The 64,334-nt window shown below is 47.1% G+C and overlaps 1 protein-coding gene across 27 annotated transcripts; it reads left to right on the forward strand.

Annotated features, from left to right (window-relative positions):
* The first annotated feature begins 28,705 nt into the window (after positions 1–28,705).
* TPM1 (tropomyosin 1) lies at positions 28,706–55,855 on the forward strand. 27 transcript variants are annotated; one of them, XM_024567359.3, is made up of 10 exons: positions 28,706–28,955; positions 30,036–30,161; positions 41,440–41,573; positions 43,677–43,794; positions 45,020–45,090; positions 45,348–45,423; positions 46,403–46,465; positions 46,737–46,806; positions 48,239–48,317; positions 49,729–49,925. In XM_024567359.3, the coding sequence occupies exons 1-10, from the start codon at positions 28,842–28,844 to the stop codon at positions 49,730–49,732; spliced, it is 855 nt and encodes a 284-aa protein (XP_024423127.1). In that variant the 5' UTR covers positions 28,706–28,841; the 3' UTR covers positions 49,733–49,925. The 27 variants fall into 27 exon arrangements, with proteins under 27 accessions (XP_024423127.1, XP_053783703.1, XP_024423133.1 ...); XM_053927726.2 differs by lacking the exon at positions 30,036–30,161 and adding an exon at positions 29,707–29,832 and having other exon boundaries at positions 28,732–28,955; XM_053927738.2 differs by lacking the exon at positions 49,729–49,925 and adding an exon at positions 29,707–29,832 and having other exon boundaries at positions 28,732–28,955; positions 48,239–48,321.
* Positions 55,856–64,334: the final 8,479 nt, after the last annotated feature.

Below are 64,334 nucleotides of genomic sequence, written 5' to 3' on the forward strand. Positions count from 1 at the left end.
ATGAGGCAGCCCAGGGTAAGAGACAATTTATCCCAGGTGAACAGCATCAAGGCTCTGAATGGTGCTGAGCATTACATGGGTGAGTCGTGTGGGACAGAGCTGGAAAGCCTTAGTAGTCCAGAGCCTGGAGGACCCAGCTAAGAATCTGGCCCTTTCACAAATCTGTTTATTCTTACATGTTGGGAGGAGAGAGTTAACATGTGTTTGTGTCATCATTGAATTAATGTCTATCTACCACACCAAAATGTAAGCCCTGAGAAGAAGGGGCGACTGGGCCTGGTTTTGCCCACGGATGCACCCCTGTGCCTGGAGGAGTGTCGGGCATGCAGCAGGCACTCAAAAAGTGTTCGCTGAATGAGTGATCAGAGATTTTCAGTGTGTGTATTCGGTGTTAGATTCCAAGGCAGCCCCAGGACCTGGGGAGGCCCAGCCAAGAGTTTCCAAACCTTGGAGCTCCTCTTCCTCTGGTCTCCTGAATGCAGTGGGATACGTTTGGTATCTCATTTGAAGCGAAAGTTCCTTAACTAAAAAATAACAAGTTTGGGAACCGCTGGAGCAGGTGTCCTCCGAGGCCCTCACTGCTCTGCCATCCTGGGCATTGCCTAGTGGCCATCGCCCTGAGGTCTGTGCGTGAATGGGCCAGGCACTCGTTCTCCGGGTCAAACCGTCTCCACCACTGGTTGTACCAGGATGTTTGCCCACTTTGGAGGGTATCTTTCTCTAAGCTCAGGGCCCGATCACCAAATGGGGCCTTTCCTTTCCCGTTGCCTGTGTCCCCAGGAGAATGACTCAGCAAAAAGCCCATCTCAGTCAGTCCCTGCTGTGCCCTGGTGTACCCCGTGTGCTCACCTCCCCCACAGCTAGCAGCTGCCTTGGCCTCGCTGGAGCGTCAGCCCCCGCCGTGCCAGCTCCCTCCAGCTCCTTGGGTTTTCTAAAGCTAAACTCAGAGAGGCTAAGGCAGTTGAAAAGAAAAAAGATATATATCCTCCCTCCACACCCAGACACTTGAGCTGGGAAAGTGCCAAGAAAAATAGCGTGATGTCATCCCCTAACTGATCCCATTAATCCCTTTTCTGCAGAATATTGAGTCTTGGTTTTTATTTTAAAGCGATTTTATCGTCAGAGGCTGGTTAAAAGCCTCCAAGAGCTATGCTGGGAAACCTGGGGTGTCTTTGATGTGCAGAGTGATGCAGGGCCCACAGTCCCCTGAGCCCCAACAAGGAAAGAAATGAGATTTGCAGAAGGCTGGGACACGGGAGGAATTCTGTTTCAGACGGTGTACTTTACCAGCGGCATCTGGTTTTGTATTTCGCAGCCAGGGCGCCTCAGCAAAAAGGCCTCTGAGGGGATTTCTCAGCCTCTACGGGGCCTGGGAAGAATACCACAGTCCCACTCCTTCTGGATCCCCCTCCTTTCCTGTCCGCACCATTGCTAGGGAACACTCTCTCCTCTGCTGGGTGCCCTGCCCCCAATCACACCCCCATCAACCAGTATCCACATCCCAACCCATTCCAGAAGGGCTACCTTTGAGAGGAGAGGTGGACTTGGGGCCACGAGACATGGGTTTGAGGCTCAGCTTTGGACAAACCTGGAAAAGCCTCTTAGAAAAAGCCACTTAACCTGCTTGAGCCTTAGCACCTCATCAGTAAGACAGAAGTATGAATCCCAGACCTGCTACCTGCCCTACATCTTATGTGACCACCAAAATGTTTAAATGAAATCATGCATCTTCAGAAGCTCCACTAACACAAGAGTTCCATACTAAGGCCGAACATTATCACAGGGAGGGCAAAGTGCAGAGCAGGCCTAGAGGAGTGAGGGAGTTGGAGGTGTGTGCAAGGGAATGACCCCAGTGAGGGGCCATGGAATCTAAGACAGAAAGAAAGAGACGTGAAGCCTGCAGGCCTCTGATGGATAGTGAGAGAGAACTAGGCCCCCTTGTAGGTCTGGGCCCATGACGAGGTCAAGGAATTTTTGCTGTAGGGAACCTTGAGGAAGTAAGCTGGGAGGACAGGCGATGATGGCCAGAGGGTGAGATGCTGGGGTTTGGGACTTGGGAGGTTATGCTCTTTGGGTGATGGGAAGGGGATGGGTAGCTGAGGTTTGAAAGTGTGCTTAGCAGTGAAGTCAAGGGGACCGTGGAAAAGTTATCCATGTGAGTGATGAGGGGCCCAGGAATGATAAAGGAGTTGGGGTGGAAAGGATTTCCAGGAGCCCAGAAGCCAAGGTGGTCAGTGAGTGAGAGGCTTGCCCAAGAAGCCAGGGAGAGCATAAGGGCCACGGGGGGCTGACCAGGGCGGGTCTAAAGGAGCAGGGGCATCCACAAGATGAAGAGGCGGGGACGGCGGTGGGAAGAGCGGGGCAGACGAGGTGCGATGAACAGAGCAGTGTGGCAGCGGTGTCTGGGAGCCCTGGGTCCAGGAAGAGGCCTGGGCTCCTGGCTGACACTGAGGAGAATGCAGGTGGAAAGCATGGATTGCAACCTCATGGTCCCTAGCAGTGGGAGAGGACTGGGAGCTGAAGGCTTCACCCTGTGGCTTGGCTACAGAGCAGGCTGGTCAGGCAGGCCAGCCTTGGCGGGCCATTCTTTAAAGGTTGCTTCCCTGGACCTCAGGTAGTGGCTGGGGAGTCTTCAGACAACTGCTCCAGCAGAGCTCATGGGGAGGGAGGGTGGCCCCGCTGGCTGGAGGGTTGGATAGATCCGGAACTAGATCAGCTGGAGGGGTGGACAGATCATTTCACCTCTGCCACCCTGTGACCACATACGTCACAGTTGTCCCAAGCACTGACCCCAACTCTAAGCTTAGCTTCTAAGGTCAGCCAGCTCTAACAGGTGTGCAAGTGCCTTGACCACCAGATGCTGAAGAAGAAAACAGACACTCCGGCCTACCCCAGAGGCCTGAGTACAGCCGCCCAAAGCCAGCCTCAGAGGGGATCGGGAGGAATCTGAAAAGATGGAGGAGGAGGGAGGGCGCAGAAGCCCCTCGTTCTCAGGGCTCAGAGCAGATTGTGGAAGCCGAGATCTTAAAGCTGGAGGTGATGATGCTATTTCTGCTGCTGCTAATGGCAGCTCACATTTGAGCCCCTTCTATGTGTGGGGCATATTACACGCCTCGCTCATCTGTTCCTCACGTCAACCTTCGGAGGAAGGTGGTACCCTGATCTTCGCTGTCACAGGCTAGGACATCGAAGTCCACAGAGACGAAGGAACTGGTTAAGTGGTAGGGGCTGGACCCTATACCCACATGGACCCAAGTTCAAAAGCCTTTCTTATTTGTGGTTAAGAAAACTGCAGCCCCAGCAGAGGACATGACTTGTTCAAGGACACTCAGGAGGTCCAGGGCAGAGCTGGGACTGACACTCAGGTGTACTGACGTTCAACCCGCGGTTTTCTCCATCCCACCATGCAGAGGCCAGTAAGAGAACCCCTCTCTCCATACAAAGGACACTTTCCAACATTCACTAGGAGCCTTATTTGGGGTAAGATGTGGAGCATCCAGCCTCTACGAGGGCCTGCAATAATTCTTGCCTCCAGGTATTCATCCTGCATGGAGTCCCTTGCCGCCCACTGGGCAGCCAATAGGTTGTTGTAAAAATGACAGTGTGCTTTCTCTCAGGGAGGCAAGCTGCCATGCTGTAGTGACACTCAAGCGGCCTGTGGAAAGGCCACCTGGGGTAGGACTAAAGCCACCTGTCAACAGCCATCACTGGCTTGGCAGCCATGTTAGAAAATGTGATCCAACTCAAAGAAAGGATGAGCTCCTGCTGGAGCAGAGCATCTCAGGGTGGGCTTTCCAACCAGTACATGTCTCCAGCAGCATTGAGGCTGTATTGGGGGTGGTGGGGCGGGGAGTGCGAGAGGGACAAGGCCAAAGGTCTGGCTGGCCTGGGACCAGGCTGCAAGGACAACAATGGGGCTCGAAGTAGCATGTCCATCCTGGATGCTCTAGGACCTCAGGGCAGGCCACAGAGAGTCCCAGTCGCAAAGCACTGCAGATGGGAGTGGGGGTGTCTCTTACTCACGCTCTGGATTAGTCCCTGGGAGACTTGCAGCAAGTTCTTTACTGAAAGATTCTATTCAACTCCACAAGTAAAGCCAACTCTGAGAATTCAAGAGTAATTATTGTTGAGAGTCCAGGCCATTCAAGGTAGTTTAAAAGACTTGCCATCAAGTGGGAGTAACTTTGCCTCTTCAAGAAACCCTGAAAGGGGTTCACATAAGGAGGAACCACAGCACATGTCCACCATTGATATCACCATTATTATTTATTATGTAAGAGCAGTCATAAAGCACCTACTCTGTGTCAGAGACAGTGCTATGTGCTACTCTTCATAGCAATCCTGCAAGCTAGATGTTAGTTTCCTCCTTTTTACAGATGAAGTAACTCTAGTTCAGAGATGTTAAATGACTCGTTGAAAGTTAACTTGTTGTATAAAAATGGAAGGGCTGGGTTTCAAACCCAGGCCTCTTTGATTCTGAAGTCTGTGTTCTCCTTTGGCAGCAGCAGCAGAGATGCAATGGCTTTGCCACCAAGTAAGCTTCCTCTGAGTTTAACTCCTGGGCAGATGCGGGACATCAGGGTATCCTAGTTGCAAGCAACAGAATTGAATAATGAATTTAAACAGCAAAGGGGCTTATTGGAGAGACAGAGGGGAAATCAAATACCAACAGAAAGGCTGAAGAACCAGGCAGGAACTTGTCCCCACCAAGACTTACACAATGGGAAATCCCTCTAGGAAGATACTGGGATACTGTGGAGCCAAAACAGAACAGCAAACATTTGCTCCAGACTCCTAGGAATGGCAGAGCGACAAGGATGGTGGGATTGGAAACCCAATAGTGCAAAGTCGTGATCAGATGTGGCTAAAAACCACAGCCATTGGTACTTAAGCCTTAATCCCCTCAAGACTGAGGGCCCAGAAAAACAATCACCTATAGAGATTTGAGCAAGCAGGTGACAGAGTTTCTTGAATTTGCTCCTCCTCACACAACAGCCAAACTTCAGTGGGTGGGCTTTCACAGTGTCTGTTCCCAGTAAGACACTAGCCTCAGGACACCCACATGCTACCCAGTTGTCCTTGCCTCCTCACATTCTTGCTCATTGAATCGGGGCTGACCTACATGAACAGTAGGATACAGCGGGTAGGATGACATGTGACTTCCAGAGCTAGGCCGTAGAGGCACTGCAGCTCCTTCCTCTGTCTCCAGGATAAACAGCTATGGGGGGAGCTGGCTGCCACATTGTGAGAACACTCAAGGATCCTCATGGACAGATACCTGTGGGGAGGAACCAACCTGCCAGCCATGTGAGTGAGCCATTTTGGACTAATTTCCCACACAATAATTGGAGGTGAGGAGGGGAAAAAAGCAGGTAGTATGTGTGAAAACAGTAACAACTAGAACGACACCTGGCACACAGTTTTTCTCAGGGCCGAAAGGGACCTTCCAGCAGGTGTGGCCACTTCCTGTGTGACATCCTTGACAGGTGCCCTAAACTGTCAGCAAGCCTGGAACTCCCAGCTCCCTTATCTGTTCATGTGCGGTGGCGTTGGCAAGAGATGCTAAATATCTTGGCCTCCTGGGGCAAAAGTAAGACAGTGGTGGGGCCCAGGGGAAGGCAGTTCAGGAACAGCCTCCCCTCTGTAGAAAGCTTCTTCCTGGCCCTCTGAGCCTGTCTGGCCACTGACCTCCCTCTATTGCATTTTCCCTTTTCTATAACCCAGGGATTAGCACACTAGGCCCATGAAGCACTCACCTGGTTTTGTAAATACTTACTATCTGGCCTTCTAAGGAAAAGTGTGCTGACTCCTGGCAGAAACGGTGACAGCATTGTTGGCTAGCACTGCTGAGAGCCCAGGGGCGGCATCAGTTGTCCATTCTCTGTTCCCAGTGCACCAGAGGACACAGGAACACTGTGGCTCCTCTTTGCTCTCTCTGAAGATGGAGGACTTTCCAACAGAACAGGGAGTAGAAATGTCAAGCAGGATCTCACCCACCCTGACACATGAGCAAATAGCTGTCTACCCGTCTGCATTAGTTATCTGCTGCTGTGTAACAAATTGCCCCAAAACTTGGTACCTTAAAGCAATATGCAGTTATCATCTCTCACAGGTCCTGTGGGTCAGGAATCTAAGAGTGGCTTCGGTTGGTGGCTTGGGGTCTTTCATAAGGTCAAGAAGATGTTGGCTGGGGCTGCAGTCACTTGAAGGCTTGACTGGGACTGGAAGATGTGATTCCAAGGTGGCTCACTCCCATGGCTGCTGAGTCACTGCTGGTGTTGACACCTGGCTGCAGTCCCAGCCCAGCAGGTTTGTTTTCTCCTGTCCCTTCTTTGAGCTGCGGAAAGCTGTGCCATGGTGTGTCACCTTCTCTAAGGGTTGGCCCTGCACCTAGGGTATTTGTGAGAAGTGATTTGCAAACCTCATCCCAGGCTGCTCTAAGAATTTACACTCTCATCCCAGTGTGTGCAAGAGTCTGACACCCCTTCTCCCCCCTACCCTACACCAAATCCTGGCAATTGGGTGAGGGCACCTCTGCTGGTTGCGTGAGCACTGAAGATAAATGGGAACTGCAGGGTCAGGGGATCATTCTAAAATGGCAAGAAACCTCACTTGTTCTGAGAATCCCTCCAAAGCATTAATTTGACACTTAGGAATGCATTTAGTGCATTAACGGCTGAGTACCATCCACATTTTTCCCAACTAGAGTGTAAGCCGCCAGAGTGAAGAGCCGTCTTACACTTTTCCTGCCCCTGCACACCTGGCCCATTGCCTACAGAGGAATCAGAGCTTGCAGATGTCTGTCAACCAGCTGTCGCATGGATGGCATAGAACGCAGGCCGCAGACCCTGCCTCCCAGGACCCGAAGTAGCAAACGCTATGCTCAGTGAGACATGGAAAGCAAAGGCACCTCTCCGGGCCAGGATGATTAAGAAAGTCTGCTGGCAGGAAGACACCAGCCCATGAGAGCCTTTGCGTTTGTTCAGGTTGCAGAGACAGGGCATCTCAGAAGCAGAGCAGAGCCCCAGCAAGTCTGCTGCTTGGAAAGCTGGTGCTGGCTCAGCGGAGATTTCAGGCCTGCTGGAGTGAGGTCTCGGGTTACACCCCATGTCCGCTCCTGAGCTTTTGACGAGAGCTGCTTCCACACAGAGCCATCACCACCATCCGATTAGCACAGGAAATATTTGCCAGGGAGCATCACACTCCAGGAGAATGACAACTGCAGATCAACATTGCATTTGTTGCAGGGTTCTTGCAGCTCAGATGGATTCCTTAGCCCTTCCTCCCTCCCAGTCGGCTCAAAGATGTGCAGGCCCTCCACTCACTTAGTGTCCCTTTTAGGTTAGACATTGGCCTAATGGTGATGTCTCCTCGAAACACCCTTGCAAGTGCCCTCGTCTACGCTGCCTGGAGTACCTGTGTGTCAGCACCGTGAGGCAGGACACAGAGATGGTTTGGTTTGCATAGCTGATGAGTGATTAACGACGGAATAATTACAACAGCTAACACATACTATCCTGAGTAAGCCTCAGAATAACCATATGAGAGGGGAATGTGTCTACCCCCATTTTCAGATGAGTAACTGAGGCTTAGGCATTCTACGAAACTTCCAAAGTCACCCACCTGGGAAGTGGTGAGACCAGGATTCAGACTCAGGAGTGTCTGGCTCCAAAGCACTGCCAACTTGACTCAAGTGTTTAACCTCATCAGGGAAGCAAATATTAACACAGCCTTTAAATTATACATTACAATGTGATATTTGTAATTAAAAATATGTATATAGGAGTAGTTCAAAGGATGGTAATTATTTCTGTCTATAGGGGGGGAAGAGAGGTTAGTAAAAGCTGCACCAAGGAACATTCAGAAATGGAACTTTAACCCTGGCTGGTGTGGCTCAGTTGGTTAGGAGTCGTCCTGCAGACCGAAAGATTGCTGGTTCAAGTCCCAGTGGGGGCACATGCCTGGGCTGTGGGCTAGGTCCCCGGATGGTGGCATGGGAGAAGTAGCCGATTAATATTGCTCTCACACATCAATGATTCCCTACCTTCCCCTCTCTCTAAAAATAAATAAATAAAATCTTTTATTTTAAAGAACTTTATGGTTCAACCTAATTTCCACTCTGAAATCTGGAGCCATCCTCTACCCACACTGGCGTCTACTGATTGAGTCAGCCATCATCTGGGCAAAATGCAGGCATCACTGGGCAAAGGAGCCCCTTCTCGGAGCCCTTGTTTTCCTAAGGATCACATGTCACCAGCACAGATAAGGCACTGTATCGAAGACCACAAGAGTGCTTCCATCACTCAGAATCCAGAGCGCAGCCCGAAGCCCTGACCACCCGCCCTCACGAGTAACACCACGCCGGCCCCAGGGAAACGCTCCTCCACACACCTTGCCCTGTGTCTACAGATCAGTAGGAAATTGCATCCAAATGTCGTGAAGTTTTGTGGGTTGTGCTGCCACCAATATTGGAAATGGTCTCCTTCCCTCCGAGGGTGGACAGGATTGGAGCAGCAGACAACTTAGAGAAGAACAAAGATGAATTAAGGAATGTATATTCCTTCTCTCAGAGGTGAATGCAACAGTCATGCAAAATGAACTGTCCTTTCCCAGTAATGCTGAATGTCTGTTTCTCGCTTCTGTGTTCTGGTGCGTGGTTCTGGGGACGCTCAAACACTAGTTCAGCGCTCACGACAGTTACATGTTGTGACTAGGGAATAGTTTGCAACAGCAAACAAACCATAATACTTTGAGTTTGTATTTTCAAGTGTTTCCATACCACAGGGGAAGCACAGTGCTAATTCTTCATGTCGACCACAGGGGGACACTGAAAGCCAGAATGGTGCCTAGTTTGGGTTCTATAAAAACATTTTTAAAGATTTAATTACGTTTTCAAAAAATTAAGTAATTTTTGTCTCAGTCATGTTGATTTCTAAAGTTGATCAGAATTCATTACACCTTCTATTTGGTCATTCCATTTCAACGGGGTGTTTTGCACGTTTGTGTAAGTGCGCAGTCACATGCACACATTGGATGGGTTCGCTCCCCGCTCCAGCCACACTCACGTGCCCCCACCGTGACCCTTCCTGAGCAAACAGCGGGTCGGCCAGGTGTGGAGCCTCTGCAGCAGCCCCTGGCTCCGCAGGACGCATGTAAAAGGCACCCTGGCTGGGACGGGAGGGGCCTCAGTGACAAGCTGTCTCAGTGCTGCTGTGTGTACTGCTCAGTGCCTCCCTCTGTCTTGCTTTGACCTTGGCCCTCGACTGTCTCTGGTACCTGACTATTCACCCCGTTTCCTGGTCCGCCTCAACTGATAGCTTCAGCCACTGTCCTCCTGAGCCTGGCCTCACCTTGCCCCCTTCCAGGGTAACTCATTTAAATCATTAAACCTGGAAAGGAGGTCATCTAGTTCATCACACTCTTTATAACTGGGGAAACTGAGGCACGAGGTGAGGAAATGACTAGCCCATGGTCACCTAGCAAAAAAACTGAGACTAGAGCCAGCTCTCCAGGCTCCAGGCCTGGCGTCGAATCACCATCCACACCATCTGTTTGGACAATTGTATGGCATTCCAGCAGCATCCCCCTCTCCATCCCCATAAATCTCTCCCCGACATCCCAAAGAACAGTTATCGTAAATTGTGGGGGCCAGAGGCGTGATGCTGGGCATGCAAAGGAAAGGCGAGGGAGGTTAAATGACACAATGGCACTCTCCAAAGTGGAGCTGCAGGGACAGTCTGCATGCCTTTCTGGAGACTAAACATTTTCACAGTTCCTTTGGCCCAAGGGTTATTTTCTTGTTGGAAAAATGGAAAATCCCCCTTAACAGATGGTAAGAAAAATAACTTCAGCTGGACTAATCCAGAGACAAAGATTCTTCTGAAAGTGAAAAAGGATAGAGGACTCAGGGGGAACAAATATTTATTTTAAATAAATACGGAATTTTTTCTCCTGGGTTCCTTTATTTGCTCATGCCTAAGAATTCCCAACTGGCTCATTAGCGAGAGACTGGGTCGTCTGAGTCGTAGGAGGAGCTGGGTGGTCGTGAGCCTGCAGAAGCCCAGGCTCACTGGGGCCCCTGCCTGGCCATGGCTGTGAGGAGCTGCACCCCACAGAACCCGGGCTGAGGAGGAAGCATAACTTCTGCAGGAAGCCTCCCCTTCCCCAGGTAAGCCCCCTCCCCAGAGAAGAGATTATCAACAGCCCAAGAACCTATTTATCTTCAATGAATTTATTATCTTAATGAATTACTGCTTTTGGCACTGAAATGTCTCGTTACAATTTGTTTCTTGATATCAGAATAATTTATGTCAATTTCATCAATTTCATAATCTACTAACTTTTATCTTTATTTTCTGTTACTTAGCTGAAGTAAATTAGATTCCTTAAGGAAAAATCTGAGTATCTATATTTAAAATACTCCACCTATGAGACAGACCTAAAAAGAGACAATGTAACTGTTGGAAAACACTGAAACTGTCAATAACTTCAGTTATCACGGAACTGGGGGGTTCAGGTTACCAGCCGCACGTGGCACCTACTCCGAGAACCGGCTGATGCTGCTACAGACACTTGCGGCTACATTGCCGTGAGTGATTGTGAATGCAGCTGAACAGCTGGGTACCTTCTAGAATTTGTTTCGGTTTGCCGAATGAAGTCACAGATCAATGGTTCTCACTTGCCAAAAGGTTTGCAATTGCCCTAGTAAGGCCCCTGTGAGTGAGAGGCCTCACGTGTCACTAGGTTCAGAGTAAATCCGCCCTGTACACCATCAAAGGGGGTTAGCCCAGTCTCCCACGGTCATTTCACCCCCACTTTAAGTGACCCACCTCACAGCTTGCAGGCATGGACAAAGCCTCGCACACGGCGGTCACAGCATGGCTGTGGGATATGAGTGGACCATGGGGGCAGGAGCATCAGATTCAGGGCTGAGTGACTTCGTGGGATGCTTTCCATGTTTGAAATAAAGTAGTATCAATAACTACTGATAACTTGTATAGTAGTGTTAACAGTACTCTCCCTATCTACCTCACAGAGGTGAGGATCAAATTGTATAAGATCCGGATACATACTTTGTAAATTACATAGCATTCCCTGAAAGGAATCTCTATTGTTCGCTCAATCATGCATTCACTTTTATCACGCATTCGATGCTTACTGAGTACCAACTATACATTAGGCAATTTTCCAAATCGGAGATAAAGCATTAAACAATTATTATCTTTTTAATGTATAAAACTGGTTTTCTTCCTGGTCTTTAAGTTGAATGGCTCTTTGTGTGGTGATCAGTCTCCAAGATGGTGCCTAACAATCCTTACCTCCTATAACCTGTGCCCTTACCTACCACACTGAATTTGACCTCTGTGACCAACAGACTATGGCTGAAATGACAGTCTGTGACTTCCAGGGTTAGGCCATAAAAGACACTGTTGCTTCGTCCTTGGTCTCTTGGATTACTTGCTCTAAGAGCAAGCCAGCCACAATGTCACGGGGACACTTACGTAGCCAAGGAAAGCCTTGTAGGGAGCCATGTGGTGTTGTCTCAGCGCCCAGCAGCAAACTGCCAGAGGTGCTCCACTTTGTGAGTGAGTCCTGCGGCACAAGCGAGCCTCAGATCACCGCGGTCCCGCTGGCGACTTCACTACCACCTCATGAGAAGCCCCAAGCCACGGTTGCCAAGCTAAAAACCTGACCCCTGGAAATGTGAGATAATAAAGTTTTGCTTTAAGGTAATTTGTTATGCAGTGTTAGATAACTAATACATTGGGTCAAATAATTCTTCCAAGAGGGTAAATCAAGATAATCCCACGTTTGGTCTCAGATCACTACAAACTGATGCTCGCTGCCTCTCAGTTGTCATTTATCAATACTTGGGGAAACTTGAGTCCGTATCACCAACCATATAGTCAGGGCTCCATAAAGAATTACTAGTTGGGTGTTAGATTAATGATTTTAGAGCCTCGGAGCACAGCTAAGGCTTAAGGGCAGGGGATAGGTTACACAAGGTTGGCCAAGACACAGAGAGACCCGCCAAGGCAGGGCAGGCAGTCAAGGATGGTCTCAGTGACAGGCTGGCGAAGGAAGGACTGGGGCTCACCCGTGGACATCCCAATGGCTCTTCAGAGCACGACATTCGGGCAGATTCGGGCCAGAGAGTCTGGACTGAAGGGAGGAAAGTATTGGTCAAGCATAATTTGAGGGAAGGACAAAGGATAGGTACTTAAGGGCAAGACTTTGGACCAAGAGATGACTGCTGGGTGGGAGCGTGGTGGGGCAAGATAGAGGACCCCAGTCTCAGAGGCTTAGAGAATCAAGGTAGAAATGGTAAACAAGCCAGAAGCCCCCACCTGGAGCTCGGGCCCAGGTGGAGCTGAGGGTTCCAGCAAGGACAAGCTGCCAGGCTGACACAGTGAGGGCCAGAAGAACTACAGCTCCAGGCCTTTTCCATTGTTCTGTCTAAGATCTAGTTTGACCAGGAGCCCAGAGCACAACACAATGCACAGAGGAGACAGTTGAAGAGGCCCCACCCAGTGCAGTGGAGGGAGGAGTGGCAGAAATCAGATCTGTCTGTAACTTGGAAGAGGGCTCTGGCCGGTGTGTGCTGTTCGATTTGTTTCCCCAGAATGGCACGAGGCAAGGAGGCATAAACCAAACCATGAGTTGAAATGCTTGCTGATTTCAACCTCTGATCCTCTATCAAAATTGTTTTTGTGTTCTTGTTAGTGATTGGTGGCCAAGAGGACACTTGTGTTTTCTCTGTGCATCCTTCTCCCTGGCCACTTTGAGATGGAGTCTCAGGCAGATAGGTGGATGCAGCCGGTCATAGCCAAGTCTAGACAGAAAGATAGTTCAGAAAAGCAGACAGACATGACGGTGAGTCTGTAGATTCTTGAGGGACTCTGGTGAGTGTTCGTCCCGGCCAGCCTCTAAGGACCAGCACCTTCCCCTGCAGGGCGACCCAGTCACTGGGTGTCAAGGGTGCCCTAGTACCTGAGTCCCTTCACACACCTGGTCCTGATTCTGCAGCCCAACTTCTTTCTCCAACTCTGCTCTTACTTTTCTGCTCCCTCTCTTCTGCCTTAGCCTTTTGCATTTGACACCTGCTATGGGCCCCTTGGTTTCAGTTTTGACCCACCCCCCCCTCCATGTGATTTTTCATACTAGGTCTGGCAAAGCGTCCTTGAGCTGCTGCCCTAAGGAACACCCTTGCCCCTCACCCAGCACTTGGCTAGGCATCTCTCCCACTGATAAGCTCCCACCAGCCTCACCTCCAAGATTTCTGACTCCTAAGTCTGAACTGATGTTGATTTGGGATGAGGGTGCTATATCAAAATCTTAGGAGAAGCTGTCTCTCCTAAACTATACCTTTACAGTTTTCCCTTTTGTGGTGTCTGGCTACTGGCGATAGAAACAATGTTACTAAAACAGGTGGCAATGAAAATCTACTGAGGACACCAAATTGTGAAATTTCCAACAGGGAGTCCAGGCAGGAAACTGCACTGAAAAAAGGGACTTAGCACAGGAGCTCTGGGGATAAGCAAATGGAAACAAAATACAAAGTGACCAAAATAAGACCGTCACTTCCCAAATAAGGCCATTACTTCCCAAAATATCCTTGCCTCTCCTAAAGCTGATACCCTAACCACGAAAGTATAACAACATGAAATGACAAATTCAAATCCAAATTCCCTCCTAACACTGTAGAGAGTGCCTGTGGCACCTCCTAGTTTTTCAAATATACTAAAGACAAATTTTCCAGGCATTAGTCCCAAAAGTAAATTCTCCAAAATGCATGTCACCCAAAGATTAGGCAGACTGGCGCTGAGCTGTACATGTCAGCCTCTGCCCTCCCCCACCACCCTCAACACACCACGCTCAGGTCCTGGGAGAGGTTTTCCATAGCGATTTCTCTGCACAGCGCTCCTTCCTATTGGCCGGATTGGCGTGGATCTTTGTGCCTCACCTGAGCTGTAAGAATTGTTGCTCTTGGAAATGTTTTTGAATTAAATCAAATTGGGCTCCAGTTCCTCACAAAACAAGCTCAGTGTGAAGTCCCATGTTGGGTATTTCTTGTGGCTTTCTTGCCCTCTCTCCGGGGCTTTATGACCCATGAGAAATACAGGCAAGTCCTCTAGGTGTGGTCCACCATGGTCACTGTTGGAGTCCCTGGTCCCTATTCGTGGAGTCCATTCAAAGACGGATTGCTTCACAAACACATCCATGACGACCATGCCAGGCTCAGCTGTGGGACAGATCCAGAGCTCCCTAGGTGTGGCCATGGTCCTTAAGAATCCAGGCAGCCATCCCGCCCTGGGTCCTGCCACCCTCAGGACTGATGAAGGTCTCCCATCCTCTCCCTCCCCCAGGCTCCAAGCCTCTGATCCTTTCTCCTCCGGGGCAATCAGGTCTTCCCTCTAGCAGGGTCTGGACCCTCCCAGAAAATCCCAGGAGCTTCTCCCTTCACTCCTGGAATCACACACACAAAAAAGCTGTTCATCACCAGCCCTCCACCCCACCCCCAGAGCAAGCATGCAGGACTCAGGAAGAGGAAGGCTGGCTGCCCTCTCCAGGGAGGCTCCAGGGAGCATTAAGCAACCCCGTGCTGCTGCCGTGCCTGCTGCGGCAAGAAGGACGAGACCCTCGTTTTTTTTCAATAACTTAATTGTTATGGAAAATTAACAGCATTAATTTATGATCACCTAAACACATTGCATGTTCTTGATTCTAAAATAATCTACTTCTTGAAAGCAGAAGGACCCGTGTAACAGAACTCACTCCTGGCCAGCGCACAGCAGGGGCTCCGTGCAGCTTTGTTTTGAATATCGGGGCTTGTGTGGCGCTCACCTTGCTGCTTTCAGCTCACTGAGATCTGGCTCATTACAATTTCAGGATCGAAAGTGAGGCTCCCAAAAAAACACCCAGGGACTGGCTGGTGCCATGAGCAAATATACCTTACTAAGAATTCATCTATTTTGTTTGTTGAAACAATTTGTTGCCAATGTGTTTGTTTGGCACTGCTAAAGATTTAAAGAAATCAATGAGATGGCCTCTATGCTAAAGACTTATTTTCTAGTTGGGAAGGTATGCACCCATGAGAAAGTTTAAGTTTAATAATAGAACGAAATAGCCCTGGCTGGTGTGGCTCAGTGGACTGGGCACCAGCCTGTGAACCAAAGTGTCACTGGTTCAATTCCCTGCCAGGGCACATGCCTGGGTTGAGGGCCAGGTCCCCAGCTGGGAGTGTGGGAGAAGCAACCAATCGATGTATCTCTCACATATATCTCACACATCAGTGTTTCTCTCCCTGTCTTTCTCCCTCCCTTCCCTTCTCACTAAAAATAAATAAATAAAATCTTTTTAAAAAATAATAGTATAAAATACCAATGAAAGTAATGTCACAAGACACATTGGCACATCTCATTGGACTCCGGCAGCAATCGTGAGTGGCAGATATTACAATCTTCCATTTTGTAGGAAAGCGAGGCTCAGAGAGAGATGCTGTCCTCCCATAAGCCACACCTCCAGAGGCAGAGACTAACATGGGGCCAGAGGAGGCTGTGCCCAGCTGTTACCCCCTGGCTGGTTTGCTCCCTACCTGCTCTGACCTGCAAAGTTCCCAACACACACACACTCCACCTTACAGGGCAATCGACTCCATAAGAGTCTATAAAAGTTTTATTGTTCCTTCTTTTAGAGAAGAATGCATAAGTTCTCCCAGCACTTGTAAATAATATGGTGCTCCAACTCCGCCCCCATTCTCTAGGTACCCAGTGAAGTTGAGGAAACTCGGTCGAGGGATTCTGAGGTCACAGGCCTCCAACTGTGGGTTGTCATCCTATCGTCCCATCTACCCCAACCTATCGAGGAGACAATGACCATGGCCCCGGTGAGAGACATCCTGGTTTTCCAGTCTCATCTCCCAATCTGCCTACCAGTCTCCCCAGTACATCAAAGACTTCCTCCTATTTCCCGAATCCACTGCCTCCCAGGCGTTGGCTCACATCATTGAACCCTCCTACAATGCCCTTCCCTCAAGGTATGCTTGTCCAATACTGCCCACCTACAAGGAATAGCTCTAAAAATCACCTGCCTCTTCAGTCCTTTCTCAATTTCTTCCATCTGTAGATGAGCTCACAAGTCTCTGAAATACCACAGAATTTCACCTGGATAATCTAAAGGCATTCTTCACCATCTGCTTCTTATTACAATTATTTGTGGGTTTGCCTTAGGGGATTAGAGTCAGAGTTCCAAGTCTGTGCCCAACCACCACCACTGATGACCTGTGCAAAATCAGGAACCTCATCCATAAAATGGGGTTTCTCGTGCTATAAATGAAATAACAAGGAGGAAAGCACTTTGTCAATGATCATGGGTTTTGCTTGTATTACACTTAACCACCCTCTGACTCACATTGTACATTCATAAAAATGAGGAGAAGCAATAGTGTCTCCCTCTTGGATTTGCAGGAAGAATTAAATGGGCTCACAGATGTGAAGCAAACTGAGCCCGGGCCCCTGCCTCTGTCTCTGCCCCACACAACACACGCAGAGCTGGGGCTGTAGACCCAGCATCAGCTCTTCACTCCAACCACAAGGTTGTGCAGGACTCAGGGTGACCTTCGGAATCCAGGCAGGAATTCCAGCGCTCTGCAATCATCATCATCATCATCATAAACAGTTGGTGGTCCCTGAGTCCAGGAAATTAGTTTTCAGGGCCAGGTCTGTGCTGTGGTGGAACACGCCCCTCCCTCAGAGGGAGAAACTGCAGAGTATGTGTGTCTATAAAACCACAGCTTATTCTCAGAACAAGGTGAAAGAACCACCATCCTGAGTGGCTGGCTGCTGCATGTGAGTCGGAAATGCCCCTCTCATGGCAGTTTGGGGAGCATTGGCCCTCCGGGAGCCATATTATCTCATTACTTCAGTTCAAGTTTGGTGCGGAGGGTGGCTAAGTCAGTTTAGACTTTAGGTCAGGGATTGATTCTAAAAAGAAAAGGAAATCACAGAGCTGCAAGGGGCCAATGTGGACCACAGTCCTTGCTGACAGCCTCAAGCCCTGCCCCGCCCCTTCCTCAGCAGCACCCCTCATTTGGAGGGCAGGGGTTGGAGGTTCACAGCCCTCTGGTATCGTGTGTCCCTAACCCTCCAGCCATAGTTGTCATGACCAAGAGTGAATCAAGCCGGGCCAGTCCATACACTCCCTCCTGGGATTAGGGAACTGGAAATCAAATACACCGGTAGGTTTCTGTTGGGGTCTTTGCCCAGGAAGACTCACTTTCACACATGAGCCACAGAGTGGAAGCCTGACAAGAGAGAGAATATGGGAAACTTGGACCTCATTCCAGAGAAACAGCTCAAGGAGGTGGCTCCACATGAGAAAGGTTTCAAAACATACTCACCCAAGACACCAAACTTCTTTTATCTCATTGCTTTAGTTAATTAACACAGTGCCTTGCACTTGGCTGCGGCTGGAAAAAGTTTGTTGACACTTGAATTAATAACCAAAAACAGATGGAGACTTAATCACAGTGTAGATTGAGGGGAGAAACAAGTATGCAATGAGTTGCTCAAAATCAGGGACGAGATTTATGTGAAGTTCAAAAATAGGAAACAGGGTAATGGTTACTCTTAGGGAGATGGTACGTCAATGGGGGCATAGGAGGCCTGTGGAATGTTCTGATTCTCACTCTGGATGCTGGTTACGTGGGTCTATTGAGTTTGTGAAAATTCCATGATCCGTATGGGTCTGATATATGTGTTTACATCGCCGTATGCATGGTACCTGTCAATAAAAAGTTTAAAAATAAAGCAAGGGTCAGGTCTTAACTTGATACAGTCCCCACCTGATACATCCCTGGCAGGGCTTCAAGGTCCCACCTCCTTAGAGTTTTCATACAAGAGATATGCAGTTAAAATTAAAATTTAATATGGCCTAGAAGAGAATAGGGATCAGGGGATCAACTCACAGAAGAGCAGCCGTGTTCTGTGAAGAGTTTTGTGGTAGAAAAGAGCTCATTGCCAAGAAGACAAACGATGTGATAATAATGGTTTGGGCTAAAGTTTTATATACAGACCACAAACACACACATGTGTGTGCACATGTTCGCATGCTTTGGACCTTTTGATAAAGTCATAATAATTATAAAAGTAATTTTTATTGAAACTCTCTACATGGAAGTCATTGTGGTTTACATTCATTAAATAGCTCAATTATTTCAACAACCTGATGAAATGGGTACTATTATTTATTCTCATTTTTCAGATGAGGAACCTGAGGCACAGAGAGGTTTAGTGATTTGGCTAATGTCACACAGCTAATAAAGGGAAAATTGGGTTGGTCTAATTTCAAAGCCTGTACTTTTAAAATAGCACTTTCCAACTCCCCAAAAAGGTACAAACAGAAGTGTGTATCCTTGATTCCTCTTTGTGAAATATATATATAAGATAAGAAATGTTTGGTTTCATTCATCAATGGATTATACTGAAGACATACAAGGTCTGTCCAGAAGGTATCCAGCCATGTAATATGAAAAGTAGAGACATTTATTGAAGGAGATATAAGATACAAGACATATTGTGCACAGGACAATGCCACCTCAGTCCCCTTCAAAGGAGGCACCTTGGGACCTCACACAGTTCTCCCCATTGCCATCAGCTGCCCCATCATATTTTCCTGACTCTCATGAATGATCTGAAATCTCTTGCCTTTCAAAGATGATTTTAGTTTTGGGAAAAGCCAGAAGTTGCAGGGTGCCAAATCTGGGCTGTGGGGGGACTGAGTCACCCAGGTGATTTGATGTTTCCCCCAAAAAACTCTGAATGATACATGATGCTGGCGCTCATGCATTGCATACATGATGCATTGGATGCATTGTTGAGATGAAGCTGTCAGTCACCAGTTGCCCATAGCTGCAGCCTTCTGAATCATCCAAATAGTTTCCATGGAAGAAGCTTAATGCAAAACTTGATGCAGATTCATTGCTCTACTCGCTCAGTCATTTTGAAAGTGGCAGCCACACAGTACACATGCTCACTCAATGGTGTCTACCGCCCCCACTGACTAGTACAGTGAAGTCATTCTTGTTCACACATGCACATTCCAGTCCACTCTCCTTGGCTGCCAGGTTACATCGATGTCGTGCAAACTGATATTAACAATAACTGGACTTCTTCCCGATAGACCTTGTATACAGTAGCAAGACAAGTGAGGTTTTTTTGTTTCAAGGGGTAAATAGGAGATAATTAATTTGCAGATCATTTTTCCAAATGTTATTAGAAAAGTGGCAGACACAGTGGTCCTGGTATCACACTTAATCCTCCTAGCAATTCTATGAGGTAAGTATTATTGTCTTTAGTTTACAGAAGGAGAAACAGAGGCTGGGAGAGATTAAGGGCTTTCGTTCCTATTCAGGCTCTAGCCTGGGTGACTCCAAAGCTTAAGAAGGTACCTTCACCCTCAAACAAGGCAATCCACACCCTGATGTTGACTTCTGAAACTGGATCCACTTGGCTGTTGGATTGGACAGGAGGGCTGGAATGTGGCCCGGCCTTGCACTGGACCAGACGTGCTCAGTGACTATGCTGTTACTTCTCAGGGCTTCTCTTTGTCTCTAGAAATACTCAAGGGCCCAGGTTCACCAGCTTGGCAAGCACCAAGAAGAAGTGATGACGCTGAGGGGCAAACCCACCCTGAGTTTGGTTGATGCCTGAGAAGTCGCAAACCAGAACGGCTTCCCCAGGGGAGAGAAGGGCATGAGTAACAGCTGCCACACTGACTGACCTCACACCTGGGGGAAGCACATCATTCGCAGCAGGAGCTCACTGTCCTTGAGCTCACTGTCAGACTTCAAGGCTGAGGATGAGAGAGAGATGAAAACAGGCCAGAGTGACCTTCGCTTTCTCTCTTCTCTGGCTGCTGGCTTTCCTATTGCTATTAATGATGTGTAACTACAAGATATTACAACTGTAATTTTTTGAGATTTATTGAATATGGATTTAATTTAGGGAGTAACAACATCTTCACAATACTGAGGCTTCCTATGTAGGCATGTGGTCACTCTCTGTATTTGGGTCTCCCCAAAATTTAATTTTATTGAATAACATGTTACAGTTTTGAGTGCGGCGGTCTTGCACATATTTTATTAGCTTTCTTCCTACACATTTACAGGGGTTTGAAGCTATTTCAAATAACATTTTAGAGATCTGCTTTCTGTACAACTAATTTTTAATGTACATGTGGAATATCTGTTTACTCAATAAACGTGTGGTGTAGGTCTATTCCCATCAAGCACTGGGGGGACTGATATAGTCTAGTGGTCAAGAAGGTGAACCTGTCTAAATTGGGGTCAACTCATAGCCTTGTTCAGGCCTGGTTCAGGGAGAGTCCACTGCTGTTATTACTTGTGGTATAAGTACTGTGGAAGACCTAAGCTGGGTTCTGGTGGGGAGGGGGCAGTACTCAAGGAGTGTTCATGCTAGGAGAGGCATGAAGACATGCACACAGATAGCCCATGATTGTCGAGCAGGAAGCATGCAGAATATGACCTCTGAGTGGGTCATTCAGAGCCATATGCCTCTCTCTTTCGAAACTGTCCCTTTGGGAGGCCTCGTATTTACATTGTTGCTGATGGTTAAAGGAGTTTTTGAATGTTTATTCATTTATTATTATAATAGTAAAACATGTTCATTTTTGAAAGTTTGGAAACTACAAAAAGTTTTTCAGAAACATCTCATAATTCTATCATCTAAGAAAACTATAATCGATATTTGGCTGTATGTTCTTTTATTTTAGTATTTCCAAAAGTATTTTTGAGCTCCACACTTGCAGCCTCTATTCCCTTAGACTCTAGCACATTTTTTTCTAACTTCGTCTCATGACTCAAGTCCTTTGAAGGTAGGCTGGCACATTGGAAACATCCATTAGTCGTCAGGAGCCAGGTGCAGCAAATTAGACAGAGGGATTGATCTGGGAGCATGTGGCTTTTGGTGCAAACACAGGATGGTAAAGCAATGAAACTAATTTTATTGGGTGGCTGTAAAATAGCAGTAAGGCAGTTCCAGTGAGTAGCTTAACATTTTCAGTTTGCCACAGGCGATGACTTAGAAATAAAGGATCTCCTGGAAGGCCAGAATGCTGGGGCGCTTGTTAAATGTCTGGTGCCCAGTGTTATGCCTGACAAATAATAGGTACTTTAAAAAAAAAATAGTTAAGTGCCCTGGAGGAAATCAACCACTTTATTTTTTAATTGGTCTTTAATTGCTATGTGGCTTTGAGTAGTGTACACACCAAGGTGAACTTCAGACAATTACAAGCTCTCCAGAACTTTCTGTAAGATACTCAGGAGTATATTTTTAAATTGTAGCAAATAAAAATAAGAGATTGCTACCACTTTCATTATATAGTTCATAAAAATATTCTACTTACACAAATTAAGCCTTAAAGATATGGCCATACTTTCCTTTGATCACCATATTCAATCCTATTCCCCTTCCTGCCCCCTCAGAGGAAGTGAACGGAGTAATCAGACTGATGCGTAACTTTTCAAATTTTTTGTTTGTATATGTATATACTATACATGTATGTAATATGTATTCTATATCATACATACAATTTCTACTACATTGTATCACTGTATGACTTACTGCTTGCATTTTCCACTCCACTAAATGAGAACTGACCACATTAAAGAGCACAAAACCCATTTCAATATTTAAGTTCTGCTTCGTTCCCTTTTGAAATAAGCTGCTAACTTCATAACCAAGGCTTTCAGGGCGTTTGCGGGAATTTTGAGTAGCCAGAGAAATTACCAGAAGCACATGAAAACCTCCACAGCAGGCAGGCCCTAGAATGCATCAGCCTGGGGCTGCACGTCTGACAGCAGCACCAAGGAATGCGACAGATAAGAGGGGCTGATGTCAACTCCAGGATTAGAGACACCCTGAGATGCTCTTGTTATTCTTCATGACCCATAGTGCATCTGTCCTCTACAAATGAATTGGGCTTCTCAAGAACGCATTTCTATTTCCAGCTTGTCCCATGGTCAGAGGATGGTGAGTTCAATGAGTTACATCCTCCAGGAGAAAAACTACCATCGTCTGCGCTAGATGGGTCACTGCACTCTGTTTCTCCTCGGCACGTGTTTTTATGGATATCAGAAGAAGGAGTTGCTGCGGGGAAAGATATGTGGACATTCTCCTGTTGCTTCCACCTGGCATGGACAGTAGAGGGGAAGACTGAAGCAGGGAGCCAAACGCAGAATCCACATAACAAAACTATCTGGCATCGAGGGACACAGACCAAGAGGTTTTCTCCAACCTCTTCCCAAGGCAGATGCCACACCTTTCAGCCAGAATCGGTAACAGCTCCATGGTTTTGGGGGAAATAAGAATAAGAAAAGGAATAGAGCTAGTAATGAAATGACTCCCTCAAGAAAAGCCTCCCTTGGGAGGTATTTTGGGATCTTAGCTCAGGCTGCCTTGTCCTCAGTCATCTCACTGGCATTTAAGTAGCCCCTTGGGTTACAGATCATGGCAGGTGCTGGTAAGGAAAGAAGGCCGCGCTAAAAATATCCAGCCTCTTCTGGACCTCTGCCGGCCCCCCAAGCTCCCTCCTTGAGCAGCAGGACCTCAGAAAAAGAACGGAGAGTCTCCTCTGCCTCACGCAGTAAGAAAGGTCTCACTCCCTTCTCTACTGAAGTTACTGAGGGAGAAAGAGTCCTCTGGAGAAGACATACTCAAAGAAGCCTTTCTATTGAGAAACAGCAATGTCTACTAAATCGAGAAACAGTAGATACAGACAACGGTGGTCCCCTGGGTGGAAAGGGAGAGATCAAAGTGGGTGAAGTGGGCACAAATACATGGTAACAGAGGAAACAAGACTTTGGGTGCAGTGCACACAGTAGAGTACACAGATGTCAAATTAGAACATCATACACCTGAAAATAATGTTATCAACCAATGTTATTACCCCCAATACATTTAACAATGAAGAAAAAGAAAGCAGGCTCTCTTAGGGCAAACCCTGGGTCCCAGCAGAAAGTACTTGGGAAGAAGGGTTTTGCTGATCAGCTGAGAGAGGGTCTTTACAAAAAACAAGGGAGCCTACTACCTGTTTTCAGTAACCTGGGCCCACCCACAGTCCCCCAAACCAAATAGCAGCAACCGAAAATTAAGCGTTTCGCAGCAGGAATGGTATGGGCACAAGACCAAAATATCAGAAATCACCATGTTGAATTTTCCTCACGCAGTGGCCCCCCTAGAGCCCAGAGGAGCAGTAGGTGGGTGTCAGGAGGCACCGGGCTTGCCCGCCTCCATGGGCGTTTTTGCATCAGGGTTCACGGTCCACACAGCAAGAGTGTGGAGCTGTGCTCACCACTCAGGAGTCTGCAGAGGTCACGTTTACATATGCTCCTGTTAAGGACATCACTGGGAACTTGAGAACCAAGTATAGAGATATAAAAATGTGTGATTTTTATACAGGTGGCCTCCAATACAAAAAGAATGCGGGATTTGCCAGGAAGTAATGATTAAAACCATTCCAAAGTTTGGATGTGGCCCCTGAGGCTCGCTCAGGTGTCTGGACTGCAAAGCCTGGGGATGCTTTTATTTCTGCCACGGGCTGTGTCTCGAGGAGGCGCTACATGCTGTCCTGACCACATGGTTCATCTTCATTTCCCCCAAACGTACTGCCGGGATTCATTAGTGGTGCTCATTCCTTTGCCAACCGAAGGGTTTTGAGAGAAGCAGGCGTAGTTTCTAATGATTACCTCAAACTCTCCCTTGAAGCTACTAGGAACAAAATTAGCATACCTGCCTTTCTATCATTGTGAAGATGTCCTTTTTGTCCCACAGTGGGCCACAAACACAAGAGCAGGAAAGGTTTCCTTGGCTCAACCACACTTTCTCACCAGGTTCTCCCATTAGCCGAGGGGGGCTGGGGCTTCGGGGCCTGGGATGCAGCACTAGGCTGGCCCATGCAGGACCAGAAACCCTATCTGTCCCAGCCTCATTGCACTCGCCTTTTAACCATGTTCATATGTAGAAAAGACCTCTGGCGGCCCCCGCTCCTCCCCCCTTCACTTTATAATGTGTTCTTTTAAATGTGAAATCACACATTAATGTAAAAACAGGCTGGGGAATGGTTAATGAAAAGAGCACTGTGGCTGGCACCTGGGACATCCTCACTCTTGTCCCTGCATGGCCACCTCCCAGCTGAGGGATCTGGAGCCAGTCACTGCCCTTGGTTTCCTAATTTATAAAGTGGGAATAATTGCACTCATCCTGGTGCTGTCATAAGAGGTTGTGAGGTGATAATGAACTTGAAAGTGCTTTTTAAACTTTACATACATAGGCAATATTGCCATTCTTGAGACCACAGGTCAGCTCAATTGAATCTCTACATAGTTGCTATGGTTGAAAGACAGAAGATGAGGTGTCAACCCTGACTGGCACAGCTCCATTTGTTGAGCCTCATCTGCAAAGTGAAAGGTTGCCAGTTTGATTCCTGGTCAGGGTACACGTCTGGGTTGTGGGCCACGGCTGAGGTTGGGGGCATCTGGTTGGAGGTGTCTGAGAGGCAACCAATCGGTGTAGCTCTCACACCCCGATGTTTCTCTTCCTCTTGTTCTCCCTCCTTTCCCCTCTCTCTAAAAATAAAAAAATAAAATCTCTTTAAAAATTGATGAGATGTCAGGCAGGAAAACTCACCGCCTTTTTTGCGACTGGGAGAACCATTTGCCTAATGCAAACCCCCCCAGGTAGCAAGTGTACTCAGGGCCTCACAACTTAATAAAAACAAGCTGGGCGTTACAAGCAATGGAGAAAGGCTTCCACAATGGCCTGAAGACCTTTCTCAGAGTGCCAAGCCCTCCCTGGAAGCAGAGCACATTGTCCTGGGGTCCTGATGGTAGTATCACAAATCCCTGAGACAGAAAACTCTCTCGTATTGTATAGGAAGAGAACATGCTGGGCCCAGGAGCCCTGAGCATTAACATGCTGCATTCCAGAATCCAGTGGAGAAGCGATTGTCTCTGGTTTAATTACAGATTCTTCACTTTCCCTGAATTGCCTGAGTCAATACTGTTGACTCCAGGGTGTCACGGAGCACAGGTAGAACTCTTGCTGTTAAACAAGGTGTGACTATCATGCAAGGAGCTTTTTGTCATGTTCTTTTTTTTTTTCATTTAACCAACAACCTTGATATATATATTCAAGTGAGTGCTGACTCTCTTTTCTGAGCAAATATTGGGAAATGGAGTACGGCAGGCCTGGGTGCTCGTACACAGGGGAGGGCAGTCTATTGACTGTTAAAGTTCTGCTAGGACGCCTGAGCTGTGGAATCCTCACAGCTACAGCAGAGCCCAGGCAACATTTGGGACAATGGTAACATGGTTGGAAATACACATTCAATGGCTCCCAGAGAAAGAGTTTTACCCCACAACATATATAGATAAATACTTTTCCTAGAGGAAAAAAATCACGTCTCTTATCCACCTTCCTCGATCCCATGAGGTCTAATGCAATGCCTTGCACACAAGAGGCATCCAGTAGACATTTATGGGACATTCGTCCTACCCTATCACAGTACTTGTATTCATTCTTCAGAAGATAAAACATAGACTCTGTATTTTGAATTGAAATAAGTCTTTTCAGCCTAGTTTTTAAATCTTTCCTCCCCAGACACTGTTTCTCCTACTTATTTGTATGCCTAATAGCCAATAAACAATCACTCAACAAACATTTATTGAGAAATGACTAAATGCCAAGCACTGGGAAAGATCTCCTGGAAATTCCATGAACATTCTTCATGTGCACACAGAACCTCAGGGCCAAGGACATTGTACAGGCTCCCGTGGAACACAGAGTCTCTCATGTCACCTCAAGAAGGAAAGCAGGTTATTATAAGAACCCCTAGAACTGAAATTTGGTCATAATCTGCCAGTTTTTCTCTCAATGGTGCTTCTGTTTATCTTGCTATGTCTGCTCCATTCTCCTTCTTCTGTAACCAGACTTCTCTGCTTCCCCATAACTTAGCTGATACATGGCCTATTGTGGTATATTAGTCAGGGAAAGCTAGTTAATTCTTCAGTAACAAGCAACCCCCAGATTTCAGTGACCTAAAATAGCAAACGTTTATAGCTCTCTCTGGCTACATGTCCACTGAGGGTTAGTCAAGGGGACAAAAGAGGTGTCCTGCTGACCATAGCCACCTGGGAACCCAGAATGACAGATCAGCAACAATCTTAAAAAATAAACATGGTAAGGCAACTAACTCTAAGTGTCCACCGTAAGTTATCTCTGCTCACATTTCCTTGGCCAAAGTAAATCAAATGACCATACCAAACTTCACTGCAGAAGGGGCATGGAGATATGCAATCCTACCCAGACCCTGATTGGGGAGAAAATCTAACTATTTGTGAATAGCCTTAACTATTCCTCTGCAGGCATCTCTGGCCCAAGACTGCAAACCTTTTCTGTTTCAGCAGCCTCAGCTAATGACCCATACTTTCCACATCCTTTAGTTCAAACTGCAGTGAGAGAGAGTCCCCCCAGTCCACCTTTGCCTGACAGGCCAACACTAGGTCCCTGTTTAGCCTCTGGATCTGTCCTTGAGTCACCGTCAATCAGCTGGGGAACTAGAATATATGACTCTTATAGCAGGTGCTCACCAATGGTGTGTTCGATGAATTGTCTGTAGAGCCTGTTCATTGAAGGAAACTTGAATGGGTCCCTCTGCTATATTAGGCTCAGTGGAGAAAAGGCAGTAATATATGGTCCCTCCAAGAGTTTCTCTAGTTCAGTTGCCTCATTTCTAGATGAGAAAACTAAAACCCAGAGAAGAGAAATGACCCTTTGCCACCCAAGCAGGCCAGAATTGACTGGGCACTTTGCTATGTGCTACACAAAATGCTTTTCATTCTTTATTTAATTTTCATCCATGTAACAACCCTAAGAGGGGTGAATTTCTACACCTACTTTACAGAAGAGGTTGTAATCCGGCTAAGGCCGCATTGCAAGGAAGAGGCTAGGCCAGGTTTGGATCCCAGAGTCTAACTCCTGAGTTCCTACTCTTGCCCCCTGTGCTGAGCTCCAGGCTGGGGAGTCAGCTCTCTGTGGTCCACACATCTGTATATTGCTCATAGGCCTTGAACTCTGTCAATGGTCCAGTGGCTGGGTCGTCATGGGGTGATTAAAGGGTTCTGGTGAGAGTCAGTGCCGTGCAGCCCCTGTGCACACAGATCTACTGTTCTGACCTTTGGGTCAGAGTATATTTTCCCTCCTGGGCAGTCGGGTTAGTGGAAGAAACCTGATAAAATCCTGGAGAGGAACTTGATCTTTCTCTGAAGGACTTACAAGTTGTTTGGCCTGCCTAATCTGCTCAGATACCGTCCAGGGAATATTCGGTATCCATGTAGTACAGGTTGTGAATTATTCTGTGGGGATTATGAACGAGACCCTCACCAACACTGCAGACCAGTCTCAGGCCGGGCCTTGGGCAGCCCCCTTTCTTTCCCTTCCACCAAAGCTCTGGAAAGAGCAGGCTTTGCCCCACTGGGGGCTGGGAGGAGTAAGAGATGTAAGGGAAATCCTGCTGCCTCCAAGCTGAGATCACTATACAGCGCTGGGCCTGTTCCCTCCTAAGAATTAAGACTGTGGATACAATGACTTAGCTGGGTTAATATTTATCCCACGTTTTGGCAACCTGGTACCTGAGTGTCTAACATGGCAAGAGGCCAAATCCCTAAAATCAGTGCAAGAAAAGCTATAAAAAGTTAGATCTGGAGGCACCTGGGGGATCAACTACCCCCTGGATTTAAAGATGAGGAAACTACAGCACGGAGGCTAACTCCTCTGGCCAATAGCTGCCAGGGACAGAGACCAAAGACCAAGTTGCCTGAGTCTAAACCCAGTGTTCTTTCACCTTCAACTCCCACCCACCCACCCACCCTGCCCTTTACCAAAGGACTGCACAGGCACACACAGAACTAAGCCAACTGGGTCCTGTATCCCTAAAGCACCTAACTAGCCTTTCCTGAGGGGAGGGGAACGCAGGAGATAAATTCCCAGGCATTCTGGGCGGCACCAGCCCAGAAAGTCTCAGCTGAGGCCCCCAGATCTTGCTCTCAGCTCTCCCTTTCCCTGCTCCAGTTTAATTTCCGGAAAGTGAGAGCCTGGGATGACACCTGGCAGGCTGAATGCTGCTTGGGAAGCGCTGGGCGGATGCCCTGACCGGCTGGCCTGGGTGCCGGGTGTGACGGCTGCTGGGGACCACGGGGGCCTGATGCTGGGCAGTCTGGGGTCCAGCGGCTCACAGGGGCCACGCGCACCCACCACCTGCCCCGCTCCCGTGGACTCCTGCGACTCAGGCGGGCTCTGCTGGCGACCCTAATGGCGGGGCGTTGGCTCCCGGAGGAGGGAGGGAAGAGAGAAGAGGTTGGTTCCCGGCACCCAACTCAGACCCAGCAAAGCCCAGACGCCCTCTCACTGGCGTGCAGGTTTGGAAACTGGGCGGCCTTGCCGACCGCCTCGGCAGCTCGGGTCCCCATATATAGTCAAATCCACCGTCAACTGGGAGGCCGGCAGGCGGCAGCGAATGGGCGAGCAGCCCCCGCGGGAGGAGCGGGGAGGGCGCAGGGGGCGGAGGGAGGAGAGGGGAAAGGGGGCAGGGGAAAAAAGCTTTTCCAAAAAAGTATTGGCTGTCTTGAGGAATGCGGTCGTCCCCTTGGGAAAGTACATATCTGGGAGCAGCAGGCGGCTCCGCGCTCGCACTCCGGACCTGCCGCCCCACCGCGCTCTCGCTTCGCTGCTCTCGCCGCAGCCCTCGGGCCCCTCGCCGCCGCCACCATGGACGCCATCAAGAAGAAGATGCAGATGCTAAAGCTCGACAAGGAGAATGCCTTGGATCGAGCCGAGCAGGCGGAGGCCGATAAGAAGGCAGCGGAGGACAGGAGCAAGCAGGTCTGCACCTCCCATCCTGCGCCCACTGCGCGCCGGCGCTCCGCCTGCCCAACTGGGTGTCCCCGAGCCTTGGGAGCTGGGCTGACACCTCTTCCCGGCCCCACCACGGAGACTGGGGGAGCCACCCCCTTCCCAGTACAGCCAGGGACCCGCGTCTGAGAGGGGGCGGAGGGAAAGAGCAAGACTCGGGCTTATTCTAACTTTTCGGTCTCAACTGAGGACGCGTAGTAACCTCCTCTGGTTCCCAGAGCCCGCGAAGTCAATTCCAGCCCCAGAGGCTCTTGATTGTCTGGGTCCGTCGGGGTGAGGGTGGGGGGTTGAAGGGATTCAAGTCCAGAAAGTGTCGGAAGTTCTTCTGGTCTCATTTGCGTGGGGAGGATAAACTCTTCACCTGGGACGGAGACTGGGGAGTAGGGGTGAGGGTCATGGAGTTTTCCCCTAGGAACAAAGATGGGCCCGAATAGAGAGTATGGCCCAAAGGCCAGGGAGATAGGTTTTTCTACACCAAGTTGTGGACTTGAGCCCGCTGAGACCCCGGCAGGAGTCTCGTCCTGGGGGAGGTCGGGGTACAGGGTGGGCCACGGTGCACCTCCAGCTCCGGCGAGAGGAGGTTACCTGGGGACCCCTGAACTCCAGCTCGGCGACGCCGCAGGCCGGAGGGGCCCCAGCCAACCCGGCGCCCGTGTGTTGTGTGTGTGTCTAACACCCGGTCCGTGCTGGCTGCCCGCGCCCGCCCGCCTCTGCCCCTCAGCTGGAGGAGGACATCGCGGCAAAGGAGAAACTGCTGCGGGCGTCGGAGGACGAGCGGGACCGGGTGCTGGAGGAGCTGCACAAGGCGGAGGACAGCCTCCTGGCCGCCAATGAGACCGCCGCCAAGGTACCCGGGGATCGCGCGGGTCAGCTCACGAATGGCTAACTCTGTCTCTCTCTCTCTCTCTCTCTCTCTCTCTCCCTCCCTGTCTTTCCCTCTGTCTGTCCCGCTCTCCCTGTGCTTTTGGTTCTGTGCACCCACACCCCTCCCCTGCGGGATCACGCTGCCTGCTGCACCCCCACTCCCCATCCCCCACGGCCAACTCCCAGCTGGAAGATGAGCTGGTGTCGCTGCAAAAGAAACTCAAGGGCACCGAAGATGAACTGGACAAATACTCCGAGGCTCTTAAAGATGCCCAGGAGAAGCTGGAGCTGGCGGAGAAAAAGGCGACCGACGTAAGTGCATGCACACATTGCCTCCCTCACCTCCTGCCGCGTTGCATCGCCACTCTGGAGCCACCACAGGGGCCAGAGGGCAGTGGAGGAGGGTCGCTTCCTCCGGCTGGATACCTGCATATAGCCCTGCCATGGCCCAGAGCACTGGATGCTGCCCCAGACTGCCACAGCACACATTCATTCATGTTTCCTCCGCTCCTCTCTCTTTCTCTTTCTTTGCCCCCACCCTTGGGGGGCGGGGGGTGAGAGGCTGGGAGGACAAAGCAGCTGAAATTGGATGCTGGGGGTGAAACTTGCCTCCCTTGTGGCAGAAAACCTCTGAAGTGTCCTAACCAAGGTTTGTGCAGGCAGAATGCCTAGTTCACTTTCTTTCCTTTTGCCAACTCTGGTGGGTGGAAAGGCCTAGTTTTCAGTGGTGGGTCTAGTCAGGGTACAGAGGGCCTGGCCTCTAGAATGAAGACATAGTTTGGGGCTACTTTTACTTCGAAGGCTGAGCTTGATGGTGCAGCACACAGACACTCAAGGCTTCCTTTCTCACTAGGGAAGCCTCAGTTCGGCCCTTAAGATCTGCCTGGGAAGATGATACTTGCTTGGGTCTGCAGTCTGAGGGCACTAGGTCCAAAAAGTAAGCTGGGGCTATATATAGCTCAGTGCTTTATATGGTATAGTGAGCTAGCTGCCCCCGGCCCCTCCTGCTCTCCCCACCCCCACCTGTCAGCCTTCTGACAACCACCACGTAGTTTTCAGGGGCGGTGCACACCCATAAAAGCTCAACCAGCACTCTGTTCACTGCCCTTTGGAGGAATCTTTTTAGCCGAGGAGCTTGCCTCTTCTGCTGCACAAGTCAAGCCATGCATTAGATTTCCAAAGGACTTCTTTTCACACCGTTGCATTCCATTCTAGAAGCTAATTAAGCCTAGAGGCACAATTAGGAAAGAATTCCTTGGGAACAATTCCAAGAATGTATGAGCACAAGGGAAAAGCTCTGCCCAGAAGTTGAACTGGTAGACTATTTTGTCTAAAAGTAAAATGCAAATTGCTGGAGAGTCTTGGGTCTTGAAATCAGGAAAAACTTTTTGTGGTATGAAAAAGGCTTGAAATGTCATCTCCAAGTGTGCTTTGTAAGTGAAAAATCCAGACTTGGGACATTTAGAAGCTGACAGAAAAAAATTTTTTCAATGAAAATCAAGATTTCTAGAAAGGGGGTCCAGGGAAGTGCTGATTTAACTCAAATATTTAAGTTATAAACTACCTGGCTTTAGAAAAGAGCCAGAGAACACATAACTCTGCCTGCTCTGTGTGATGTAGATCAGATGTCTGCTCCGTATAAGGCTAAATGCAGGATGTCTGTCTCCCCAAAATTCTCCAGCAGGACGTTTATTTAGCTTTTTCAAAAGAGCCGCTGATAGATCAAGGAGAGATATTCCTTATAAGGTAAAGAATGCAGAGAATTTGAAAATAGCTCAGTAAGGCCGAAGGCAAGAGAAGGGGAAAAAAGATACTACAATTCTTAAGGGAAAATAGATGATCCTTTTGGGGACTGTGTAGTGCTACAGGTCTTCATTGAAAAGCTGTGTAAGGGAGCCTAGGAATGAGGTGGGCCCAGAAGTGGGCAAGAGGATATTTAAAGCCAGCTGGGGAGAGGGGCGCGGCCAGCAGGGGAGGGTAATTTTTGTAACCCTGTTTTGATTTTATTTAATTTATTTATTTATGTAGTATATATTGGCCACCATCCCCTTTAAGACATTTCAGGTTGTTTACAACCTGTAGGGATGCTGAAAAATTTGTGAAGAAATGCTATGTTTAGAGTGATTCAGAACTAGTGCCTAGATGTTGCTAGAGAAAGGGGTAGGTGCGAGAGAGGTCAGCTTCCTGAGACAGTATTATATGACATCTATGATTAGGACATTTCCCTGTCATTACCTTGTCCCTCCGTAGTTAAGAACTGTAGAACAGTTTGATATTTTTCTACTACTACTACTACTAAAAACATTTTTCTAATTTACCCATACTTTACACATCCTATTCCAGAAGTGGGCTCTTCCTAGCTTAAAAGGAGGTAATTCGTGAGGTAGCATCACCAATGGCTTTGTTTTGAATATTTTGTTGTTATTCCACCTAAGTGAGGGTGAAAGGCATGGAAGGCTCTGGCCCCCAACCTCTGCCCCAATAACTGTATATATCTGATATTCATTCCCTGTAGGTCTTTGCTTTCTAAATCAGTGATTCTCAACCTTATTTAAGCAGAATCGCCTAGGCAGATTTAAAAACCCAAAATCCAGGCTGTACCCCAGGCCAATTAAGTCAGAATCTCTGGGAGTGGAACCCAGGCATTAGTATTTTTTAAATACCCAGGTGATTGCAATGTGCAGCCAAGACAGATAACTGTCCTACACACTTGTATAATGACATCAGCATGAAAATTAATTCACCTGAAACGGACTTTCCGAGGTGTTTGAAAAGGCAGGACATTAGTTATCTGCTTAAAGCAAGTGTCCAGCAGTTTCCCAGGCTCCTCCTGGAGGCTCTCAGACATGCCCTTCCCTCCTCATCAAATTTGGAGGCCCATGGTCTGTACTCCTTTAGGGGAGGCAATGTAACCTCCTGCCAGACCAGATGAACTGTGTGGAAACAAAGCCACAGGCTCCACCTACCGGATATGAGGGCTCATGCCGGGGTTTGGGAGATCTCAGCAGAGGCTGTGAAAAAGTCCGTAGAAAATGAGTTAGGAAAGCTAAGGAGGTTCGTGGTTAGGGCTCTGGAGGAGGAAAGGGATGTCAAGTCTGTTTTCTTTTTCTTCATTATTCCCACGTTTATTCCCATCAGGAACTAACTTGAAGGGCCTCTTTTGAGAAAGGTGAGGATTGAAAGCCAGGAGACTTAGCAGGCATTTAAAAACACAGCCCAAGGGGCAAATTTGCAGAGGACAGTTCCCAGAGATTGTGTCCACGTTGGTGGATTGTGAACGTTGGTTTTCGTCCAGCTGTAGCCAGATGCTCTCATAGGGTTCTGTAGCCTTCCTTGGTGTGTCTTTTAAAGGCAGGCCAGTCCGGGCCAGAATTGGTCAGATTCCAAAAGGTCTCAGAGGCTAATCTAAAATCAGAGAAGGTTGTGACCAAAAGGGACCCTTGAGATGGTTGTTTTTAGGGACAGGAAACTGAGCCCCAGAGAGGCTGGGATAAACAGCTGATTATGGGCTCCAACCTGACTCTTAAAATAGCATGTGCCTATATTTTAACTAAAGCTATCATTTGACTTCTTAACGAACGTATGTACAAGATACTGTGCTAAGTGCTTTATATTAATTAATTCAAAGCCTTCACATCAGCTCAGTGAGAAACTATTGCCATTAACGCCACTTTCACAGAAGCAGCCCAGAGAAATCAAGCTATTTGTCCAAAGTCACACAGCCAGGAAAGAACTAGGAGCCGGACTCTAATCTAAGAAGATTGCATTTCGAATAGGTTTAACCACTATGTAATATGTTAGTGGTTTTCACTTCGTGAGTTTTGGAGGGGGGCGGCTATTATTGTTAGAATCGTGCGTTCTGAGGTTCTTTACAACAAGGAGCAACCACATTGGGACACATTAAGGTCCCAAACCCCTAGCTCAGCTCTCCCTTCTGGGCCTGGGAATACGGGATCCAGAGAGGAGCGCCCGCCGCCAGTAGGCGGCACCATACCCCTTAGCAACCGGGCCCGTTACAGCTGGACAACTCGGAGCCGGGGAGGGGCGGTGAGAATTGAAGTAAAATCCCTCGAGCGGTGGCCTCCTTTCCTGCAGGGTCCACCCAGTCCGCCTAGTGCCTAGCAGCGCGCCTCCAACGCGTACCATCCCCTTTGCAGCGAGCATGCGCAGCGCCTCCCGCGGTTTGCAAATTCCCGGGGTCCGCGGCGCGCGCCCTGCCTCGCCCGCTGTGCCCGCCCCCGGCGCTCGCGCACCCGCCTGCGGTTCTCGTGCGCTGCCCCGGAGACCGCGACTTCCGGGCTGGTCCCGGGCCGCAGGGGGCGCCGCCGTTGTGCGGCGAGGTCTGGGCGGGGCGGCCGGCCGTTCGAGAGGCGCCGCAGCCGGCCTCTCCCACCACAGCCCGCCCGCCGCCGCCCCGCACCATGGCAGGGAGCAGCTCGCTGGAGGCGGTGCGGAGGAAGATCCGGAGCCTGCAAGAGCAGGCGGACGCCGCGGAGGAGCGCGCGGGCAGCCTGCAGCGCGAGCTGGACTACGAGAGGAAGCTGAGGGAGACCGTAAGGGATCCACCCATCGACCCCCCCAACCCACCCAGAGGTGCCTCCTCCCCAGTCGGCCCCACCGCGCCGCAGAGCCTGTGGAGCCCACCTGTCCCTGCCCCCACGCCCCGGAGCGCACCTGGGCTGCTGGCGTCGGGCTCTGCGTAGGGGCCTCCCTATTCTTCTCTGTCTTTCCTTTCCATCTCGGGTCTAAACTAAAAGCTTCGAGAGGAAGCAGGAGTGGTGTTGAGAAGGTTCTGGAAGCAGCATTTTTCCAGAAAGGGCTCCATTTCTGGGGTGTTTGCGTTTGGCCCGAGTGTCTCGGGTGCTGCTGGCGTTATTTACTCGAGGGTGGGAAAGGAAGAGGGAAATCCCTTTGCGTACGGGCGCCGACAGGTCGTGGGACCCGGGGATGCTAACCTCCACCATCCCCGTTGACCCTTGGTTTTCTGGAAGCCTGTTTCTCTGCGGTGCTTAAGGCATTAACAGCGCCAGGTTCTGACTCCTGTAGTTGGTGGCCCTTTGACCTTTCCCTTTCTCTAACCACTCACACTTTCTTGTACAGATAGATAATCCTTTGTTACTAAATCTTGGGAAAAGTTGGCTAAATGTCGATGATTATTGGGTGTATTCTCTTGCCGGCTTCCCCCTCTCCCATGTTGAGTGTAATACCTGGCTTCCTTTCTTTCTCCTAAGGCAAATGTATCCAGCAAACAGGAACAGGGTTTCAGAGGTAGTTTAGGCATTTGCTGTTTGTTGATTAGTGAGTGAGTGAGAGTGTGTGTGTGTGTGTGTGTGTGTGTGTTTTATCGGGATACTCAAAACACCTTGGGAATTTTATGACAAGTGATAATATGGTGTCCAGCTGTGCTTAATACCGGCCTATTCTCGGTTGAGTAAATCGTTATTGGTTAAGTGTACAGCTGGCTGCAGAAACTGCAAGACTTGTTTTGCATAAAATACATAAAAGCAAACAGCTCCTCCTAAGAGGAAGGCCTAACTAGAGGAAATCTCAGGTAAAATACAGACAGGAATCAAAATCAATAAGCAAAAGACAGTTTTCTCTAGAGGACAAGTCGGAAACGGTCTCGTGGATGTCTCTGGGTTTAACTGGGCTGTGAATCGGTTCCAGCTGCCTCTCCGGCTGGCTAGCAGCTGTCCTCGAACCATTAGAACTATTGGAACATGATGGGTAAGAACAAGAGCTCGGGGCCCAGATGGCCAGGATTTGAGTCTTCCACTGCTGAGACCGTGGGCTAATTACCTTCTCAGTCTCTCGGTTCCCTAGTTGTAAATGTAGATAATCACGGCACCTACGTGCTGTAAGGGTGCAAGGGTTAGTGTGTGCAGAGGAATTAGAGTGGTTCTAGGCACAACAGGATAGGTGCTGTGTGTCAGCTGGTATTCAAACGACACAGCACTTAGCTCATTGCTCTTTCACCTTCAATTCCCCACCTATCCAAGGGTCTTGGAAAGAGCCTGCTCATTGCATTGTATCTTAAAACAGTACTTTTAAATGCTTTTAATCAGTTTTTTTTTGGACTTGGAGAGAGGATGTGGGCAGCCTGAAAGGAATGTTGGGTGGGTTGACATGGTACTTGGTGGTGGAAGTCAGTGGAACTCCCCTCACCCTGCTAAGAAAGGGAATGTGTGGTCCTGTACAAGAGAGCCTTTTACTGACTCCTGGCCTAGTGATTGATGTTAGACACAAGATACATGGTATGAAGGGCACATTGTTACTTTTATACTCACCGTCTTTTTTGTGCATTTTTTATAAGTGATCTTCCTGTGCCAGTTGGCTAAAGGTGATGCCTTCATTCTTTTCAATGCCTTATAGTAAAAGTAGCTTAAGTAGCTTCAATTTTTGAAGTAATTTTTGAAAACTGTCTGGGTGATTAGACACAGAACGTATTAAGATAGCAACTCGAGGACTGAGTCGAGCCATTGAGAGAATTTCTGATTGAGAGTGGTTCCTCACTTGTGAAACTGGAACTTAAAGATAGCTGATGCAAGGTGGTTTCTTGGTCAGACACAGCTGTGAGTTAAACTCGTAGTCACAGTTTCTCTTGGCAGTGAAAGTGGAGGTTTAGGGACAAAGCCTTAACCACTACCAAAAAAAAAAAAAAAAGAAAAATTTGCAGAGTTGGCCCTAAATTCACATTCTCAAAAGTTTAGAGAGGCTGTAATTAATTGGCACTATTATACCAGCATTTACCTTGGAAAAATGAGCCATTCCTTACTTCCTGCTGGTTTGCTTTTCCAAGGTGTACGGGCCCTTCAAATTGTTGGAATGAGGCTACTTGGCTACCTCTTGTGACTCAAGAGGGTTTTGTTTGCTAGTTTTTGTCATTATCAAAGGAAAAAGTAGCGAGGAGGAGTCAGTCCTTCCTCCTTTTCCGGATAGTACCCAGCAAACAAGGAGACTTTAAAATTGCCACCTGAAGGTTCTTAATTGGTAACTATATTAAATCATGGAAATAACCAATTTACAAAATCCCCAGCCTTTTTCCTTCTTCAGAGTTGGCAAACATTTCTGAGACCAGGAAGCTGAGGGTGCGTGTTGTGTTCACCCCCAGGGGGGCAGTGACTGGAATATGTACTCTCAGTTTCTGCTCTCCTGTGCAGGCGAGGCAGAGACGCTGCAGTGCCCCTTTCACGTCCGTTCTCCCTCATTATACAAACATGCCTCGTGAATTACAGGCCTTGGCACAGATGGAGGAGGTTGTGTTTATCTGTTATCCATGGGAGTGCCCCTTAATGTCATCAGTGTTTTCCCCCCCTTTCCTTACCATATAAGGGCAGAAGTTTAACTTGGCCATAGTCACTTGGTCTGACACAGCGAGCCGGGTGAAACCTCTGTGCAACTACAGTTTGCCCGAAATAAAAAGACCTGACCTTTGATCATCCCTTGCTCCGCTCTGGTTTGGGCAGGGCTTTGAAAATATATTCCAGATTTTTAGGGTGTAATAATATTCTCCTACAGTTATTTATTTATTGCTATTTTAACTTTTTTGGTTAGTTGTGTTTGCTAAAACATCTGGATGCCCTGAAAATCTGATTTGGGGGTAATATTTTGCTATATTGGGTTAGGCGTGCCCTTGATTGCTGTGTAGTACCTTGTTGGGGTGGCCAGGGGAGGGAAGTGGTATGCCTGCCCTTATTTTCTGTATAGGTAGCTAATATCTTGGGGGGGGGGGGCACAGCGGAGGAGACAGGGCTCACCATGCAACTAACTCTAAGGTACTTCACAAGTGCAGGGTTCCTGGTGGTTGTTTAACAACAAAACTGCAGGAGGACAATTGGTAGCCTTTGCTAATATAGCAGTCTCGTTTCTGAGTAGCTCATTACATGTCGGGATACAATAGCACTTTTGAAATGAAAGAAAGTAGCATCCCAAACTGAAAGACTTTGCCAGCAGCATCAACACATGGGCTGTTGTTAGAAGCAGCTAACCCAGCACACTAAGGGTAATTTCCATGCCTGGAAATAATTTGCGTCTGGGGTCTTGACCCTTCCCAAAGGCCTTGTTATTTATATCTGCTTTTTAAATAACAGATGGTCAAGTGGCTGCGGGCTTGCACTGGCAGAGGCAACAGCAGGTGAAGTCTTAAGCAGACTGCCCAGGTGCTGTGTTGAAAGGAACCTTAGAAAGAGAACTTAGAAAACATAGTGGCAATAAAAGCTAGTGAAGGTAAGATATGTGGACCTTTTGAACACAGAACATAATTCTATCCCTCTTCCAAAAAAAAGGAAAAATAAGAGAAAGAAAGATGAATTCTAGGGAACCAAACAAAATTGCGATCAGACCAGTGTGGTAGGGCCTGAGAAGCCAGTGAGAGCCAAGGTTTTTCCCAGAGGACTCTTACAGAGTTTTCCCAGGGTACCACGGACAGAGGTGACCTCCAGGCACCTTTGTCCTGCTCTGAAACCTCTGGGCCAGCGTGCACTGGCTTCTGGGATTGAGAGCAAGTGCCCTGTGTCCCTGTGTGAGCTGTTAGGAGTGTTACTTGATGGTTTTCAATTTTATACCACAGTTTATTTCAAGATGGATTGAGAGGACTTGTTTAGTGGATGCTATTTAATACAGTAACTATTCTCCTAGTCCTGGTTAGTCTGTCACTAAAGGCCCATGTGTGGGCGGGGACGGCTGTAGAAAACCCCCCACTCTGTCTTAGAAAGAGCAAAGCCTCTGAGGGAGAGAACCACCAGTTCCAGGTCTTCTGTGAGGTTCCAGAGGCTGTGAGGGAAGAGACGGAGCCAGACCACTTGGATTTTAGTCGTGTCTCCCACTGACCGCTGTTGACCTGAGTATGCTTCAGCATGCTGGGTCAAAGATCCCACCCTCCTTCTGTTTTGTTTTCTTTTGAAGGAAGAGCTAGGAGACTGGTTCCCGTTCCCACAGGATCTGCCAGCTTTTAGGTGGTGGGCAGGGACGGTGGAGAATGGAACAGGTTGCTTATTTACAGTGAAGATTCTTGCCCTCCCCTCTGACCTGAATCAGAGTCTCTAGGGATGGGGGCTGGAAGTTTGTATTTTTAATGCACATCTCCTAGTGGGTTCTGACACTCAGCCAGTTGTGGGAACTGCTGGAAGATGCCTAGCTAGATGTTTAGCTAGTCCTTCCAGCTAAACAGTTGAAGCCTCTGTTTTGCAGACCACCTGGAGGACTCTGTGTGCACCAGTGCTGGCCCCTACAGCAGATCTCCATTCCTGGTCGTTGCTCGCATGCCCTTTATGAGGCCGCATTAGCTGGTATTCCATAGGTTACAACCCGTAATGTCAGGAAGTATCAGATTCTACGAAATGCTCCTGGGAAAAGGAGTTAGTGACATTTATAAAACAGTGTCCAGAGCTAAAGGAAAGAATTGGGTGGGGGGGGGGTAGAATAAGAAGGAAGATACAGATTGATAGGAGGCATCTCGGGCTAGGGGATCCTGTGTGCAGAAACGGAAATGAACGTGGGATCCTGTCTCCTTACACTCCAGTGCCCCGGCTGTGTGGGAAGCTGGCCTAGCCTGGCCTGTCACCCAGAAGTTTCTGTTCCCAGATCACAAGCACTCTCCTTTCTATGGGAACAAAGTCCTGGAGGCTGGGTCCCAGATTGAAAGCAGAACAGGGACATAACAATGTGGTGGCTACAAAAAAAATAGTTTAAAAATCGCGTTGACATTTCTCTGGCCACGCCACCCATAACAGGATAATTGCCTTTATATTAATAATAATAAGGATGGGGCAGGGGGTACTTTTGCATATATGATCTAGACACTCTACTGAGGGTTGGTTGGTTGGTTTTTGCTCTTCATTTCTGTTTTTAACTTTCAGAGTTGCTTATGTGTTTCCCCCCACTTGTGAAAGAATAGAATTATACTGGACATGGGAAAACCAGAAAAGTAAAGAAAGCTGACCTGGCCCAAAAGTATTATTAATGTATATTCCTTCCAGTTTTTAAAAAATAGTGCTAAAGACCTTAAAAAGACAGTTCCCTATACTTAAGAAATACTATTACGGTCACCCCTCCTCCAAAAACACCAGCAGTTGCCTGCGGTCAGACTCAGTGGGGTCCGTTACTCACGGTGCAACAATAATGATTTCCTTCGGGGCCGGCCAGTTGTAAACCAGCCTCCGCAGATTCAGTTCCCCCCACTCCCTGCCTACGCCAACCAGGTTTAACTACCTAGTTCACTTTTTACAACATAAAAGTGCATATGGATGTCCTTTATAAAGCGTCCTTCACCAAATGCCCTAATCACTTCTCTTTCCCAGATAAAACTTGGCACAGATGAGCAAAGAGCCGAAGGTACTTGTAATTCTCTGACTCAAGGTCATCCTCACAGCCTCCCTCTAAATTGTATGCATTTCAGATTGGATGTGTCATGCATGGTCCATGAGCTAAGAAAGTTCCTTTGTTTAAATTAGCTTGGTTTTACTCATTTTATTCAGTAGACATTTACTGAGTGCATACGCTGTGCAAAGAACCAAGATTCCCTGCATGTAAGAAGCTTATGGTTGAGTAAAGAAGAAAGGAATATAGGTAGAGAACTAGCATAGGTCCCTAAGCGTGTACTGTAATTTTTAGGAAACTCTCCATATGTCCTGAAAACCCATCACCCCAGATAACTAGATATTCAAAGTGGATGAGGATGAAGAAAGAGAACCTGATTGATAAATTCCTTCTCTCACTTTAAGGCATAATATTTAAACAGCTACCAGGGCAAGTGTATCTAATGGACCATCAGTCTTCCCGGTGTTCTGAGGCCCATAGTAACAGTGCTTACAACAGCAGGTAATCATCGTTTCCCCAAGAAAGAAACATCTTATTTCAGAAATAGATACAAATAAAAACAGTGTCTGTACTGCTTGTCTCCTAAGGAGTCTGAAACTTTTCTTGTAGCAACCTTGACTTACAAGCAATTCCAGTAGGCTTTGTCAGAAACACTTGGGAAATTTGTATCTCCCTGTTCCAGAGTGACTAGTTACTCTAAAGGAGTTACTGGAAAGGGAGCAGGGCAGGGGATACTGGATTTAGCCGTGTCTGTATGGTATGTATGTTAGAACCCCTGAGTTTTGAAATATTTTAGTTCCTTCATAAGGCCCCTTGAGAATATGGTCTGGAGAAAGGAGAGTTGAGACTCCAGAGTCTGATTTCTGGCTGGACTGCTCTTGCCTTCTGTGGCTGAGCCTGGATAAGCCGTGTTGTCTCTGTCCACACCTCAGGCCCCCAGTAAGTCAGGTGGCTATAGTGAGATAACGCCAGTGTGCTGAAACCTATGGAAGAAAAGAACTAAGTGAGAGAGCATTTGGTAATGGTTCATCTTTCCAATGAGAATGGTATCTATAGATCTGTATATACACAAATGTGGACATGCTTATATAAATAAACGTGTGAACGGACCGGAAAACTCCAAAGTTGACCAGGGCTTGTGATGCCCTTAAGGGTAGCTCACCACAAGGCCCAGGCTTCCTATCTGAAATCAGTGTTTGAGTCTCAGCCGCTTCCTGCAAGCACTACTCTCACTTCTCCCGACTCTGAAATGCCTTTCACTCTCTCTGCCTAGGCTGAAGCCGATGTAGCTTCTCTGAACAGACGCATCCAGCTGGTTGAGGAAGAGTTGGATCGAGCCCAGGAGCGTCTGGCAACAGCTTTACAGAAGCTGGAGGAGGCTGAGAAGGCAGCAGACGAGAGCGAGAGGTGAGGGCGCTTCGCTCGGCCTGCGTCGTAGCATAGGCCTTTCCTCTTGGTGGAGCAGAAGGGCTTCTCTGACTTGGGGTGTAAGAATTTTGCAGTTCCTTAGAGGGATCATTTCCTCATGTGATCCCAGGTGTAACTTGGTTTTGTTCATTTAACATTATTGGTTTTGTTTGTTTACCATGGGTGCTTTTAGACAAAGCACATAGGGGCTTTGAACCCCAAGGTTACAAAGAAGAAAAGGATCCTTTTCCTGTCCTCGAGCTCACCATCCAACGAGGGAGACAGAGGGGCAAACAAGAAGTTCTAGGGATGCGTAACAGCTCCTCCATTCCTGCTGGCCCTGGAGCAATTATGCATTTTTACAAAGATAACTGTTTTAAAGCAGACCAGGGAGGCTTAGACTTAGATAAAAATGGGCTATCAATTGTCAAAAAGCCCCACAAACAGGGTAAGAGAAAGCACAGATAAAACGGAAATGTGATCTGCAAAAGTAAATTGTTTTGGACTTAATAATGTTAATAAAACACACACACACACACACACAAATACAAATACACTCGTGTCTGCTGAGCCGGCTCCCACTGCAGCCTGGCTCTCCCTGACTGACCGCGCCAAGATGGAGCTCTGTGGTAGTAAAGGCAGACCGCGGCCATGTAGACCAGTGCATCTTTGCACACTCTAGAAGGCATTTTCTCATGCCCAACTGTTGACGGCAATGTATTCACATCGCATGGAAACACACCTAGAAAGACTCCATGAGACCGGAGGGAGTTCAGCTGTGTAAGGGGGGGGGGGTATGTGCATGAGAGTAGTGTGTGTGGTGGCTCAGGACACGGGACGTGCAGATCTGTGCTGTGAGCTGGGCAGGTGAATGCCATCGGTGATTTTGTCCATTTCTCCATCTTTGAGTGACTTTATGCTCCCTGCCGCCAAGGATAAAGAGTGATTTCAGACCTGAGGATTAAAGAAGCTTTCTAGCTGATGTCGTCAGCTCATAATTCATTGCTGCTTATTGTTTCTTCTCTAACCAAGAGTTTTGGAATTACTTTAAGATGACTCATCATCTTTAACAGTGTACACATACCGGTGGTTTTTGTGGCTGACTTCTTCTTGAAATATACTTGGTAATGAACCCAAAAGGTGATCTGAAACTGGCAATGTTTGACTTTGGAGTAAAAAGGAGTTTCAAGATCATTTACTCCAGTCCCCTGTAAACAGTGAGACTGGTGTGTCCTGCCCAGGGTCTCCCAGCCAGCTCATGGCTGGGCCCGGGCTGGAACTCGAGTCTCCCAAAACACTGCAGTGCTTCATCAAAAAATAGTGGCTTATTTATCTTACTGCCTACTTAGATTTTGGTCATGAATTCCATTTTACCATAAATTGTTATACCATAAGTCTGTAATATGTTATAAATCAATTAGCATTGTCCAAAACTTACCACCATGCGATAGGATCCAAACATATGTATCAGCACAGAAGGTGGAATCAGCCCTATCAACCCCTCTATTACTAGAGAATTCCATTAAAGGCAGAACTCATAGTTTCTTATCTAAAGTGTTAGGTTGACCCATATGAAACCGCTGTTTTTACAGGTCTGGCATGATCAAATATCAGCAATTTCATATGGTTCAATCTGATACTTATGTTTGTGGCTGATGAGGTAAGAACAACTACCTTCTTTGTGGGAGGAAGTATATGAAGATAAATATGCTTTTGTTCTAACTTTGGTCCATTTTCAAGCTGAAGCTGCCTACCGGGAAAAGAAATCCCATTATTTATATGGCAAGTAAAGCGTGTTGGCTCTCCTGTTTCCCTGCCTCCCACTTTCAAACAGGATTCTAACATGGTACCTTCTATTTAACATTAGATTCCTGGACAGTTTCACCAGTACTGGAAGTGTGAGATTTCATTCGCAAGAAACAGAAGTATCTTTCTGCCTTCAGCGTTGGAAACTGTTGCTTCATGGCTTGGGAAAGAAAAGTAGCTCTGTGCTCTGTTTTGATCGGCCAGTTACACTAAGCCTCACAAGCCCCTGCAGTGCATTGTTGGGTTTGCGGAGGTCAGCTCTGCATCTTGAGTCTTGTTGCTTGTCTTCCTTTTCAGAGGCATGAAAGTCATTGAAAGTCGAGCCCAGAAGGATGAGGAGAAAATGGAAATCCAGGAGATCCAACTGAAAGAGGCCAAGCACATTGCTGAAGATGCTGACCGCAAGTATGAAGAGGTCAGATCCTGGGGCCCAGAGCCTCACCGACCCCCAGCAGTGGCCGGGGCGGGTGTGTGGCAGGAGCAGTGTGTACCGCCTTGCATTCTTAAGTGAAACGATCAGCTTCCTTGGCAGAAATGGGTGGTTTGGAGAAGCAGAGTTCCTTTGTCTGCAGAACATGGTTCTTTTTGGTCTGGCTAGGGGATCCCAGGCCTCATCCTGAAGCCAGCCGATAACACTGGGAAAGACCAAAGCTGCTGCTCCTGCCCCCTCCCCCCACCCCTAAAGACCAGGACAAAGGGTCTTTGGCCCAGGGAAGGAAGAGTTGGGCCCCTGTGTCTGTGGAAGGAGCCTGTCATGCTGTCTCCGTGCAAGCAGGTCTCGGAGTGATTCACCTACCGTGGTCCGGCTCAGGCAGCGTAGAGACATGGACCGTGCCCTTGCGTGGGTGATTGATTCACGGAGGACATTTTCAATTTGCCCTCCTTTCTCTCTAAGGTGGTAGAATTCCATTATCAACGTAGGTTCACAGTTAAATCAGCCTCTGATCACATCCCCATGGAAACAACTTCCTGTGACAGCAGAGCAACATGGCCGTTAAGGTTTGAGTTTTGCCCTTCATGTACCATGGCTGTTTTGAAACGGCATGACTCTCCTTTTTATTATGGTTATCATTATTACTTCCAGTTTGCATTATGCCCGCTAATTTTGAGAGGGGCCAGAGGATCCCTTCTCTCAAGTTCGTTCCTTCCCTGAATACAGAGCTGACTTCCTTAGTCGTCTCACCAGCTCATCTCCTGTCAGTTTCTCTTGCTATTCTGGTGGCATTTTTAACTTTCTCCACAGAAAGGAGATTGAAGTATACAGTATATTCTTGGCAGCCTCTACCTTTTGGCATAAAATGCATCATGTCTCATCATACTGCTATTTTTGAGATTGTGAATTTCATATTTCTCCCTTCTTCCACACTTCGGTTTGGCTGCTATGTAATTATACAGACTTCCCATGGGTCAGACTTAAAATGAGACTGCCCATTCATAACTAGCCATTCTGGGTCCTTGGTCTCCTCTCCATTAGCACTCCTGATGGAGAGTAGCTTCTCTCCAGTCCACAAGAAAGAGGATCATCTTATTTGTAGACAAGATCTTCTAGAGACTGATGGATCCAGTCCCCACCCCACACTCCCTTACTCAAAGCTGGCAAGCCCATGGTGTTTGTGTGTGTTGTGCTTGTCCTGCTGCAGGTGGCCCGGAAGCTGGTCATCATTGAGAGTGACCTGGAACGTGCAGAGGAGCGGGCTGAGCTCTCGGAAGGGTAAGCGGGCCCGCGCCAGAACGCTGTGTGTGGGGTGCTGCAGAACAGTGACTAAACAGCATGACCTTCTGGCAGCTTCACATTGACCTGTTTCAACTCCGGGCTCCTTATGTGCTCATTTGACATGGATGAGCCACGAGTCTAGAACACGGAGGACTTGTGTGGGGTGTCTGTGTGTGAATGCGTGTATCACTGCATGCCTTCCCTGCACACTGATTTTGAGAATGGCCTTGTGCATTTCCTGTGTCCACTAACAGCCAAGTTCGACAGCTGGAAGAACAATTAAGAATAATGGATCAGACCTTGAAAGCATTAATGGCTGCAGAGGATAAGGTACTGATGGCTCATGTGTGGTTTTTAGGTTTAACTCCAGCCCAGACGTCTTTCAGCTTCCACTACCTACTGGTTCGTTTGGTGTAACGACTGCACCTTCACTGCACCCTCTGCTGTCTTATATCTCGCTTTAAGTGCTTTCTTTGGGTTCTTTATACTCCTTTGTTTTTCCTTCGTAAATGCTCTTTGGTGCAGCCAAAAAAGGAGCCAAATTATCACACTTCAAAGCTGTTGGAGTTTGTCACCCTGCCTTCCTGCTTTTACAAGGTTGGAGGGCATTGTCCACGGCAAGATTGAGTGTTTCACTACCTGATGATTTGGCTACTTTGAGGCAGCCCTTTGTTCTCTAGGACTTGGTTTTCATGTTTTCCCATCCCTCTCCTTTTTCTCTCCTCCTTCCTTTGGCTTGTCTCCCACCCTTTCTGCCTCTGATCGAAAACATTAGCAAATGTGCCGAGCTTGAAGAAGAGTTGAAAACTGTGACGAACAACTTGAAGTCACTGGAGGCTCAGGCTGAGAAGGTAGGCCAGGAGCATGGTGTGGGGGAAAAGGCATCTTTTCAGAGCTGCTCAAAAGTCACCCGCTGTTTCTCTTCCGAGGCCCTCCTGCTAAAAGCAATGAGTCCATTAGGCATTTTAGTAAATGGCATCGTGTTGAGGTGATTTCCTGATGGTTATTGAATAACAGATTCTTTCTTTTTTTTAATAGGGAATATGTTTTATGTTGAGTATATGAGTCATCTGTAACAATTTAATTTAAACCAAGTGCCGAGTGGATGTTATCTTGTTCTCATCCCATGTAAAACAATAGGCAGGAAAACAGAGACCGTATTGTAGTATGCCATTTGATCTCAGAGGCTCCATTACCTCCTGAGAGATCCCCAACATCTGTTTGCTGGGCTGGCACTTTCTTCATATTAGAAGACTTGAGTATAAAGTGAGCTGTGGTCTGACATCTGGAACGTTCTTTCTGATTACAGTACTCTCAGAAGGAAGACAAATATGAGGAAGAGATCAAGGTCCTTTCTGACAAGCTGAAGGAGGTAATGTTATGAATGTTTTGAGTAGAGCCACCTGAATTGTAAATGAGTTTGTTTTTGTGGAGCAGCTCAGGGCTTTTTCATTTCACAGTTGCGATGATCCATGTCAGGAATATTCAGAGGTGGCCCCAGAGTTCCCTGCTGTGCTAGCCTCCACCCCTCCCTGTAGAGACTGACAAGTAGTTCCGAACCCGTTTTGATTTCCATTCTCTCGTTTTCCCTGTGGAAATCTAAAACATCCCAATGTTGACCGAAACAAATTGAATCATTGCAGGCTGAGACTCGGGCTGAGTTTGCAGAGAGGTCAGTAACGAAATTAGAGAAGAGCATTGATGACTTAGAAGGTAAGATCTTGAGTTTTGTTTCTCATTTAATCCTTATGTTTGAGTATTGACCTGGCAAAATGATTTTCTAATCCAAGTGCATTCACCTTGATATACTCCTTTGCTCTTGCACATTCCTCCTGTCTGTCCTTGGGATTTCATTCTGTGGCTCTTAAGCTCTTGGACCTGAGTCCTTCGCTCACCAGCTCACTTTCAGCCACCAGACGGGCACGTCTTTTTTTTTGTAATGGCAGGTGCCGTCCAGTGTTGCCTCACACTCCTCAGGTGTATGGCAAGGTTATTTTTCATTGTGGGTAAGGTGGTTGTAGGTGATCAATGACTCCAGTATATTTTCTCTCGTTAGTGATACCTCTTAATTGTCAGAATGGTGTGAGTTTCTTCTTAGACACAACCCATCTTCTTCCAAGTGTGAAATCAGTGTAAGGGGTTGGGGGTTTGTCATCAGTTATCTTGGTGAGTGCTCTGTGTACTAGAGGAGGAGTGGGGGTAGGATACTGTATTTCGAGATTTAAGCATTTCTCCCCTACGATATGTAGGTTTTATTGTAACACCCCCTCTGTCTCAAAGAAATCCTGAATGTTGAGCTCAGAAGCTTGTGAAGGATCAGCAATAAAAAAGAAAGAGTGAACAAAATACATAAAATACACACATCCAAGGCAGAAGGACCTGGAGAAGGGACTGGCGGTCAGTGCAGACCATAGCCGAGCTCGTAGAGGAGAGAGAAACAGATGGCTGCAAAACAGTCTGTCCCGCTGCAGCCAAGTGTGAAGCCATCACCACAAACACTAGATTGCAGACTTGGCACAACAGCACCACAAAAAGTGTGGCTCTCCTCGCTTGTCAGGCCTTCTGAGCCACCAGCAGGGCAGCTGGAGTGGGAAGACCACGAGCAGCGTGCAGGGCACGGAGAAGTCCAGGTCCCAGTGGTCTGGTCTGCTCAGGAAGTCAGTGGTTTGAAGGTGGAGCCAGATAAGGATTACAGACTGTAGTCACGAACTGTTCTTCCAAAACACTGCCCTTGGATATTTTTTCCACTGTTTATAGTTGCAGTTGGCTGGCGACTCCAGTGTAATTAAAATATAGCTCTAGAAAAGAAAGACATTCTGTCCCCCACCCAGGAGACATCCTTCTGTGGTTTTTGTTTGGGGCTTACCATAGCTACTGATATACCTACCATATTTGTTATGATTTTCATATTGCGTCTGTCTTGTTTTATTTTCTAATGGGTTTTGTTCTTTTTGTTTTTGTTTCAATTCATTTAAAAACAAAACGCACGCCTCCTGCATTGGCCACCTGCTGCGGCACCACTTCCTTCCTGCATTGCCCTTTTCTCGCTGCTGTCGGGATGGCGCCCGTGCCACCCGCGCTCACCCTCCATCTCTTGATCACTCTCCATGTCCTTGCACCTCTGCCTCCCACTTCCTGGTCATAGACGAGCTGTATGCTCAGAAACTGAAGTACAAAGCCATCAGCGAGGAGCTGGACCACGCTCTCAACGATATGACTTCCATGTAAATGTTCATCCGCCCTGCCTGCTCACACCCGTGCGCTCATGCTAATGTGATAAACTCAACACTGCTCCCTTCTGTGCCTCCAGAATCTCCATCTTTACAGCTCTCTCTGCTTACTCTCTCTGCGTAACCTAGGATAGTCTTTGGGTTTTTTTCACATTCTACTAATACAAAGGCCAAGTAGATTAAGCCTGTCTGTACAAATCATTTTCCCTTCAGAATCCATTCATTGCTCCATCTCTAAAGCTAGACCGTCCCCACCAAGCAGTGAACTGGTATATGAATCTCTTAAGCACTGTGCTCTCAGGAAATTAAACTGGGTTCAAGCAAAATTAGAAAGCCCTGCCGTTGGACAGGAACTTCCCAAAGAACTACTAAAAATTAATTTCCTGAGATTTAATTAAATAAAATATGATGGTCTTCCAAAAAGAAATATAAATTTAGGAGCCCTGAAGTGTCAGATTACTGAGGCTCTGAGGGAGATGAAATCGATCCAGTAGAGCTGTAAAATATCATCTCTTCCTCACTGTTGAGAATTACAGAGAGACATGTGAACCCTCTGCTGAGTAACCAAGCCTTTAATTTTCTGGTTCCATCAAAGGAACTAAAATACCCCCCAAAACACACCACAATTTGTGTCAAAGAAATGGGACGTAAACAATTACAATACGAGATTTGGGAGTGAACGGCCCAGCTTTTACTGCCGTGAGGTAGTAAGTGGAGTAAATAGCCTTGTTCTCAGGAGAACCTTGAACATACACATTACTGACCAAACCTAAACGCTAAACTCATTCTGCCTCTTTAAACTCTAACCTGGAATGTTTCACAGAGGGTTCTCTACATCGTCATATTCTGGCATTGAACTCCAGGTACTCTGGAAATTTAATTTTACCTGTGCAGGAAAATGGTAGCTTGAAGAGTGTGGCATGTGCCTGCTGCCTTACAGCGTATAAAAGCTTCTCGTTACCCTTAGAGACATGATAGTCACCATGGAAACTGGAGAGAATTTCATCCTCTCTTCCCTCATTTGTAAATGAGGGTGGGTCAGATCTTCTGTCTCCAAGGTCTTTTCCATCAGACCATAAACATGGTGATTCTGTGGGGAAAATTTGAAGCATCAAGTATGAGTGATTATTCTGAAAGATGGGTTTAGCTCAGAATTTGTTTTTAAATTCTGGTCATGGGTTTTCTTAAAACGGACCCTTTCCCTGGGGCCCTGAGACGGCTCAGGTCCAGCCAGGGGCGGGGGCGGGGGCTGAGGGTCGGCCTCCCGCAGGTGCAGCTGGCAGCAGGTTTGCATGTCTGCTTCTCGCCTGCGTTTCAAGTGCTCTTCCCATCTGTTAGTCTGGTTTTCCTTTTTTCCATTGTGCCACTTTTTTCTCTTTTTCTCCCACCCTTTCTCTTCGTGCAGATAAGTTTCTTTGCTTCACTTCTCCCAAGACCCCTTCATCAAGCTGGATGTCCCACCTCTCTGAGCTCTGCCGTCTGTCTCTCCTCCAGCTGGCCCCGGTTCTTTCCTTTAGCACCCTGCCCTAGGGCCAGGGGCACACTGCTTCCTGTTGTACAGAAGCTCTTCATTTCAGTGTAAAATAAACACTGTGTAAGCTATTTCTGTTTGCTTTTCTTTTTACTTCACATTTTAGTTTCAACACTGAATAAATACAAATATGCTTCACGCATGTGAGGGTTAATTTTGGCTGCTTTTTTTTTTATTATTGTTTTGCATTCTGAACATTATACATTAGTATCAAGAGTTTCTAAGGCAGTAGTTCTTTGTGGAACTTTTAAAAGAAGATACTCATGCCTGGGCCCCTCTCAAGAGTTTTGGTTTCCAGAGGTTAGAGTGGGGCCCTGGGCATTCGTTTTTAGGGACCGTGAGGTTCTGGTATGCAGCTGGGTTAGAACCTCTGCCCAGGACACACTCCTCCTTGGGAGTCAGAAGGTCCACCTTGGGCAGTGTCTTCCTCCGCTAGAGGTTTAGGTGGCCACGTGGTGAGCCCTCTCTGTTAGTTAGGTGGCCTTGCCTCGGGGGGAGTGGCTAACTAATGAAAGGCTTCTGATGAAGGCTCTGGAGTCATCCCATATTGCCAGGCATTTCCATATTGGGGAAGGTGAAAAAGAACTGGATCAATCTATGTATGTTGAGGTTATTGTTGATCCTCCTTTTACAGCAGAAAGGATAGTTAAAGCTTCTTAAAAGTGTTTTCTTAACCACCTTCATTTGAGTCATGAAATGACATCTCAAGTTTTCTAAACCTGATTATGTTCAAGTTGGGGGTTTTGCGCCCTCAAGCACATCGTGTTCTTTAGGAGGGGTTGCACATCCACAATCTTTGTAATAATGGCTGTTTTTAAAGTTGCGGGCACTTTGAAAGTATAGTCCTTAACATTGATTCTTTTTCCTGTAAAAGTAGTTCGTGGAAATTGTTCAGAATACAGTTACATTTTATTTGGGCTTCACTATTCACTTCCAAAACAGCAGTGAAGTAATTAAAAAAAAAACACTGTAGCACTTCATAATGATGTGGACTTCTGTTTCCTAATTCCCCACATTTCTCCGTCCTCCACGGTCTGGCTGTATTTCTCCTCTGTTTTAAATATGGGTGATCTTTATCTGTTTGTGTGTCGTTTTGTTAGCCTATGAGGTTTGATACACCACTATTTATACTCAATTTATACTCAGGTAAATTTGGACAAACTGAAAGTAATACCAGTTACTCTACACAAAGACTTCAGTGCGGGTAATACATATTTAAGAAGGCCATAAAGTATTTTAGTAATGGTACAGTAGGCTTTTTAAAATTTAGATTCTGGACAATGTCTCTCCCTTGAGAGTATCAAGACTTCTGTGATTTCATGTTTTCCTTTTCCCAAGGCTTTTGGCAATGACTCCTGCCTTGTTCTTTTTTAAACTCAGAATAACAGAAGTGGGCACTTCTGAGTAACCCTGCTTCCTGCAGCAGACAAAATGACACGTCCGAAAGTTCTGCTGAGCACATCTGTTGCTTTGAACCCCTCCTAGAGACCTTTGCACTTCCTATAAGTATATTCTGGGGGGGATGAGAAACTGATAGGTTGGGAAGGTAAACCTTCCAGGAAGGTACGGGTACACAAAAGGACAAATAACTTGATTTTACCAAGATACTGTGAGAACTTAGGCTTCTGGTTCATAGTACCATATGCTCAGCCGTAGCTCAGCTGCTGCAAAGAGCCTCAGTTGGACCAAACCAAAAGCACTATTGAATCTGGGCACTAGAGGCCCCAGACGTCTGGGAGGTAGCACAGGAGGGGAAGGTACTCACCACGTGTATAACCAATTCTGGTCCCTGCCCTCAGGCCACCCAGGCCTACCAGCTCCAGGGCAGCCGAAGTGGAATAGGTCCCAAGGAGGATGTGGTAGGGACAGCTATCATTTAAGCTGAATTCACATGGATCCTCTGGATCCTCCAGGGTTTCTCCAAAGTTCTGCCATTCAAGCTTGGCTGAACGTTGGCTCAGCAAACCGAGACAGCCTGCCTGCCCTTGGCAGTACTTCCCCATGTGAGAGGGTGAGTGCGCTAGAGGGTTTTGATTTTGCAACCCCCAAGCATATGCCATACACAAGATACTGTGGAAGGTCGTCGGGATATGGTAAAGAGATGAGCCAGAAATGTTCTTCGCCATCTGGTGGGAAGATAGAGGAGTGAGGCGAGTCTAATAAATGGTATGTATTTAGAGTCAGAGAGGAGATTTCTGACTGGGAGCTCCCTGGAGGAGGTGACATTTGGCCAGGGTTTCAAATATTCAGAAAATTTGGATGAGCAAAGACGACAAGGCAGGAAATGTCTCAAGCTAGAAAGCACAATGAATAGAGCATCTTTCCCATGTCCCACCATTTATTAGAGAAAGTTAAAATAAGAATTGATCAATTTCCCAACAGACCTAGGGGCTAGAGACTGGACATTTTCATTTTCCCCAGGGGTAGGACTATCAGCTTTTCGAGATCAAGTAGAATTTCTGGATTCAGGGTGTCACCGTGATTCAAAACAATCTTGCGTCCTCCAAGTTTTTGTGATAGGTTCCAGGCTTTTTCATTGTTTGGGTGTCCCCTGGACCATCATATACAGACTGATTCTTGTGGCTGGCTTCCTTGCCATTTGGGTAGATTGCTGCCAATGTGTATAATTTATGTCATGCTGGTCTCCGTGTGGAGGTTTGAGGTTTTAATCATTTTCTATGCATGCATCTGGCTCCAAACGTACATGCCATCTGCAAGAAGTAAAGGTAAATTTTCAGTCAGTGGAGATAAGTGCCTGTTCTGAGTAGGATAACACACACCTGTATCAAAACTGGATGAGGAGTCAGAATCTGCACCCTGTATCTTGGTGATTGGGGAGCAGGGACAGGGAGCTTAGTTCTGCATTTCAAAAAGTGTTAATGCAGCAGGGGTAGCCGCCCCCTCTTGGTACCACCTGAAAGGAAAGCCAGCCCCCAGAGTGGGGATGAAAAGAGTTCTAGGAAGGGGTGAGCACAAATGGGCAGGTTGAGGCTTCACTGTCAGTCTCCACTGACGCTGGCAAGGAGTAGATGGCATGCTGGGCTCACCTCCAGCCCTGCCTGGGCCCCTCAGACAGTCGCCAGTAACTGCACTCGGCTCAGTTTACGCAGTGGTGGTCGTGCAGTGCAAGAGGAGCACCCACTCTCTCTCCTCTTTGTGCCCTGTTGCTCCCTTTCCTTCCCATGCCCTCCCACCAAGAGAGAAGTCTTGGCTCTTCCTAAGTCTGCCAGGCCTTTTCCATCGAGCTTCCCAGGCACAGGACAGATGACCATGGGGTAAGGGTAACCTGTTCAGCAAATAAGCAATGTCGGAGGTATCTCTGTGTTCTGTCTGTTAACTTCCTCTCTCCAAGTCTAGCTAACTTCTCTTCTTCTGCCTCTTTCCTGCTAACCTGCTTGCTGACCTGTACAGATCAACTCTACCAGCAACTTGAGCAAAACCGCCGCCTAACTAACCAACTAAAGCTGGCCCTGAATGAGGATTAAACTTAAGTGGGGAAGAACTTGGGCTACATTCTAGGAATGGAGCCCATGGTCAGGAAGTCTAAGACTGTTGTACCTTCAACTATAGGGTCACTTTCTGTAGAAATGTACATGAAAGGATTCAGCTGAAAGGCTGGCCTTGTCTGCATTTTCCTCTCATATCTGGAATAATTCAGTTCTCTCTATCCCCAAATAACTTTTATGGTAAAATATAATCATTGTGTATATGAATAAGTATTTATAATAATTTAGCACTCCTCTTTGCAACAGTGGTCCTCTTGTTTGAACTGGTACATAACGAAGACCTCAAAAAAAAATGTTTTCTATTTCCTACAGAGAACTGAGTCCTACTTTAAGTTAGAAAGCCAAAGCAGAGGGGCGTGTATGTGTATAACTATATATATATATATATGTTATATATAGGATGTAATATATAATATATATATGTTCCTGTTACATATTCCTATTCCTGCCTTCTTAATACCTGGTATAGTGTTCGAAATATGATTAAATGTACCTGTGCTTGGGCAAAATCGCTTTTGAAAACAGGAACTCATGTCAGAAGTCCCTGGTGGTCTGGAAGGTATGCTTTTTATTCAGTCTGACATGTCAGAGAATCTGGGAAGAATGTCATGCTGACAAGGAATAGACCGCTGTAAGCATAGTAAGAGAATGTCCTACTGAAGTGTGCATGAAACATGTTGATAAGTTTTCTAATAAGCAACAGAAATAAATTATTTCAAAAGTTGTCAGAAAACCTACTTACGGCATCTTTGTTTTCTGTGAGGTTGTGTTGCCCCACAACTCCCAGACCGTTAACTGCCTGTAACCCCGAAGTGTCTGCTGTCGTTAACTCCGGCGCTGCGAGCGCCTCTCCCTGTTCCCACAGCGCACGACCAGTGAACCTTCACCAAACCCACCCGCCTCTTATCCTCAGAGTGGAGCGTTGGTGAAGGTTCGCCTGACTGTTCTGTGAGAACCTGCTGTGCCTGTAGTTCCTTCGGGTCGAAGACGGCTTCCTTCTTTGTAGGTCCTTGTCTGGAAATGAGTAATGCCTGACAAGCATGCCTAGTCCTGGTCATCTCATCCTGTGTTTGTGACTGATGTTGCCTGCCTAAATGTACAAACCATCATTGTGTCCAAAGCGCAGCTATTCATGACTTAATTTTCTAATCCCACCACAGAGAAAGTGGCTCATGCCAAAGAAGAAAACCTTAGTATGCATCAGATGCTGGATCAGACTTTACTGGAGTTAAACAACATGTGAAAACCTCCTTAGCTGCGACCACATTCTTTCATGTTTTTGTTGTGTTTTGTTTTGTTGTGTTTTTTAACGCCATGCTTACCATGAAACCCCTTAAATGCATTTTTATTTACTTTTACCACTGTCACAGAAACCTCCGCAAAATGCCAGCGACATCAGGGGTGGGGAAGACACACACACATAAAGGCAAGCCCGTGTCGGAGCGCCGGTGATTTAAATGTGCCATTTCCCCAGGTTGACGTTGCCACACTTCATAGAGAGTTTAGCAACACAGTACGCTTAGTCAATCTAGGAATCCTCACCAAAGCAGAAAGATTTCCACTCAGAGTGCCAACAGTGTATTCAACAGGAAGATAAGATTACTGTTGGAAACAATCAGGTGTGGATTGGTGCTACTTTAAACAAGAGGTCCCACTGCGGTCTTCTGTTCAATATTCTACAATTTAGCAATCTGTCCAACACTAACTAACTTTCTCTTGAGTTTTACTATGAGATGAGACTACGGGTTCTGTATGTCTGAATTCATGAAAGCCAAGGGTGTGGAAGCCACACTGCTCATTTACAACTTTTATTTTCTTCCAGTTGGCACCCCTGGAGCTCATTTCAGCTCCCAGGAAAGCATTCAGTGTGGATTTCCACTCCTTTCATTTCTCCATGTTGCAGTGAAAATTTAGGCGCTACACTAAATTGATAGAGAAAAAACATTTAAGAGCTATAGCTACAGTAGCCTATCCACAGGGGAGACATCACAAGACCCCCCCAGTTTATGCCTGAAACCACGGATAATACTGAACCTTAGATGCTATGTGTTTTCTCCTATACACACATACCTTTTCACTCAAAGGGGAGCGCTTTCCAGCTTCTCCTTGGCATATCTGAATTGCCAGCATCACTACTCTTGCACTTGGAGGCCATTATTGAGTAAAAATAAGGGTTACTTGAACACAAGCACTGCGAGACTAAGACAGTGGGTCTGATAACCAAGAGGGCTACCAAGTGTGGAGAGGCTGCACCAAGGGATGACTCACGTCCTGGGCAGGACGGAACGGGACAACGCGAGATTTCATCATGCGCTACTCAGAACGATGTGCAATTTAAAATTTAGGAATTGTTTATTTCTGAAATTTTTCACGTTTCCAACCATGGTTGACTGAAACCGAGGACCATGAAACCGCGGATAAGGGGGGAACTCCTGTATATATAAACATTGTATAATTGTATGGAATAAAATGCACATTGTAGGACATTTTCTAAAGTTGGTGGTTCTGTCGTTTGTATGTTTTTACTTTGTGAATTTTAGATCATGGGATTTACCTACCTTCCCTCATGAATGGTTTCTTAGAAGAATATCTCCAAGTTCAAGGCAAAACTGGGTCTCGAGTATTGTCTCCCCCAAAGCCTTCGAGGCAGCATCCCCTCTGGTCCGTTAGTTACCACCACACTGAAAAGACTCCTCCCAAAAGGCGTTCTCCCTGTTATTGACGTATATCTGCACAGACATAGAGCCTTTTGCGGTATTTTTATGGTTTTCTGAGTTCAGCAGTGGCACGCACACACATCAACAAATTGTGGGTTAAGGCACCAAACCTGCAGCTGTCCCTCAGCGGTGTGAGTCCACCTAGAGGTATTGCTTTCAGGGGCTTTGAGATTTCCTGCTTTCTAACAGTGAGTTCTGAATTCCGACACATGCTCGTTTTCTCAGACTTGGAAACTGAAAATATCTTAGGTTGCTCTTGAAGACTTTAAGCAAACAGAAAAAGATTACAAACAGTGTTAGTTGGCCAGATTTTTGCTGCGGGGGCGGGGCGGGGGGAGGACATCCTCATGGAAAGCAAACATGGTAGAATACAAATAAAGGAAAACTCCATTTGGATGCATGGGTAATATTTTCACTGAAAAGTATTAAATATCTCTGTAATTGTTCTTCCAGGCTCTTCGATCAAGTAGTTTCTCTCCACAGAAAGAAAGAGTGTAAGGCAAATAAACACTCCGGGTCTCAACCATCCCACATCTTCACTACCCTGGTCTCACTCCTACCTGTCCTTGTCAGACAAATGCTTCTCTGCCTGCCTAGTCCTGGGGGCCTTTCCTAAACCCAGTGCTCTTTCACTTCGGGAGCCAGGCCTGGTTTCCGCTTTACTGGCTGCCTAGCCTGTCAGATCCCTGAACCTGAGATTCATCTGTGAAAGGGGGAGATTAGTACCTAGCTTTTGGGTGATGGCTGTGGAATTCGAATGTGTGACCTCTGTAACACGGCACGTAGCACTGTGCTGAGGGTGTGCATTGAACTGCTGTCCTCCAGAGACCGCCGCATAGGGTGTTCAAGGTTCTACTTGGTGAAGCTGGGATGACACCAACTTTGGCCCAAAGGAGGTTGGTTGTGAATGCTGTGCTCAGATGCCATATGCCAGAACCTGTCACACCCGTCCCCTTTTCTCTAGCAGGTTCAGGGAGGCAGAGGGAACCTGCTCTCAGTTCCATAGCTCGCAAGTAGTGGAGTTGGGTCCCCCACTCAGACCAGTGTGACAACAAAGCCCTGCTTGGATGCTTGCTGTCCTCACTTCAGACGTTCTTCCAGCAGAAGCAAAGCAACTACTACATAGGTAGAAACAGATGAAGCAGCAGGTGTAGTTGGGAGAGGAGGAAACTGGAAAGATGTAGGTTAAGTCTGCTCGTAGCTGACAGTGATCACAAGTGGGTGGTTTAATGTCCTTTTTGGGCCCCAGGGATCAGGAGAAATCAATGAAATGTCATGCCATTTCAAGGAATTATTAACTGATCTTTCTGATACATAGAAGAGGGAGAGCATCCTCAGGACACACACCTTGGGTCTGACCCTGTGTGATAAACGAATACGCTGTTCTGCGAGGTCAGGGGAGAGAGATTCGGGTTCTTCTGGGTGGCAACACTGAGGCTGGAGGCCGATAAGATCACCAGTTAGGAAACCGTGAAGCACAGAGAAAGAGTTCAAGATTCATACTCTGAATTCCATTGCTGAAAAGTTGCCCTGTTCCTCATAAAGCACGGTGGGACTCTGCAGAGAGAGGCTGAGGAGAAGAATATAGTATTTTCCGTTTACATTTGTGATGAGAGTTCTACACTCTTATTAAGGTGAAAGACAAGGGCTCTGTGCACTCATTCTGAGTTTTCCGAGGCTGACATTGAGGAGAGCATCTGCCCTGCTTGCTGCTCCTAGAGATACCGGTGGTGTGCGCTGGTGTGTATCCTCCAGGGTCCGGATAATTTGGGCCTGGTTTTTTCTTTTTTTTTTTTTTTTCCAGGGGGACAAAGGAATGTCTTTTTTACTTAGTAAATTTGAGTAAATTTACTTTATTTGAGTGTATCTTAACCATTTTTTTCTACTTGTCAACATGATTTGTAAATGTAATTTTTTTCAGTCTGCAGTCTGAAAAAGAAATATGAATTATCTACTAAAAAAAAAAAAAAGCCCTGGGGTGCTCAGGGAGCCATCATTTCCGGAACTGGAGATGGGTTTGGAAAGAAATGTCAGGCGGTACAAGAAGTACTCCTTGCGTTATATATACTTTATGATGTTGAAGTTTTTCAGGGCCATGATCCTCCAACAGATGTCATAAATTTTCTGTGTCAAACAGTTAATGAAGCTGTGCTGAGCTTTCACTAATACGAATGCAACTTTGGCCAAATTTTTGACAAATGGGTATCGACCCATAGGGTGTAACTGGTTCCTGCTGCCTGTGAGTTTCATTTCCATCTGTTACCAAGGCCGAGGAGAACAAAGAGCCGAGTCAAGGCCTTATCAGGGCCTGCCAGGGCTGATGCCTTAACTGAAATGCTGATTCAGAGCTGGAAGAAGGCTCATACTCATCAGGGCCTAGGGATGTCTAGTGGCTTGCTCACGCTCACTCAGCTAGTTGGATCAACCCCATGGAGTGCAGCTCTCCCAAGGGGCAGGCAGCCAGGGCGAGGCTTGGGAAGTGGAGGGGCCAGCTTTGAAACCTGCTCCACCACTCACTGTGTGCCCCCCGGGTTAACTTTACTATTTGAATAGCAATTTCTTTGTCCTTAGAGGAGACATGTTTTGCCTCTTCACGTGCCTGTGCGCTTCTTCACAGGGCTGAGAATGAAACAAGGTGAGGTGAGGTGTGCAGAGTGCGCCCCCTTACTCGTCCTCCATCCCCTCTGCTGAGCCCTGAGCCTTTCCCTCACTGCATTGGGTCCTTGGAGAAACTGAAAGTAACTTTTTTCCTTTTAAAATGAAAATCCCCAGTACCACTCTCCCAGAGGCCACTCATTGCATTGCAAGGGTAACATACACACACACACACACACACACACATTTAAAAAGACGGGTCAAGATACGTTTGTTCATAAGACAAATGGCCCAGACACAATGCTGAAGTAGTAACGGAGTCATTAATCACCTGAACACAGGAGGTGAAGAATGTCTCAAAGTAATCGATTCAAAATTCATTTTTAAAGCAAGACACCGGCCCTTGAAAATTAGTTTCTGTTGCTCTTTCCGTGAGCTGCATTCAGACGTGTTGCTGACGGAAAGGAGATGGAATGCGGCATCCTGCTCACTGGCCTGGCTCAGATGCAAATGAGGGCGTTTCAGCCCTCCCTGGTTCTTAAGGAACCACCTGGCTGGGCCACCTCTGAATCCGCTGTCTCCAGAGGAAAGCTAGTGACAGACAGATGTAAAAAGCCCTGTGTGGGAGAGACGGAGAGACTGAGGGATAGATGATTCTTCATTCTGTATCCCGAGGGGCCTGGCTGGGCCGGAGTCATGGAAGAGTCAGCTCCTCTGGGCGGCTGCCGGTGTGGATGGGGAGGAGAAGGTGGGGGATCCTGATCTGTTTTCAACTCATAAGACACTCGGGATTCGGGACTCTTTCCAGTGGAACTCGCTGCCTACACTCATAAATCGGATATTAAACTCCCAGGTACATGCAGTGAAATAAGAGAGCCTGATATACTGACCACATCCCCCACCAGCCCCCATCCCACCCCAGGCCCTCTTCTGTGAAAGCCCTGTTTCACAATAAAACAAATTGCCAGGTAACTACTTGAATCATGCTGTGGTCTGACTCTGGAGGAGGAAGAAATTTTCCTCTGCCCTTGAAGTTTCTTTCAACTCGTCTGTATGAGACAGATTAACAAGTGAAAATAACCAAATGTAATTGCATGTGTTCATTCATATGGGGAACCTTGTGTACGTGAGCAATTCACGTACACAGGGATAGAAGCTGAAAATGAAGTATGTATGACTGAGTAAGGATGCTGTAAGGTGCTTCAGAGGGGAGAAGGGTGGTTTGCAGACAGCGAGAAAAGCGGATGTTCAGTAACTAGATGTTGGCCCTGCTCTGTAAACAGGTCAGAAAAAGTTATATCTGGAAATCACTCTTATTATGGGCAAGGCCCAAGTTTAAATTCTTTAAGGGAGAAGTACAAGTTTTTCATGAGCCCACAGGATCTTAACTACCTTCAGTTCAAAATAATTTACATGCCAAATTGGCACATCCTGGGGAGGCCTATTCTGAATCCCTTCAACACCAATACCTGACCCAAAGCGGTTCAGCATTGTTGCTAAAAGCCCGGCCTATTAGAAATGTGAGCCAGCACCCAGGCACTGGGGGCTTTGGTTTTTGTTTTTGAGGTGGCTTCATAGGGGTGGCTGGCATATCTGCATCTCAGAACCAGCCAGGGCATGATTCATTATTGGATTACTCGACCTGAAGATTGCAATTCCGTGATTTGTCTTCCTGCTGTGTTCTCAGAAAGTACTCCTTTCTAGAACACTCCAGGATCGTCCGCCTTAGCACATTCCCAAGAAATTAAAAAGGAACAAGGTAGAATAATTTGCCCAGGAATAGAAATGTACTAAGTATAAAGTAAATGTGCCTCAATGAAGTGTTTCTAGTCTCAAATCCTAGAAAAACAACTCACATCTCTTCCATCACTAATCCTGTGCTTGAAAGTTCGTATCTGGAATGTCTGCTGTTTCTTGCACTCACTCTCTCCTTCCCTTCTGGCTGTATGTTTTTATTACTCTAACCCAGTGATTTTCAACCTTTTTCCTCTCACAGTGCACATAAACTAATTACTAAAATTCTGCAGCACAGCAAAAAATCTATTTTTTGCTGCTCTGCAAAAGAAGTAGGTATATTTTTACTGATTTACAAAACATAATAATAATAGTTACCTACCCTTTTTGCTCCAAAGTGACCTTTTAAAAACTCAGGTGCCTATACTTGTGTATTAGGATTTCTGGTATCAAGAATTAACCAGTCAGCTCAGGCTGGTGTGGCTCAGTGGATTGAGCACTGGCCTACAAACCAAAAGGTAGCCAGTTCAGTTCCCCGTTAGGGCGCATACCTGGGTTGCAGGCCAGGTCCCCAGCTGGGGGCATGTGACCAATCAATGTTTCTCTTGCATATCTATGTTTCTTTCCCTCTTTCCCTTCCCCTCTCCCTAAAAATAAATAAATCTTTTTTTAATGATTAACCAATCTAATGCAACCTCTTTATGTCACATGACCAATAAGATGCAGCTCTATTATATGATCTATATACTTATGGTTCAAGACAGGGCATTCACACTGATGACTATTGTGTTGGCTGTTGCCGTTTTTTATTTGACAGTCTAAGGGAAAGGAGGTCAGTGCCCCTGACTAAATAGTCAGTATTACATGTCTTACAAATTCTTGTGGCACACCAATGTTGGTGGCATGCCGGTTGAAAACTGCTTCCCGAACCTCTTGTTCTGCTCACTTCCTCTTATACACAGGGAGGGCTTTCGTACTGTATTCTGGTCACTAGAGAATATATGGAAATGAAGGTACGGGTGGGTATAGGACAATATAGAAAAAGCATACAGTAGTGCCCCTGAGGAGCCCATAATCCAGAGGAAGAACGCACACACACCAACAAATAACAGGATGTGACGGCAGGGCAAATTGAGAGTAACAGGAACACTGCAACACACCGCACCTCCTTCCCAGAGGGTTGCTAACCACCCAACATCAGTGGACGTGTGTCCAGCCACAGGCAGCTCACAAGTTACCCTTACCTGTCAAACCTTAGAAACAAGATCTCTGCTAGTTTGGTTTTTCTATTTGCTCTAGTCACCAGGTTTTTGTTCTTTATTGTAGGTTTCTTCTCATGGACTTAACTTAAAAATTCTCTCTTACCCTCCGTCCACCCCTTGTTTTATGCCATTTAACTTTTTTTTTTAAGTTTTGGTCTTCCTTTGCTTTTATCCTAGAGCATCTCTCAACCTTCAGAACAAAGAGTATAAATAAATAGTTAGTTACATAGACCCTGAGAGACTATAAAGTCTGCTTCCTACTCCACTAGGGAGGTCTGGAGGGAATGAGAGTCACCACTAACACTTCTTCCAGGGAGGACTCCTCGGTGTTCGCTCTTGTCCTTAGAGAAGACAGTGGCCTAATCTGCTGGGGTTGCCAGACTTCAGCCTTCCTAATGGGCTCGGAGCCCTGCATTTTCCAGCTTTCCAGGAAAGATGAAAAGTAAGGTGGTGTGCCAGAGAGAATTAGGTTTCACTACCATGTGATAGGAACTGCTGGGGGTTGCCAGTTCTTCTGCTTTTCTAGTTTTAGTTCCCACCCAGGAAAGGGAATGTATTACTGATGAACATGGCATAATGAAATCTGGATGAAAAAGACTGACTTGAAGGATTAATTCCAACTTGCGTAAGAGCAATAGATAATGCTCTTATACAAGTTGATATTTTAAAGGAAGATGTACATTTCATGCAGCAGTTTGTAAGTTCAAGTGAAAAGCTCTTTGCCACATTTGGATACAGAGTTTCAAGGTAAATAAGCCAAAATGTATGCATAAGGTACAAGCCACCATAGAATTGTATACATTTTGAATTTTTTTTGTCACACTACATTACACAATAGAGAAAATCTGCAAAGTAAAAGGTCACTCATAATCTCACCACCACTTAAAATATTTTCCATGTATTTTGCCTGTGTGCAGAGCTTTTTATTGAAACTTGGTTTTTTATTTGAAAACTTTTGCATAAGCCCCTTCCTATGTTGCTAAGTTAGTCCTCGTGGTGTTTTATATGATACTCCATCTGGTTTCTGTGCCATAATCTATTCTCCTATCTTTGATGGTTTAGATTATTTCTGGTTTGTTGCTTTCATAACTAGAACTGATGTGAATTCTTTGTAATTTGAATATGTTCTGCCTCATAGGAAATGAAAACATACACTTTTTTAAAAAACATCTTTTCCTTTTAAGTGTAGGTATACCCTAAATACCGAGTGGGGCAAAAGTAAGTCTACAGTTGTTTGTATGGAAAATAATATAATAATAAATAATAATACAAAAATAAAGCCTGTGTTTCGCTTACCCACAACTGTAAACCTACTTCTGCCCCGCCCTGTACAGTGCTAAGCTCTTTGATTATGTGGTGATTCCTGCTCCAGCCTGGACCGACAACCCATTTGATTGCCAGGCTTTGGGTTCTTTAAAAAAAGAAACAAAATACTTCCCCCGAACTAATTGGAATGGAGCCCTTTAAGAAAGCTAGCATGTTAACTCTGTTCCTCTGCCTCCCCCCTTCCTCCCACCCACAAAACACACAGACTTGAACTTGAAGAGATGCTTTCACAAGCAGTCACGCTGCTCTTTCCTGTACCTCATGTCTTGACCCAGAGCAGGTAAAAGTGAATAATGGGTGTGTGGGCTCAGAGGCACTGCCCAGGGCCCTTCTTGCCTCAGTTTTGGGAAGACCCTGAATTACTGGTAATGAACAGTGAAAGAAGGAAGAAAAGATACAAGAAGTTTAAACTGCTCACAGTCTAAGATAGTGGTTAAAATCCCAGGCTTTGCAATAAGACCTGAATTTGAAAGCCACCTCTGCCACTCACCGGTCACCTGACTTTGAGTAAGCTACTTACCTTCCTTACTCCGTCAGCGAAATGGGGGTGATGTAAAACAGGACCTGCATTCGGGGCACGATTGATGCTGCACGTAAAGCTGTCAGCAGAGCGCCGGACGCAGCAGACTCGATGGTGGACAGCTGCTTCTGTTGTGGTATGACTTAAACACGCCTGAGTCTCCTGTCCTTGAGGTCGGCCCTGAGACCACTCCTGCCCAGGCTTCAAAGGAAAGCCAGCCCTTTGCCGCTTCCATACTCACTCGTGAGGCTGCCGTGTGGTGCTCTCTTTGCTCCTTCAAAGCTGCCTCTGAAGTTCATTTCATCAGGCGGTTCGGGCCCGATAGCCCAGTTGGATCTTCCTCCTGAAATCACAAGGAATGCAGTGGGGCGGGACCTGAGTAGCCTCTGAATGACAGAGGAAATGACCCGCCATCACCAGCTGTCTGGGAGCTGCCTCCCCATGGCATCTGGTTGAGAGTGCCCAGGTCCTGTGTCCCCAGAGGGGCATGATAGGGGTTGGCCTCCGGGTTTGGTTTCCTGGAGACTTCTCAATGACACTATGAAAACCCAGCTCACCTGGTTGTTGATCCTATTCCCAGACACAGGAAAGTTACCTAGGGCACTTGAAGTTTTCTTCAGACAGTAACAATATCCTCGTCTTCCTTCTGTGAAGTCCTTAGCATCTGAGGTCCTGCTTCATGGTTTCTTCTTTTGGGATGTGCCTCCTGCCTTGGAACCTTAAGCCTTGGGCAAGGGGTCGGCAGGGGGAAGCAGGCCACTGTCAGCCAGAGCGGGGCCTGGCTACGGCAGGAGCCCCCCTTTGCAGCTGAGGCTTTTGT

Source organism: Desmodus rotundus, chromosome 7, assembly GCF_022682495.2.
Source record: "Desmodus rotundus isolate HL8 chromosome 7, HLdesRot8A.1, whole genome shotgun sequence".
NCBI classification, from domain to species: domain Eukaryota; kingdom Metazoa; phylum Chordata; class Mammalia; order Chiroptera; family Phyllostomidae; genus Desmodus; species Desmodus rotundus.

Bases quoted from the DNA above. Each gene is read 5' to 3' on its own strand.
- TPM1 (XM_053927738.2), top strand. From the start codon at position 28,842: ATGGACGCCATCAAGAAGAAGATGCAGATGCTAAAGCTCGACAAGGAG. The intron at 41,574-43,676 runs GTGAGGGCGCTT...CTTCCTTTTCAG, and splicing joins GCAGCAGACGAGAGCGAGAG to AGGCATGAAAGTCATTGAAA. The intron at 46,807-48,238 runs GTAAGATCTTGA...TCCTGGTCATAG, and splicing joins GAGCATTGATGACTTAGAAG to ACGAGCTGTATGCTCAGAAA.